A 72,089-nucleotide genomic window follows, 5' to 3' on the forward strand; every position below is an offset into this window, starting at 1 on the left:
CTATCCTGGATTCTGTCGGAGGAAAGGTCAGCAACGTTTATCTAACATGAATTGAGGCTGCATTGTTGTCTGACCTCTTATTTCAGCTACTGCAACTGATTGCATATGCACAGACCCACAAACGATTCACATCTCTGAACACACATAGGCTGTTTTACACTGTACGTGGTTGTTTTCAATGGGAGAGAGGTGGAAGGTGGCACAAAAAGCTGCACTCTAGAGGCACATCTTGCCAAGTTTATGTCACTGTGTCATGCATGACAAAAGGTAGGCCTATATATGAGGCGATTTGAGCTTCAATTACATAAGTCTATTAGGGTACAAAAATATGTATGCTGTGTATATTGTCAGGAGAAAATAATAAAATAAGTTGAAGAAATAATAAGAAGGTAACTGTGACACTACCAGTATTTTCACACATGCACTATTGGGTCTTCTGGGACCCCAAATATAAATTAACAATGGACTTTATCTTCCAAATAGCAGTGTGGCAGTCCCGTGTGTGTCGTACAATAAGATGGCATCTCTCTGCTAGAACCATAACAACTACCTTCACTCCACTGAATAGTTCTCTCTCGCCTCAAGACTGTCTGCTTGTTTCTCCCAATCAGGGAAGATGCCAGTATTCAAGAATGCTGAAATATCCACAGGTTCCAGATGTCATTTTCTCATCACAACCCATGTTCAAGCTTACAACAGGAAAACCAAACAGGTCCTTGTTCAGTGTAAAGCATGATGGTAGACAGTCTGACAGACCGTGTAAACCATCACACCTCCAATTTCTCAGTTCTCCACCTGATTAATAGCAAAAAGACATATGTGCCAACAATGATATAGCACATGCAAAAACAACTACAGATGTATTGTCATCTTTTAGGGTGAAACCCAGAACCCAGCATCCCCCAGACTGACAGACTTACCGCCCACCCCCACCTGGCTGAAGGTAACAACCGAGACAAGGTCCAGTAAACATGGGCCCTGAATAGGGACAAAGAGAGCACACCTCATGCCCCCATTAAAGATTACATAGTGTTTATTTTGATATGCATTATTTATCAAGAACGCATTGAGCTCATCATGCCATTGTTTTGTAATGTTATTGTTTAGCTTGCAACCTCTGACTGTCTAAATCAGTTTGTATTGTGCCGTCTTGCAATATGTCTTCTTTACTTAGAGCTCTCTCCCCTCCTTCTCATCCTCCCTCTCGCTCTATTTTTTATTTTTGTCTATTTCTTCCCATTTTCTTCCTGTTCTCAGCAGGGGTGTGACAGATGTTTGCAAGCTCCACAAAGGTTGTGAGTTGCTTTGCTTTGTCTCATATGTATATTAAACTGAAATCCTGCAGATAGCATCTTACTTTTAAAGAACATTAATTGACTGTGGCTTTCTGATGTTCAGGTTTGTCCAAATGAGATATGGCAGAACCTTTTTCAAGATATCTAAGATTGAATCAGTTTTCGAGGGCTTTTAGGTGTTTACATAAATTGGATATTCCGTTCGTGCTTTGGTGAAGCCTCTGTGGTTCGTTTTTAAGAAGGATTTGTTGATCTAAGATATACTTCTCAGCAGTTGCACTACGTAGTGCATATGACTCACTGTTGGAGAAAGAATTCATTGGATTCATTAAAGCTGAAAACAAGATTTCATGCATGATAATCCAAGACTTTACATGAACACTCTTCAACACATTCATGTACCTATAATCGCTATCTTTGCAGGCTGTGATTTGGGTGTATACAACAGAAACAAGGTTTAATACCTACTGATTTGCCTGATGGTGTGAGGCAGCTGTCACTATCATACATGAGCGAGTGGGGTGAACATTTGATTTTTGGAACGTTATTATTCTAGCTAGCCACATGTGGAATGAGATAGCAGGATGTTGTCAGGTCATTATAGTCAGACGTTTGATTACGGACATCAAGTGTGAATCATATTGTAGCTTATTCTTGCCAATCCAGCTGTGAAAAGACCGGCTTAGATCAGCATGAATTTCAATAATGGTTTGAGCTAGATTGTGCTGGTCAAGCGGGTGGACCTGCATAACCAGGCTGTTTTACAGCATACATGGCTGCCAAAGCTTGTCAACCTGCAGTGTTTCTCTTGGGATGCTGTGGTGCTGTAATGAAGCTCTGCTGGAACACCAGCCTCCAATTTCTTTCAACTAAGTCTTCATTCAAATAATAGATTTAAGAAATTTACAGCAGCAAATTTACCTGCAATACCACTTACATATAACAACAAAATATGCAGTTCATAATAGTAGAAGTAATAATCAAAAACTTTTATAAAAATACATATAAAAGGCTTCTTAAGTTGTTCTTACCGTGCTAGAAAACATGGTACATTTTACAGGTATGTTACACTTGTAGTAAGGTCTATGACCTTTGATCGGAATAAGAGGTTTAGATACTGTTGAGTAAAACATCCATCAGTTGATCCCAATAAAAGCATGTGTTTTGAACGGCACTTTTAAGTGGTTTCGGTTGGAACAACAAAACACCATGATTGTTCTTTTAAAGCTCCCCGCGAAGGTATCATTTAAGCAATTTGGAAAGCACTGATAGCTAATAGTTCTCCTGGTTAAAGCAATAGAAGGAAATTACCACTAAAGGACTCTGCAGATTGCGTATTAGTTTGCATTGCAATCAAAGAAGCAGTGAAGATGATTCAACAGAGTCTCAAGTGCTTTATTGTGCTGGTTGAGTCAGTCTAACCATAATTATCAGATTCACCTAGGAAATGGAGTTTAAGTACACCACAAATATGTATGAAAGGTTATTTCCAATGGGTTAAAAGATTTTTAACCACTAAGAAAAAAACAAACACATTATTGATATATACATATATATAAAAACTGTAGCCTTACTGTATCTCTTTTTACAAATTGGACCAAGATAGCAACTAATGACAAGCATGAATATTGGAAGAAGCACACCTCCCTATTCAATAATTCAAAGTCTCACTCTGTCCATCTGCCTCTGAAAATTAGTTTAAGTATAAATCAAGTTTTTTTTAATTAATTCTCCCACATGGCACCAAATGTGTTGTGCCAGTGAACACTAATGGCTACTCAAAGGTCAGCTGCAGAAGTCACATCCCAAACTAAAGACTTCTAAACTCACTGTCACTTTGGTAAATTCACAAGGCAGAAGTCATCTTTACTCTCAGAGAACATGAATTCAGGGTCACCTATTAGAAAACAGATTCCTTCAAGAAATACATTTTTGCCTGTGCATAGCAAAGTGAAGAGCAAACAGGGTGAACAAAGAAACGTAAGGCTGCTAGAAATATTTTCTTTCTCTCTATCTCCCTCTCAAGTTGCTCTGCTCAAGTATTCATTGTGGTCCATCTGGGCGACATCCCACAAGCTCCCTCTTTAAACAGCCCGTGGCAGCCTGTATGAAGGTGGGCCTCAGTAAGTGAAAAAGAGAGGTTTGGAAAAAAAATGCAGGAATGAAAAATAAAACAAGAAAATTCCAGTCCCTCTGGTACGAAGCAGCTAAGGGATCAGCCTTCAATCAAGGCTGACGGAGAAAGGAGACCAGAGGCCATTTTTTGAATAGATGTTAATGGATGTTGCTCAAATCATTGCCAATATATGTGTCATGGTTCGCGAGTGATGAGACACGGAGAGAGGACCCAGGTGCAGACAGCGGGTAAGGGGTTAACATATATTTAATAAATAATAAAACAAAGACCCACGTGGGGGTAACATAACAAAACATGGATACATAACATGACTAACTACGCTTAAACAAGACTGAAATAAACTTTAAACATTAACTAGACTAGACTAGACTAGACTAGACTAGACTAGACTAGACTAGACTAGACTAGACTAGACTAGACTAGACTAGACTAGACTAGACTAGACTAGACTGACAAGAACTCACCACACAACCACAATGAACCTACAGAAGACACAAGGACATTAAATAAGGGACCAAATCAAGAGGGGAACAGGTGAAGGCCATTAATCAATAACGAGGGTAACGAGAGGATGGGAACAAAGACGAGACCAGAGAGAGTGTATGTTAGACCATAATAATGGCTTCTCTCCACATTAAACATGAGGTTCTGTCATGATCCTGCCACTAAACCAAGAGAAACATGACATGATGCGGCAGAATCAAGACAATATGATTGACTAAACTGTCTGACAATATCAAAGTTACCTTTGCTTTCTTTCCATGGAATCTCAATAGTATCTAAGATAATATGAATTTCCACTACATGTCTGTTAAACACCAACTTGTCTACTGTTGAATTTGTTTATAACTTGTATTTAAGTCATGTATATAAAATATTTAATTATTTCCTTCTATGCATTATTCCTGTGTAAAATTGTCTATTGTGATTTCAAATGTATGCTGTAGAGCTGCCAAATGTTTTTTCATTGTTTCTTCTAAACAATGATAATAAATGCATTTAATATTTTTTACAATTTAGATTTTTTTGCATGTGCCCCAGTTCAGAGTATGGCAGTCATGATTTAGCTCATAAAATAAAATTGAGAACCTAAATATATATACAATAGACCCTGACATGCATTCACATTATCGCTCAAAAGTAAAGGGTTATTAATAATCTATTAATATTTTTCCACATTTTAGAATTATTGTAATCTCAAAACAATTAACAATTAACTATGGAATGATGTAACTTTGGAAATTATGTTGGGACTAAAGTACCACCGAGCGCAGTCATTGCTGAACTGTTTGAGCCTTTTCAAGCGGCAGCCAGTGGTCCCCTTGAAACTATTTCAGAGGCTCCTGGGGCACATGGCATTCTAGCCAGGGCTGGTCCCCCTCGGGTTGATGCACATAAGACCGCTCCAATACTGGCTACAGAGTCGGGTTCCCTGGAGAGCGTGGCACACCGACAGCAGGCGTGTTTCCATCACCTGAAACAGACAGCCGATGCGCAGACAACTCCCCCCTGGCTGATTCCCCTGACCAAGGACCTTCTTTCGCAGGGGAAGGGCACGTTGTGGCATCCGAGACCAGACCTCCGGAACCTTCATTTCTGGCTCCTGGACAGGACGAGGAGATCTTGAGTGGTCTACCCCCTGCGGTGGTTGAGACCATCACTCAGGCTAGGGCCCCTGCCACTAGGCGGCTGTAAGCCTTTAAGTGGTGCCACTTCTCGTCCTGGTCCTCTTCTCGAGGAGAAGACCCACAGAGCTGCTCGATCAGGAGCGTGTTGTTCTTCATGCAAGAGAGACTCGAGAGCAATCTCTCCCCTTCCACACTAAAAGTTAATGTAGCCGCCATTGCCGCTCATCACGAACCAGTCTGTGGTAAGTCTCTGGGACAACTCGACCTGATCATTAGGTTCCTAAGGGGCTCGAGAAGGCTGAATCCGCCTCGTCCATGCTCCGTACCCTCTTGGTACCTCGATGTGGTCCTGGCGGGCCTTCAGACGCCCCTGAGAGAGGGGTGTCTCCAAACAGAGATAGGCACACTGGATCGTGGACGCCGTCGCTACAGCGTACCGGTCCCAAGATTGCCCGTGCCCGCTGGCAGTGAGGGCACACTCCACCCGGGGTGTGGACTTTGTGGGCACTGGCTCAGGGTGCCTCTCTGACACACATATGCAGAGAGGTGTGAGCTGGGCTACTCCCAATACCTTCCCAAGGTTCCACAGATTCCGTGTGGAAACGGTGTCAGCCCAAGTCTTGCATGGTACCAACATGTGACGCCGGTGGCACGTACGCCTGCAAAGCACCTTCCCCCTCCTTAGGTGGGTCAGTGAGCTATTCAGCCTCTCTTCCCTCACTGGCTGAAGAATAGGCATTCCATCTTTCACTTAGCACTTCTTGGTGGCGGGCTGGTTGGAGAAGCCCTGCCCCCTTAGGCCGAGTGGTACCTGAGCATCTAGCTCTAACCGGACCTAGTGCTCCACACATAGTAACCCCCCCACAGGTCGGATCCGTCTGATGTATCCCATGTTAGTAGCCCATGACCTCTCCTAGTTGGGCCTCCACCTCTTGTGGCACCTCAAAGTATTTAAGCATATTTCTCCCATGAGTTCTCCCCTGCTGGCGAGACAATGTTGGTGTCTCCACTAAAGAAGTGGTCTCCGTAGCATGTTTCCTCTGTGAGAAATAACACTTCCCAGTGGCCCCTATGGTGCTGGGCGGCTTCTCACCGTTAGACAAACTAGGCCTCCACCTGTGAGGGCCGGTGGCAGGGGCCCCCCACCTTTTTCAAGCTCTGGGACCCCTACCTCTCCACTGGAAGGTTACAATTTTGCACAAGCGCTTACATCTGAAACGCCCGGGCCAGTCTACACTAGAGATTGTGACGCGGCACAGCGCTGTGACGTTTTCATAGGAATCCCAGCCTGTCGACACTGGCCTTTTCAAGTCAGACAGAGATGATAGGTTCTCAAGTCAAACCCCATTCTGTCGACACAACGTCTCGTGCCCTCCATCAGGCAACAGAGTTTACAGACATAACCGAGATGTTATACCTACCTGTGGATGTTACCTGTGATTACCTACCCATTAGTAAAATATTGAAGGAGTACACTTCAACGTCGGGCTCTTATTAGCCATTTTCTTTGTATTTAAGTCAGTCATGCATTTCAAAAATAGTTACTATAAAACTAAAAGTTCAGATCTCTTTTCGCAATTTAATTATTTTTTTACATGACTGCACTCTTGATGGTTATGTACGCATGTTGAGCATTCCTGACCAGTTTAAAATACATTACAATAAGTAATGTCTTGCAAACTATGTCTGCCCACACATCCCTACAGAATTCTGCTATGTAAACACTATGAGAGTGAAGCTATTAACTTTCTGGCTGCCAGCAGTAAGCTACACTGTTGAACTTCACTAATGTAACATATGACAGTGATTTTTAAAGGTTTTTGCTTCATCTCAAAGGACTGTTATTTGAAGTGCCAGGAAGTGTTATGGGATTACCATCCAAAGGGGAACACTACGTACCATTACTCTTTAATTATGATATCAGAGGCTAACCGGGAAATGTGACTTCAGTACATATGGAGAATGAGGTATTTTCGTAGCCTTACTATTTTGGTTTGGCTATTTTAGTACTGACTCAAGGTTTCTCCAGGATCAGTGCAAATAAACAAGAGGTAGAAATTCAGCCAAAAGGGAAAAATCCAAAAGCAATGACATGTCTTCCAGACAGCAGAACCGTTGATTTTCCAAGATTTACACCCCCTTAAAACATGAGCAGAAAAGTGCTGTGGATACACATAAACAGGGCATGCTAGCTCGAAAAGTTAGTCTGTAATTGGAGAGGAGGTTGTGGTCAAAATAATAAGAAACACAAGACACAATAACACAGCCAAAATAATTCCACCCTTTCCCTTCTAATGTTATTACTCATTACTCTGTTTTGTCCTACAACCCTGCTGCTTTACACCTGTTGAACCCATGTGACGAGAGACCTGCACCAGTATTTTGATGTCTTCTTTTAACCTAACTGAGATTTCAACTGCAAGAATACAAATACAGAAGACAACGTCATAAAAACTACAGGATTTTATATGTCTGTTAGAAAGAAACAATTAAGGATCTTAATGTGACACGTCTTTAAAAATCAGCCTAAATTCTCAATCTAGTGATTTCAACCATTAATTTCATTAGGAATATCAATCTTTCACCTGTCCTTACTAAGTCAATATTACACATGTCTAGGTTATATTTTCCCCGGGTGTTCTTTTCAATATATGTTGATTTTATGTATAAAACCCTTCTGCTGTCCATGGGTTCACGTCCATGGGAGTCGCCACGTCACCATCATCGCTGGGAACGGCTTGGCAGTTGCCGCTGAACATGAAGCAGACAATCTTGAGGCTGCCTCCAGAAGGAACACAGCCATTCGTGACCGCAACATCTTGATAGACATGTGTGCAGTGCGGGCATGCCATATCGATGAACGCTACTACAGCATGCTGACGGTCCATGCATTTGATGCAGGTATCGTGCCCGTCAGGTTCGAGGATGAGGCAGCCGCATTAAAGATGACAGCGGCGAGACATTGGCACATCTACACGAAGCCAGAGCTTTCCCCATCCAATCTTTTTTCCTTTTCATGGCGTCATCTCAAGAAATATCTGCATACACACTACAAAGCCAACTCAAAATGATGTAGTATACATGCGGAATCAGTATGTGGCGCTGTAATTCTGCCACTTTAAAACGTGAAGAAGACTTAGAGCATGCGCATTTCAGTCTCACAAAACGCCGGATCCGTGTGGACGAAATGCAGATACGATACAAAATCTTTATGTATACTGTTTAATACATGTGGATCAGCTCTTAAAAAAAACTAGTATTTCAGGAATTAATCAATATGTACCAATACATTTATTAATATAAAATTATTTGCGCATGGCCATCGTGTCTGAAGGTCATTTAACATGCATTTTCAGAAGGGCAGTGTAAACGACACATTTTTTCTAAAACAGAATAAACAAGGATCGTTTTGGTTTAAAAACACAGATTTTGGTTTAAAAACACAGATTTACATTAGCCTAGAACAGGCTTAAAACCTGCTGCTGTGACTCCTGTCACTAAAAGAAAAGAGGAATTCAATATGTTTTGTAGCATTAATTATTCTGTATTTTATTTTTAATTTAGCATTAAAGACTGTAAAGTGTTTGAGAACTTCATGAAATGTCTGTATATTTCCTACCTTTTAGACATGATAGCTCTCAATGAAACTGTTGAATGGCTATAATTAATGTTGAAATAAATAAAATAAATAACAGACATCAGTTGCATTAATACCAGAATGTTGTTTCTACATTAATTTTGAGATTAAATGTGAAATTTGTAGAATTGACAAAAGAAGATATCTTCAAGAATGGAGGACAGCAAACTGTTGTGGGGCACTTGTGACTACAATTATAATTTATCCTAGTATGGTAGAAAATGGGGTCCACGAACAGTTTGGTCCAAATATCTTTCTCTGTGTTAAATCAAACAAAGACATTTTGACAACTGAGTAATGTTGTGTAATTCAGAGAGTGAGTAATTCATGACAGAATGAAAATGTTTGGGTGAACTATCCATTTAAAACACAACTATAGGTTGTAGTAAGCATCTATGACAAACAACGTATGGGAGTTTCTAAGAGTATGTTTACATGACAAGGATGGTGTTTTATAAAATCTTCAATTACAAACAACAACGTTGTCAAAACTCTCTGAGTTTACATTTATCCGAAAAAACTGTATTGCATTTTTTTTATTACCATTTGTTGGAGTGTATGTGTGTTTAAATTTTGGTGTATGTAAATGATATATGTGTCTGCTGGTCGTATCGGTGCACTAAATCTACTTTGTGCTAGGGAAACTGACAAAGAACAAGGAAGAACATAAGGTTATAAACAGTGTAGTACTGTCCGCTACACCAATGGCACACCTAAATACTATCAGGGCAGAATTTAGGAAAAAGAACACAACTAGAACATGCAATATGAACTTTAGAAAAAGAAATCAAGATATGAAGACTCAAACAGCTTACACAAATGAACCTTCACCCTGTCCTTTACACGGAGAATAAAAAGCATTGCACCCTGCTGCCCAACTGAAATTTACACAGTTACCTAATATTTAAAATAGCATCCTTTTGATGTGCAGCAAGCATTGATCTGCATAACCGTATGTTGATGTACATGAAACAAATGTCACAGGACATCTGACCCCCAGCAGTGCTGTTCTTAAACATGTACAAGTGAAATGTATTTTTAAGGGGAAGGAGGTGAAAAAGAGATAAGGAGAGAGAGAGCTCACCTCCCTTTTGGGTAGCCTCTGTGTCGTATTAAGAAGCCAACATTGCTGTAAGTAAGCCTAAGGGGCACAGGAAAACAGAGGCCACAGGTGAAGCCTAATACATAACTCGGCAATGGTGATAATCTGCAAATGAATGAGCTGATTATTTTTATGGTTTGAGGAAATAAAGACTTAAGATTTCACACCAGGTTGTCGAATCAAACATTCTGCATTACGAAAGAAAATTCTCTAATATCCTGTTAAAACAACAACTCATTAAGCTCAATGTGCTCATTAGGCGGTTGACATACAAACATACGACTGTTTTGTGCTTATGACATCCCAGGACATTTGAAATGTTATATTAGAATCATGTCACAGATAAGTATATTAAATCAATCTCTTCATGTGGGATTATTTTATGCAACACTTCCACTGCTTTAATCCTCTGAATTCAATGTAATGTCAGGCCCATCCAATATTGTTGTTAATTTAATGCTGATTCATTAAAAAAACGGAAACTGATTCCAGACTCAAGACACAAAGTTAGTGAAACCAAACAGGAGTGTTTATTGTTAAACAGGCAGATGAATGGAATGTGTAGGTGTAGATAAATAAGATATACCAATGAAAAATCGTACAGAGTCTTCAATAACCAGGGAATAGAACACATGGTGTTAAGATAGCAATAGGGGGACTGGAGATTACTTGGGGATCGAATAAGGAGATCGGGGAATGGAGACTTGGAGATCGCAGGTAAATAGCCCAGCTCAATATTCCCATCGAATTAGCACGGCAAAATATTCCTGTCGAATTACAGTTTACAGTAATTATTCTCTCTGTTGTTGCAGCAGTGCTAGTTTAATATGCCAGATGAGAACTGGCTCTCCAGGCTGAGTCTGGCCTCTCCCATGGTTTTATATCTTCACTCTTGCATATATTGTACATATACATTTATGGAGTTTTGGTTCCTTGCCGCCATTACCACTGGTTTACTCCCTGGGAGATTTTGTTTAATCCATAAAAGACTTGCGTTTAACAACATACATGTGCGTTAACACCTTAACTTTAACAAATAATTTCTTTCTGCACATTTTGGTACTATTGGAAATTGTTATGGTATATTTTAATTTTAGGTTCCCAGTCCTGATTATAATATTTAAAATAATAATATACGTGAATTGCATATTCTCTGACAATACAACATAGCATTTCTATCAGTTAAATTTAATTAGTGTACATTGCATAGAGAAAAACAGACGGGATCATGACAATATTCCAGTTGCTGTTTAAAACCGCAGAGCATTTGTTAAGTGGTTTATTAACTGATGCCATGGTTTTTCACCACTTTAGCGGGATTGCTCACCTAAAGGTAAAATGAAGAGTTGATTTGCAAAAACTTAAAAGAAAGATCAAAACTATTTTTTTATCTTATTATGTTTTTATTGTGTTTTATTGTGTTATAAAAATATTGTGAGCGTCTCCAAACGTTTCTCTAATTGGATTCAAAGTCTTCTGAACTTGGTGCTTTATGTAAGAAATAGGGAACCTTAAAGGCGTTATTCAGTCTTGAAATGGCACATTCATGAGCCTTATGAGAGAAGCATTATCCAGTTTTTTGTAGAAAGATTTTTTTAAGATGTTAAAGATTTTCAATAAAAAAATGTATCCAAGCTCAAATTATCACTGGATACCTGGATCCCATCATCTTGTCCATTTTCTTATAGAAAAAGGTGAGCCAGACAATTCTTGCAAAAATGATCCTTTAAGCCGGCAGGAACCTCACAATGGGTTGGAACCTTCGTGGATTTTTGTAAAGATAACCTTGAAACTGTCAAAAGCCCTTAGTCCACTCCTTAAGCAAACGTTCCTACAATTTTATACATGTTGAATCAATACAAAGCTACACCAATGGGATGATGAAGCCAAGCTAAATACTTCACATTAAGGGATGAGAGATTAGCAAGCATACCTGGCTCAGCTGAGAACAATCACAAGTGGCTCGAGCTAGAGGGGATTCTCGCTTTCACGGTTTACAGGCAGCATACTAATGTTGAGGTAAAACAGGTGCTGAGAAACACACATGCCACACATCTTGCTGACCCATGATCAGTTTTTGCCTTTATATAATGATGGGATTTATGTGCATGATGTAAAGCAAGGGTATAGGAAAATGCAGACAAAATAACAAAACTGTAAGTACTGATAATACAATAATCTAAAACCCCTACCTCGAATCACATTCTTTTTAAATGGCTATTGACACAGTCCTACACACACTCTTCTGTCCACAATTACCAAGCCAATTTATCAATACAAATATCCATATTTAAATAAACCGATCAATAATATTTATGGCAGTATAGTCAGAGAACTATGTGAAGGTAGCTCAGTCCATACAAATAACAATCCACAGTATTGACGTTAGCGTACAAAAATTGGACACACAGTTGATATAAGCAATGATGGAGACAATCAAAACCTTTAAATGTTTCCATCCTCTTAAAATCATATTCTTACTTAAGGTCAAACTGTAATTATCTAATGAAGAAATTCAGAAAACTTGTGTCCTAGTATTTATAGCTGTAAGCATTTGTCTTTTGTTTTATGCCCCCTCGTGGGAAGTCTTTGTTTTTATTGTCATTTATATTAAAGTCTTGTTAACCCCTTCACCGCTGCCTGCAATTGGGTTTTTCAACCCTCGACCCTGACACCCCCAAAACTGGAAAGGGGTCAGTACAAGAAAGGGATTCAACACCCCTCATCCAGTTTTTCAAACGTAGCTTCTCCTCTTCGGTAAATTAATCCTGAAATATTTGTAAGATTTTTCCAAAAGTTAAAACCAAGTTTCTTGATAACATCATCCACATTGTTCAAGTCTGGGCCTGTCAACAAGGCCAGATCTCTCACTGTGACCACATGAGCTCTAATGAAACTACAATTTCTTAAGCCATCGTTGATTTTTAACACACTTTCAATATCTCCATAAAGAACTTGAATCGTTTTAAAAAAATTGGGGAGAAATTAAAAGCCTCCATTGTTTTCCATAAATAACTGTGTTCCGTCCGATTAAAAACCTTCAGACTCCTGTTCCAAGGAAATTAAACCACACTTTAAACCAAACATGTTTGCAGTACTAATTACATCTCTTATAAAAATTATGTTATCAAAAATCGATCTGCCTGGAATGCAATAAGACTGGTCGTTATGTATCGCAGAACTTTAGAAGGGGCCTTATAGTCAGCAGAGAGTAAAACAACTAGTCTCCAGTTGCGTTGATCCCTTAAGGTTCTCCCTGGATCACCACCTTGCTGTGGTATAGAACCTTGTGTGTTCCAATGAGCCTGAGAGCAATGCCGTCTGGAGCTTCAGCTCCTGGTAGGGTCAAGGGGGAGGTTCCAGACAAAGCGCGATCCAAAGACCTCCATGGCGGATGCGGCAGAGGATGACAATGGACAATGTCACAACGACACTGAAGTAGGATGAAGGCTGCAACAGAGGGTGGTCTCCAGTAGTTTGTGTTTTCATGCCATTGGAATTAGGCCCCCCTCTGCCAAGTACCATGTGGTGGCTGCAGGCGCATCAGTCTCCTCACGTTAAAAGATGCCAAGTGCAGGCGTCCTCACAAATGGCCCATCCACCTTACATCACAGATTAAAAATCCTGTGGCGACGGGGGCAGGGCAGTGTAGTCTGGGAGTTCCCAGCCACAACCTGGCACACAGGCAGTGGGTGTTAGAAGGTTGCTAAGCTCTTGGACTGAAGCAGAAAGAGATTTTCGGCAACCGCACCCATGACTGAGCAGCCCTATTTAGGATGCACTCTGCTCACCCCAGCATGAGAGGGGGTTAGAAAAACTCCTGTCTGGACTACCGCATCCAGAGGGATCACCACTACGCGGTCAGAAAAAATGCAAACGGTTATATATTGGAGCCTGGAATGTGCGGACCCTCGTGGACAAAAAAGCCAGTGATTGCCCCGAAAGGCGAACTGCCATCATCTCAAGGGAGCTAAAGAGATTCCAGATTGACATCGCAGCGCTCTCTGAAACACGACTGGCTGATGATGGGAAGCTGAAGGAGGAAAAAAGTTGATACACTTTCTTCTGGAAATGAAAGCCTGCAAATGAGCCATGTAGTCATGGTGTCAGTTTTGCTATTAAGAACAGCCTCATCAACCACCTCTATGAACTCCCTGTGGTCATCAATGAATCCCTGATGACCATACACCTGATGCTTGTAAGCTGTCAAATTGCCACTGTCATTAGTGCTTATGCCCCAACACTTGATGAGCAGGACGAAGTCAAGGAGACCTTCGATGCTGACCTTGACAAAACTCTTTCCAAAGTCCCCAAGGAGGACAATAAAATCCTATTTGGGGATTCCAATGCCAGAGAGGGAAAAAACACAATTTATGGAGAGGTACGCTAGGGAAAGAAGGGGTTGGAAACACAAACTCCAATGGCACATTACTGCTGACAAAGTGCTCAGAACACAACCTAGTCATCACCAACATACTCTTTAGAACACATCCACGCTCTAAACCCTGGCACCTTTTCGACTACGCCATCGTCCGCACCAAAGACCGCCATGATGTATACCAGAGCAATGACCAGTGCGGACGACTGCTGGACTGACCACCGCTTCATTCGCTCCATCATGTTTCTTCACCTGATGTGGAAAAGAAATATGCAGAAATTAAAGAGCTGGCCAAAACATAACATTGTGCGTCTGGATGAGCCCACCTACCAACAATAGCTCCAGTCGGCCCTTAGTGAAGACCTGCCAAAGCAGTATCCTACTGATGCTGAAAAACACTGGGGCAGGCTCTTTTCTTCAATCATAAACTGCAGCAAAAGCATCTTTGCTCAGCTTGCTGACTCTGGAGACACCAGAGGATTCTTTGAGGCCACAAGAGCGGTATATGGCCCAAGCTACCGTTGCCTAACCCCACTTGTCTCTAAAGATGGCCTCACGCTGCTGAAAGATAAGAAAGCAATAGCAAACAGGTGGAAAGAGCATTATGAGGATCTCCTGAACAGAGACACCCCTCTTGAGATGGAGGCCCTCGAAAAACACCCTCAACAGCCTATTAATGAGAGCATGAAGGAACCACCCAGCCTGGAAGAGCTGCAGGATGCTAATTGGAAGATGAAGAACAACAAGGCTGTTGGTCTGGACAGCATTCCAGCCTGAAGTCCTAAAGGAAGGCGGCCCTGATCTCCTTAAACACATCTATACCCTACTTTACAAAATATGGGAACAAGAGAAAATCCCTGCACAACTTAAGGATGCCCTGATTGTGTCCATCTTTAAGAAAGGAGACAAGGCAGACTGCAGGAACTACCGTGGCATTTCTCTTCTGTCCCCACAGGGAAAGCCCTGGCTCGGGTTTTGGCCAACATACTTTTTTTTGGCCAACAGATTGACCCATCTATCTAATCCATCCTTCCAGAGTCTCAGAGTGTTTTCGCCCAAACAGAGGCACCACAGATATGATATTCATTGCTCACCAATTTCAAGAAAAATGCCGGGAACAAAATCTACCATTAAACATGGCCTTCATAGACCTCAACAAAGCCTTTGATTTAGTGAACCAAAGATTGGCAAAGATTGCCTAACCTCCATCTCACAGTTAAACATCTGCCCCAGGGAGTTAAGTATATGTGCAGAACAGACGGGTGGCTCTCCAACATTAATCGATTCAGGGCAAAAGGTTGAACCACTACCATATCCATCATGGAGCTGCAGAATGTGGATGACAACGCCCTTGTAGCCCACTCAGAAGAGGACCTAAAGGGCATTCTGGTTGCCTTCACAAAAGCATACAAATAGCTGGGTCTAGCCATCAACATAAAAAATAGACACAAATCCTCTATCAGTCAACACCAAACAGAACTCCTGTCCTGCCCCCAAACATCTCAATTGACAACCTCGATTTGGAAAATGTAGATCACTTCCAATATCTGGGCAGCCTCTATCATCAAAAGCCAACATTGACGATGAAATAGACCACCTCCTCAGCTCTGCCAGTGGGGCTTTTTCAAGGCTCAGGAAAAGGGTTTTTGAGAACCGTGACCTTCTGGCAAAGACCAAAATCCTGGTCTACAAAGCCTTAATGCTACCCCCTCTACTGTATGGATCAGAGGCCTGGACCACATACAGTAGGCACTTAAAGGTGCAAGAGGCATATCACCAGAGATGCCCCTGGAAAATCCTCAGGATCAGTTGAGAGGATAGGCGCACCAACACCAGCTTCCTGAAGGAGGCTGGAATCCCCATTATCACTGCTACCATCGCTCAACACCAGCTCAGATGGACCGGTCATGTTGTCCGTATGCCTGACTTTCGCTATGCCTTTCAAAAACAAGTCCTCTACTCCCAGCTTGCTGAAGGAAAACGAGCCCCAGGAGGCCAAAAGAAGAGGTTTGAGAACAACAATAAAACAAACATCAAAAGGTTCCACATAGACCTTTAGACTTGGGAGGATATGACAAATAATAGGGCGAAATGGTGAAACCTTGTCCCAGCCCAAACCCACCACCACTTTCACCTGCCCACACTGCACAATAATAACAATAATGCTTACCTGAGGACCGACAAGGACCAAGAAGGAGGACAGTCATACTCGAGTGAACGCCAATGATGATATCCCTTAAATCTCCTATTTTTGTAAGTAATGTCAGAACTACCCTTCTGCAGCTCAACGGGAGATGCCGTCCAGCAAGACTCTCATTAAGAACTGCTAGCAAGTCTGGCCCTAAATTTATCCACATTAAAAAAAATGGAATTGGAATTTCATCAATGCCTGGAGCTTTACCATTTGCCAAGCTCATCACAGCTGAGTACAATTCAGGCAATGTCAACGGTTGCTCTCTTAAGAATTTCCTTGGGTTCCTTCAAGTCCCTCCCATGAACATCCCAAAGGGAATGAATTTGCTTTGGCCATTCTTAAGTTCAATTGAAAAAAAGAAATTAGTCGGTGCATCTATTTCATTAATACTTTGAAAGCATGAGCTCACTAATGCCCCTTGTCCTTGGATTCCAAGCAGATCTAAAAATATTTTTTCTCTTTAATATTTTGAGAAAGGTTTTGATCATGAGATACTCCATAGAATCAGTCATAGCAAAAACAACATTATCAAATCCATCAATTGTGTGTTCAAAAAACACATTTAATTAATCAACTCCTTGTTTTTGCACCATGAACACTTGTCATAATGACATAATGTGCCTCAAACGCAGAGATTTACATCCCACCGGTATTTTCTTGATGGCTGAAACGAGTTGACCATAACATGAGCACAAATGCTTCAACTGTTCATCTTTGACAATTGGGGGAACATACGGCAATGTAATTCTTCTTGATGGGTTCATAAGAGGATAAACCGGAGTGTGTATGCTCTTAATAAAGAGCCCCCATTCAACAACCCTATTAACCTTCTCTATAGAATCCAAGAACAAAACTACAGCGCTATTCATCGTTGATGCTGATATAATTTCGTCATATCAAACTATCTCCAACCGGCAACCTGCAATCTTCAACTGAGCCCTCTACACCGACCGGCACTTTAATCCTGTGCTGCTGGGTGAGCTGCTCAAACCTTTCAGCCATGGCGACCGGCTACACCAAGAACAAAGCCTAGTTCTCTTTACTGCAAACAGCCCCTCTCACAACCACGCTCCACTCGCTCCACCTCACTCATGCGCAAAGAGAGAGAAGAAAACAGGACTATTTAACAACTGGAAATTTTCAATAAAGAGACTTTCATTACACCGTGAAAGATATATGGTTATTCAATATACTATAAAGTTCTTTATTAAAAAAGATCCAGCAATAACTGAAGCTGCCATCATAAAACTACAAGCGAATCTCCATTAGCCTCAAATAGCGGTGCTTTAATGAATCACTGTTAATGGTGATATCCATCAACTATTTCACACCAAACAAGAGCTCAAAGGATTTCATGCAACCTTGTAATGGATATTTTGTTTGTCCTAGAATCCATTAGCAGTCACACGTCAGAACAAGTCCAGAATGGCCATCGACCATCAATTTGCCTCTCTAAGTCTGTTAAAAAACAGAAGGATAAAAAATGCTGGAGTTTAAGGGCACAATGTGACACAGATTTTAGATTCGCTGTTGAAGTGAAAAACTAATGAGAGGGTTATTTATTTCCCTCTGGCAGGACAATAAGTCAAAACAAACCATCAGACATCCCTGCAGATTGAATTTTTTTTACTTTGTGCATAAAGGCAACAGTTTAAAGAAACAGCGTTACATCTTAAAAGGAGCAGTATTTAAGAAACTGTGTTAAAACTTGTTTATTATTGTTCTGTATTTTAAAGTCTTAAAGCTGCACAAGGTATTTAAAGCTATTATTTTAAATGACTGGAACTTATAAAAAGTAAAAATTCCTCAAATTCCTTAAATTATTTAGGTAAAATATATATTGTTGTGACACCTGTAATTTTTACAATGTAAAAACTGGGGCGACACAGTAGCTCTGTGGATAGCACTGTTGCCTCGCAGCAAAAAGGTCACCGGCTCGAGCCCTGGCTGGTATGGGAAGCCTTTCTGTTTGGAGTTTGCATGTTCTCCCTGCGTCAGTGTGGCTTTGCTTTGGTTTCCTTCCAAAAACATGCAGGTAAGGTTGATTGAGGATTCCTAATTCTCCCCCTGACTTGTGTATGGATCGACTGGTTCTCACAATGAATATAATTGTTGGACTGAAGGAAACAGAGTAATGCCATCAATATAAAAATTTAAAGTAATACATAATTGTTATGTCATATTATAGCAACAGTAAAGAAAATTCTGTCTTCATTTACTCAACCTCAAGTTGTTCCAAATCTGTGAAAGTGATAAACTTGTGAAAATGTGAGCAAAGTGACACTTGAACAATTCCTAGTACAATACTAGATGTTCTGTTTTCCTTTCCAACTTTATTCTCAATTAATTTCACATTCAGTGTTGAAATGAGTCATAGCACTGATCTGTAACAGTTGTGTCACAGTAAATGAGTGATGTGTGGACTAGTTTTCCATGTGACTGCTTGCATGCTCATGTCTGCCAAAACACAAAACAAATATTTGATATTACTTTGTATGTCACCAAGCCTTCCAACCCAGAACTGAAAAATAGGAGACAGCAATCTGTCTGTTCCAAACCTGTATTTGTCAAAACCATTTAAAATTCATTCAGACAAGTGACTAAGCGGCTGATCCCCAATCAGCTTCCCCACAAAACTCTTCATGCCAACAGTTACGAAAGAGGCATTAACAGACTCACATCAGTGCACGTAGATGACTTTCTTTCCATCTTCTGCCAGTAAAGGCCTTTTTCACGAAGATCGTGTATGGAACTTAAAGGATGCTTTGAGAATCCAGGAAATGTTATTTCAGCCTGAGCCATTAAAGGTTTGTTTAAGGGGCATAATCTACTTTTCATAATCTACTATCTGATTTTATAGAAAGTGCCAAGTCTTATCTTCTCTTGCAATACCTCAGCATAAGTATTGCACTATAAGGTGATTACATGTCTGATTTTCCATACCTCTGCAATACAGGAAAACAATATAAAGTCCTTTTTCTTTTGCCTAGCCCTACTGTATTAGAGACTGATTCATCATAATAAATCAAAACCTTTCAGTACACACTAAACGCAATGTCTTCTGCTCCTTTTGTAGTTTCTTTGCATTTGGATCAACATTAGAGATTTTACTGCACAAAGGGCAACATCTGTTAAAAGGACAGATTAGAGACACTTGGTTATTTCGTCTGTCAATATCTTTGAACGTTTCTTGACATCACCCACCCTCCACACCTGGAAGTTTAACAAATCACCCTTTGTGTTTAAAAAACCCTCCACATGGTCCGCAGCTTGTTTAAGCAATACAATAATTTAGCTTGAGATTGTAAAATAGCTTTGTCATGCTGCCAAGGTTATTGGACCCATCAGATCAAACAGTTGCCCATGCTATTTAATGCTCCGCAGTAAATAGTGAGGAAGAGAATGTTGGGTTTGTGGTTAACGGCTCTTGTTGGAGCCTTGAATAATAGACTGATTTTGGATAGGTTTCAAAGCACTTGTTAGGCCAGTACTCATAGTTGGTGGTTTCCATATGTTGTCATGTCATAAACAACCAGATCCAGATATTTGATTGAGGATGGCTTTGTCATTTAAAATTAGTTTCACATTCCAGTCGAGTATTTAAAAATATGTACCATTTTAAAAATAAGCATAGGTAAAGATCTTCTGATGGCAATTATATGGATTCATGATAGAGATTTTTGCATAATCAATATCAGGAAACTAAAGACCCTATTAATCTCACGGCCACAAAGGGCAAAGCCTCTGAAAAATGTAAGGACTGCGCTTTACTAATGAACCGTGAAGACATAATTGGCAGATGTTATGTAAGACACTGCACATCACGATTCTGAGTTTCAGCATAATGAGTAATGTTTTAGTCGATGCTTCTTTGCACAGAACAGATAATATAATGCAGACACAGCTGATGGTCATACTGATTAAAGCACAGATAATTATGCAGCTGCTTTTCTGTGAACACGAATAAAACAGCTGTGATACAATATACCGATCAATTAACATTTGTGATAATTGTGAGACACGTGTTCAAAGTACAGAAAAATAAAAGTTTTGATGAAATAATTTTTATCAAAACTTAGACACTGACAAAGACTTAAAAAATGATGTATCAGAGATATACCAGTGGTAAAGCTGGTTAATCTCTGCTATGCATTTCAAGATTGTGTCACCCTGGCAGTTACCACTTTCTGCCTCTTTGAAAGACTTCAATTAAGATGTCTGTGATAACGTCCTAGTTCCATTCCTCTTGACTTACTGTGTGGAGTTTTTCCCCAGTGATACTGGATGTGAGATATTTGATTGTAGCATTGACAGCAGGTCAAGGGATTTAAACTCAAGTTCACTTTGGGGCCTCAGAGACCTTGAACAAAACAAATTAATTTAAAGAAATATTGACATTTTTTAAACACACATTTTATATCCAGGTGGGAACCTAAACCTGAATGCACACCAACTCATGGGGACTCGTGTCACCGTAGGAACCAAAATTTAGGTCCCCATGTGCAAAAAGCTTATAAATTGGTAACAAGTTCAATAAAAGGAAGGAAGGAGGCGGGAACCCCCTCACGGGCGACGGCCGGCAACACACACAAACCATAACTAAAAGCCAGGCCTGGTCCTCTCTCACTGACGGTCCGGTCGCTCGTCCTCTTATGCTCCCAATCTCCTTCTCTCGTTATCACTCATGCACCGGCCTCGAATCCCAGCTCTTGTCCCACCTAACTCACTACAATTGTATAGAACTAAATTGTTTTTAGATAAAAAAATGCTAAATGCTTTCTATGATCTTTAGGCTTAGGGGATAAAAAATACTTTATTTTACTGTGTGTGCATGTGCGTGTGAGTGCATGCGTGTTTGTGTGTGCGTGAGTGAGTTTGTGTGTGCGCGTTTAACAAGCAGGTTCCTTGAAATGATGATGAAGAATAAGCATTACACTTTTGCAAACAGATTTTATTCAAATTCAGCATGACGACTTTGTGCCTTGCTCTCAACTGCTCCAAAATGGGTAAACAAATAATTTTTTGTGTCTGTATTATATTTATGTCATTTGCTTGGAGGGGGTGAGGTGATACATGTTAGCTGCAATGGTTGTGACAGTGTAACAGAGGTGGGTGTCTGCAGGAGGCATCAGATGTCTAATTAAAGAAGAAAATGGTTGTCATGTGCACAGTTGTGCCCACTGGCGAAGAGAGGGTGAAACAGAACGAGACACTGGGTTTGTTATGGAAGGGCGTGTTGGTCATAAATAACAAGGCGGAAAATAGAAGCTAAATGAATAATGTGGATGGGACATAAGCAAGGTAAACAAGGACTTGTGTGTAAGAGATATTAATGGCAAAGAAAAAAAAGAGCAAAATTAACAAGATATAAATAATGACAATTTAGATACATTGACTATTAATATACGTCGCAATTGAAAAGTGACTCTTGAGTGAGTCCATTGCTTAGAATCTGTCATCTCTCCACCCCAAAAGCAAATTAAACACCAGAAATAAGACAAGGAAGGAAGTATGAATGCACTCTAAGAGACTGAGAGAGAGCTGTGTTTCACACCTTGACATTTATTGGAGACCTTCATCTGGAATCTGCTCCAATGCCAAAAGATAAAGCTGGTTAAACCGAGAAGTTAAGCCAGTAAATAAAGCTGGGCAAAGAAAAGTGCCAAAATCATCTCAATTCATCTGTTCTAGTGAGTCATACAAAGCTTCAGGCAGAACGGATCTGTTCATGTTGAACCCATCTTCAAATTTTTGGAAACAAAGGAGTAAAGCAGGCAGATCATTATCAAAACACAAGCAAATACTGTCACGTCACATTGGTGTAAAATTCCCATGGTGAGTTGCGATCACTGTCCTTTGGGTAACAAGACTAAGAAGCATGAGGAGAACAGAAGCTAATGGTCACAGCCCATTGAGTGTGCATTTCTGCTTTTATTAAACCAGCTTGTTCTGTAGAAAATCATGTAGGAAGAACAGTGCCATTGTTCATTTGCCTGTTAACTGTTTGTTTGTATTTTTGTGCGTCCCACACAATATGGGAGAACCAGTTGTTTGTCCCATTCATCTAAATAGTAATAAAAACCTGTGAGTTGACTATGAGAATAGAATTTAAAAATAGCTGGAAGGATAGAAAAGTTGTGGGTGTAAATAAGTAAGGAAAGGTAGGCAGGGATAGAATATTGCGTTTAAAATATGCTGTTTGTCTTTAAAAAAAATTATCAGCCATTTATCGCTGCAGTAATAGGTAACTCTGATTGGATTATATGACCCTAACTCCTTAACATTGGTGAGCATCTGAAGCAATGTATGCCTTTTTTAAGTGTATTGTCTGAACATAAATCCTTTGGATTTTGTCTTATCATCTCTATCCTGAATATAATTTCACCCTGAACATATTGTTGTGCGTCAGGCCACCTCTCATGGAAATCTGAGGGTGAAATCTTATTCACGCTAAGTCATATTAAATCACATCCCCCCTGATGAAGATTATGACTGTGGTATCCTGTTGAATTAAAGAAGTGCTTTTTGATATAACTGTTTTTCCTGCTTAAATTTGTTCATTGTTGAGTTTGAATTGGGTATGATTATGTTGTGTTATAGTTAGTACGATAGTACGACCTGCACATCCAATCTTAAAAGATATAAATCTGGCACATAAACATGGCAAATCAATTTGGCATAAACAGATAAATTATGTTAATCTCCCTTTAATTTCCCTCTATCTGTATTATCAGTTGTGATTTACTGTGGAAATTCAATTCAATTCAAACAATTACTATAACTCCTGTTATAGTGGCATGTGGTTGATTTCTCAAATGTATTTGGGTGTTTATTGATTTTAGGATATATTGATTCCTCTCACATTAGTTTACCTGCACATCCAATCTTAAAAGATATAAATCTGGCACATAAATATTGCAAATCAATTTGGCATAAACAGAATATAAGAATTCAGAAGTTAGCACATTTCTGGGAGATACGCAAGCCACTTATATACCTGTATGCATATGACAGGACAGAATGATCAGGATTTTTCAGATTCCAGATAAAGTGCATCTGTACCCAAAACTGAAGTAAACTGTAAACAGGCTTAATGCCCTGGCTATCTTTTCAACACTCTACACTCTGAAAATGATGTATTGTTTAAACACATTGTTGGGTAAAATATTTACATATTTTAGGTTAATTTAAACCAGCGGTTGGATATTTTCATAATTTGCCCAAACAGCGATTAAAACAATAGAGCATTTTTTGTATGCAATGATGCAATTTATAAAAAAAAAATCCTCTAAAGCGGAAACAATATGGATTTTTTGTGTTTTGTGGCATTTTTATGAAATATAGAAATGTATGATACGATTTGTGTTATCAAATGTAAGAAACCACAACCAAAAAAATGTTTGTTCCAGCATTGTACAATTAAATATAATTTTTTATTAAAACAAAAACATATGTTTCAGATTATTCATATTTATTTGAGGGTCCACAAAGCGATACACCCAACACAAAGGAGTTTTACAATGAAAAAGTTTGAAAACCACTGCCTTATACAGCACAAGTTTTTATGACTTACTTACTTCCTTTTGCAGTGTTGTATTCTGATGACATTGACAATTATTTATTTGGCAAACGCTTAGCGACTTACATTGCATTATACTATACATTTGTTTCTAAGTATATGCAATCCCCCAGATGGAACCCACAACCTTGGCGTTGCTAGTGCCATGCTCTAACCACTGAGCTACAGGAAAGCTGATGATGTCATCCAGCCTGGCATTATTACATCACTGTAAGACGTCACAATGACATGTGTGTGTTTGTAGTAAAACAGTCAAAAGATATAAAAAACAAAGTAATGTAAATAGATCTATTACTGTGGCAAACAAGAACAAAGACAAGAAAAAGGACAGAAGCATAAGAAAAGGGATACTGTGGTATAAACACACACACACACACTCTTATTTCTAAACTCAAAGACTAATCAAACATTGTAAAAATAGAGCACTGGCAAACTCATGCAGTGCAGCTTGTTCTGCACATGACAGTTCTGCAATAAGCATTTGACAAAAAAAGAGAAAATATTAGCGAGCATCTTGTTGAGGCATGTGGCATTAATATTCATGTGCTGAGTACTTCAGTCCGCCCTGCTGTCAAAACTTGGAAAGTAAGAGAGAGAGAGTGAGAGAGCGAGCGAGCGAGATTAAGAACACAATTGGTCCTTTCCTCTTCTCCACCTGGGTCCTGTGAACAATTAAGCAGCAGAGGGCCGCTGATAGCAGCACCACAAGCATGGTAGAAAACACTCAACACTGGAAAAAAACTGCTTTCAAGCCATCATTATAAAAGGAGGATTTATGTGCCAGAATCCTTTCCAGTTTTCCGACAAACAAATAAAAAGACTACAATTGAAAACTTTCATGCCACCTTGAGACTAGTAAAGAAAGGGATGACATTATTGCTTTTTTGTTTAGGATTGTAACGTCAAAATAAAACATACCCCACAAACACCAACATTGTTTTCGAAGACCAATGCGCTAGTCTTTGTGCGGTGTAAGTGTTGTGCGGGCTAACCAAGTAACAGACTAAAGGAGTAATCCAATTAGGTCTCTGAAGGGTTAAATATTAACCCAGGTTCTCTTTGCCATAGAAGATGGTGGTAAATATTTTTTGGGGATACTAAGGCCAGTTGCACAGTGACATATAAAAAGGACATATTCAATTATGTGTAAAGGTCAAAAACCATCACCCACAGCGTTTCCACATACTAAATGGTTATAAATGGCCTTTAAAGATCTTTTCACTGTAGTGGATATCATGCATCAGAAGGTTAAGAATATTGACTTGCCATCATTGCTTTCCATCAATCAAACATTATTTGTTTGAAATCATTAAAAATTAAACATGCGATGTAATAATGTAGCATACTATACCACAGTAAGAAACGTTTGTTGTTGAGAAAAACATGCTATTTAGGCAACATATAAAGCATAAACAGCACAGTAATGGTTCTGCCTGTTTTCTGTTCTGTTCTGTTTTGATTCAGTTTCTGTTCTTTCGCCTTGTTTGTTTCCTTGACTGTTAATTGACCCACACCTGTTTCTGTTTCTGTTTCCTTTGATTATGTCCCTTTTGTATTTAAACCCCATGTTCGCCTCAATTCATTGTCTGCTATTGTTTTGTGTTTGGATTATTCCTTGTTTGTTTATTAAAATACTTTTGGATTCTTCTCTTTCGTCTTAAACTTGAATTGCACAGCAATTCCGTGACAGAATAGCAGACTGATAAAGTCTTCCCTTTTTTTGTTTGTTTTTTCCCTGCACTCCCCGATGGTTTCCCCAGCCATCGAGCTCCTCTGTCTGGAGTAGGGTGACCCTTCTCTGGAGGACTACACCAGAGACTGGTCCCAGCTCTTCACCAGCCAACAGCCCTTCTCCAGCATCCAAGAAGGACCCGCAACACCTCCCTCTCCCGCCTCCTCTATCGATGCAAGCCAGTTTTTCAGCTTTGGGTTCACTGGCATCTGGAGACTCCTCAGCTCACCCTCTTGGCCAGCGTCATTGGGTCAGATGAGCACTGTGGCCCGTCATCCCACCAGCTCCACCAGTCATCCCACCAGCTCCACCAGGCTCCCTTGTCCCTCCAACTCGACCGCCTCGGGACTCCAGTTCATTGACTGCTATTGTTTTGTTGGGTTGGGTTCGGATTTCTCCCTGTTTATTTAAAGACTTCTATATTCTACTCTTTTGTTGTGCGCTTAAATAACACAGCAATTTTGTGACACACAACAGCATTCCATCTCATTCCAAACTTAGCCTTAGGGCATTAGTTTTTCCTCACAATCTCATTATCACTTTAAGGTTATAATCTGTTGGTAATGAACATAATTAAAGCAGCTGTAGCAGAGTCTTCAACCCCATGATAATAAAGACATTTTAAATTGTGTTGTTGTATCCAACACAGTCTCAGGGGAATTTGTGACATTCATGGTCAGTCAGCACAACCTTTTTGTGTCACCCAGCACGACTTTTAATCTAACGTATTTTAATAAACTGTATCTTTCACATGTATAAATATATATCAACACAATCAGATGGGAATTCATCCTTTTTTGAGAGGCTCATTTTTTTAAATTCCTATTTCCTACAATCTCATATTTTTTGTTATAATTAGACTTATTGTAATAATAATAATAATAATTAGAATACAAGATAATTAGACCCCTGTGACATTAGATTAAGTGGTGGGTTAGGGGACCCATTTTTTGTTGCTTTGCTAAAATTGGCCTTTGCGACTGTGGGTTTAGGCTTTGGGGTGAGGTAAGGTGTTGGTAGCCACCTCATAAAATGTGTATGACTTTTAATATTAGGTTATAAATAAATACATTTACATACACACATGATCTGTGTATTAAATGCTGGCTGAGTGACGTGAAAAAAGGTTGTGCTGACTGAAATGAAAAAACTGGGCTGCAGTTTTGGTTTGAACATACAAAAAAATACTACGAATACATTAAAACATATTTAAAGAGATATTTCAGAGGTAAAACAAAATTCCCCCATGTTCTACTCACCCTCAAGGTATTGTGGCGAGCGGGCCAATGAGCAATCAGCGTCGCCAAGGAAATGGCGCAATCAAGCCGCCGCACCTGTCAATCGTTGGCACCTGAGTCTCATCAAGCTCACCCTTTCCTCTTCCTCCGCCGCTTATAAGGGGTTGTTCTCCTAGCCTAACTATATTCTGTTCATTAGTTTGCAGAGACCGGAGAACCGAGACCCGCGGTCAACAATGACAGACACCACAGGACACCAACACACACCCCGGGATTTCACACCACTGGAAACACGCCGGACGCTGAGCTAATTCCCTCACAATGCTCACCTCACCGTGCACGGCTTGTTTTCTGTAATAAATCACCCTCCGGGGACCAAACCACAACCAACTGTGTCTGTTTTGTTCTATGCCCGCCACAGTTGGTGGAGAATGCGGGCACAGTTCAGACACGGTTGTTAATACCTGTTATGTCATCTCGTTCGCAGGAACCCACTCACTCTTGTGTCCTCTGATGGTCAGCGGAGTTGGAAGAAGTCCTCCGCCGCCTCACGGACATCCTCGAACATCAGCAGCAGGTTATGGAGAAGCTCACCCGCCAGCAGGAGAGGTTCAAAACGCTACAGACGGTCACAGCTCGAGTGCCACACCCGGACGCATCTGACTAAGCCGACCGAGTGTGATGACGTCGAAGCCTACTTGCATACATTTGAAGTAATTGCGACACGGGAAGCTTGGAAGAAGAGTGAGTGTGCGTGGCTCCTGGCTCCCTTCCTGACCGGCGAGCACATCGTGCCTACTTCTCTCTGCAACCCCGCACACCGAGGACTACGAGAGGCTGAAGGCGGACATCCTCGCACGGGTGGGGTTATCGCCGGTGACCGCGTCACAGCAGTTCAGTCAGTGGGAGTACGATGAGCGCCTCCCCGTACGAGCCAAAGCAGCTCAGCTAACGCGGTCCGCCCATCTCTATGGCACCGCCTCCCAGCCCCCTGAAGGGTTCCCACCCACGGCGCTGCCTGACGCAGGAACCCCAGCCAGTCCTGATGGCCACCGAAAGTGAACCAGGAGGGGAGTCGAGTGGACGTCCCCCTAATCCTCTGGGGAATCTCTTCCAGCGGATCACAGAAGGGTGGTCCTTCGGTCGAGAGCAGCGGGAAGATGACCGACTGTGGAACTGCTGGAGCCAGGTGCGGGTTATCGACGGCAAACGCTCAAAAGCCTCACCCCCTCCCCTACTTTGTAGTCAAGAAGGGTCTGTTGTACTACGTCGCCCAGCGGCGGGTAGAGCAGAAAGATCTGCTAGTGGTGCCATAACTGAAGACGGGGACAATGCATCCAATGGCTGGACACCTTGGAGCTCTTCAGGCAGTTCCTTTGACCTCATGATTCTCATTTGCTCTGACATGCCCTGTGAGCTGTAAGGTCTTATATAGACAGGTGTGTGACTTTCCTAATCAAGTCCAATCAGTATAATCAAACACAGCTGGACTCAAATGAAGGTGTAGAACCATCTAAAGGATGATCAGAAGAAATGGACAGCACCTGATTTACATATGAGTGTCACAGCAAAGGGTCTGAATACTTAGGACCATGTGATATTTCAGTTTTTTTAATAAATCTGCAAAAATGTCAACAATTCTGTGTTTTTCTGTCAATATTGGGTGCTGTGTGTACATGAATACACACTAAGTGTGAATGAATTGAATCCATTTTGGAATAAGGCTGTAACATGACAAAATCGGGTCATAATTATATTATATTCCATCACATTTCTTATTCATATATTGCATATGAAATTTGCCAGAAGCAGTTTTTGTTGTCAAACGTAACTTAAAATGGATGTGTAGAAAAAAAACTCATTCAATGTGGTCTTCTCCGGCTGAGAATCTCCTCACAGGCACACGAGATGAAATAGATGCTGGGGGCTTGGGCACGACTGATGTCCAGTCAGTTCAAAGAATCAAAAGAGAGAGATGTTAGGCTGTTGAGCAAATTCAACATTCAAAGAGACTGAGTGTGAGAGACAGGTGACTCAGCACCATCACCAAAGTCTGTCAGTGTATATCATTTTCATGTACACACTCCCACATTTGTAAATTACTTGGGGGAAACCGTAGCATCTGCATCTATAGAGCAATTCTGTGTAAAACTGCAACAGCCTGCACCAAATCTGCACCAAAAAATAAGATCATGGCCTAATGTGTAGTCAACAGCTTAATATATTACACATTGTTATATGTAAAACAAATGTAAGTACACAAACACTTAATAAGCAAAACAACAGTATGTGCTGCCCAGCCAGCAGACAGTATTTTTTATAACTATCACAACAGCAGGAGAAGGAGAGAAACTCCATAGCTGATACACTGGATATGTCAAGCTGTGAAAATTTCAATGAGCTCTTTAAAGTCATTGGCACAGCTGGTGTTAAACTTTCCACCCTCTAAACTATTCACCAGCGGCTAGCATGGCTGGGAAACAGGGCTGAGAATGTTGGGGGAGATTTGCATAACATTTTCAGCCTTTGGTTGGATGTATACGTGGCATGCACAAATTATGAAGCAAACCAAGAATGAAATTTTAACTTTTTAAAATTTCTTCAAACAGTGGTGGCGGCAACAATAGAAATACAAAGAAAGAAAGAGAGAGAGAGAGAGAGAGAGAGACTGGTGACAACTGAAAAGGTAAGGATGCTTACTTGTTATTATAGAGGCATAGTAAAGGTTATCACATTTTTGCAAACAAATACTACTCATCTCCCACTGGCACTATAAATATTGAGCCCTCTCTCTGTCTGTCTCTCCTGACTATTAATGAAAAGTGCTTCTTCTAGTAAGCTCTGATGGAGTGATTTTAATTCAGGAAAATTGCATTTAAAATGTACCGGGGAGAAATGTCACAACAGCTATTTCCCAACATGAATGGGATGACGAGAAGTCTCTGAGCGGCAGAGAGGTGTCGCGTTACCTTCTTATGCTGACTGGAGTTTCCAAAGGAAGAAAAAAATACAGGAATAATGCCATCGCAGCAGCTGGGACTACAGTTCAACAGTCCTGACGCTGAATAAATCATCGCACCAAAGAATAGCTGCAACCCAAAAACTGCATGACACGTCACCTCATGAATACATTTCAACTTGACATACCACCAACATCGGATGCTTCTGTACACGTGGGATGCCAGGTTGATTGCATCAATGCACAGCTGCGGAAAAATGAAATGCAAAATACAATGGAGATAATAGAATAGGTGCAAATTTTTTGAAGAAGAATCTCTTATTATTGCTTGGCTAGTTGTTCATGTTGGCTATTCTGTATCCGTATCTTTGTTCCCCATTGGTGGAATGACCTGCCTGGAATGACCTGCCTAATTCCACACTTCTATAATGAGAGATTTCTATGCAGATCCCCGTATACGGGCAGCAACCTGATTATGCATTATGTAGATATTATATAGATTAGTTTTTTCTGTTATTGTTTTATTTAGATTTTTTAAAAGTTTTATTTCAGGGCTTAACTTGTGAACCTTGTAACCTCTGAAATAATTTGGCAGATCCCGCTCCTCATCAAGCGCTAATGGAAAACGTTTTTGCTGACTTGTTGCTTGCATATATAACAAAATGAACCCTCCCAAACTGAACAAAACTCAGCAGCATATTGTCACAGTTTTTTCCCTTTCGTTTTGTTTATCTGTTAATTGTCAAATATTCCGTGTGTACACTTCAGAGAGAAATATTTCTGTTGTTGGACAAATGCTGCAAAGAGACACAGAAGAACTGAGGAAATACGGTTAACGGTTGATCAAATGCTTAAAGACAGGGTGTCTGATTCCCGAATAACGCTTTTCTAGACAAAGTCGGGCCGAGTACCAAAACAAACTTGTAGCCAATCAGCAGTAAGGAGCACAGTGCACAGGACGGACATTAGTCGAGCCGAGTACTGGCGAATGCGAAAGATGGGGGTAGGGGTGTGTTTGTTTTGGTGATTTGAACATCAACAACGGCTAAGAGAAATCGGACACCCCACCTAAAATATGCGTTATACACGGCAGCTCCACCGCGCATGTAAAAAACTTACAATGCTGTTTTTTTCATGAAATACTTGAGCATTTATTGTAAATAGTTTCTCAATGTGGGAAATTATCTTTTTTTAAATCGAGGATCCAGCTTTATCCCCTCTGAGAGCAAGCAGAATGCGCATTCTGAATGATTTGGATGACTGGCACTCGCAAGAGATGCTTGATGCCCATGCATGCAGACTTCTATCACACATGGAAGCTTTGGGACTGTGTGTGAACAGACAGAAGAGAATGTTGCTCCCCAGCCGGTCAATCGTGTGTTTGGGAGTACGCTTGGACTCAATCACGATGCACGCTCACCTGTGCCTAGAATGTGTAAGAAATATTCTGTCGGCCCTGAGCCTTTTCAGTCTGGGGCTCTCTATCAGGCTAAAAGACAACATCCTAGCCCTGTGTAGCCACCGTAGTGCTTCAAAAGGGAGGAGCAAGCAGTGGAGTGAGCCGTTAGATGCAAATTGCAACCTTGCTGCTAGATACTGCTACATTTCATACACTGGGCCTTTAAAAAGAATAAAACTTCCTACATGAACTGTGCTAGACTAACTTGGACCAGCCACAGCACATACACACGGTTGCCTTCTGTTGTTCTCCTCCCTTGTAAGTCCCTATAAATAAAAGCCTCTGCTAAATGATTACATGCAAATGTAAACATGACACAGCAAATACACACTTTATTTGGTAACATATCTTGATTGCTGGTTTGCTCTGTAAAGAGTGAGCCATGACCATCATTACTTTGTCTTTGAGCAAGGCACTTAAACCCAAATTGCAGCAGGAGAATTGTAGTATGAGGATGAAGGCCTCTAATCAATGACTGCTTACATACATCTGATGTCTCAGCAGTATGCCGATTCCATTCTATCACAAGTGTTCTAGTGATCATTTAAGTGAAACTAGTACAGTATAAGCTGACCTTATATTGTTAGAAAGAAACCAGCTGGCAGTTACATAAAAAAGTTTTCCTGGTTATGTATAAAGTAAATTTCCTTTTATTGTGGTCAAAACTGTTTTTTTAGCAAAGCTTTGTATTTAAAAATCTGTCGGTTCTGTAATCATATCTAATCATTATTTCAGTTATTTAAAGAGAAGTGAGCAAACATGTGGGACAGAACTTACAACTTAAATAAATACATCTGCAAAGGACATCAGTTTATTACCAGTACTAAGGTGACAATTTGGCTCATGATTACATGGTGAAATGCCTGGCAATGCCAATGTGAGCTAATGAACATTTATAAGCTTATCCTGTCTAGTATATGGTGACATTACGACCTGTCCATTGTTGTCTTGCCTCTAAAAATCACGTGGTGCCCAGGCTATATTGTGTGTGTTTTATGCCCTAAATACAACCTGGAGGGGCTTGTATTTTCCAAGTGCCATTATGGCTTATTTTACCATATTATCTCCCATGAGGTGGTCTTCTCTTTGGGTGATCATTTCTTGAACAGCCTGTTGTCGCATCTTTTCCCTTAGGGTTTAGCATAGTCCCTGTGGCAAAATTTCAACTGAAGAATTCTCAAGAATGCTGATATACTTCCCAAAGATGTTAAAATTAAATCCCTCTCCAGGCTTTAAATGAAAACACTCAACCACTCCCTTAAGAGTTTGTATACATATTTTAAACTCTTAACAATTGCAAAGTGTCTAATGTTCTACTCCAGTGACAGTGCTGTTTTACACATTTCAAATAGATAAATCAACAAGCTTTGAGTGGTCTTCAGGGGCAAACAGAAATTGCCTATAAATCAACAAAGCCATGATTCAAATGGCCAAACATAACCCAAGGAAATGGCAGAGCCAACCTAGTTAAAGTGATAGTTCATCCAAAAATGGCAATTCTGTCATAATTTAATCACCATCTTGTCCTTTCAAACCTGTATGGTTTTCTTTCATCTGGAGAACACAAAATAAATATTATGAAGAATGTTGTTAACCGAACAGAGACGGCAGCCATTCGCTTGCATTGGTTTTGTGCAAAAGGAACGCAGGACCCAGTGGTTATGCAGGGCCTGAGCACTGCCACAGACCTCGCTCTCCGGGCGACCGAGGTGACGGTGCGCAGACTGGGTCCGACAATGATTCCGCTTTCTTGATGCACCCTTTGCACAGCGTGGGCTGCTTGATGACACCACCGAAGACTTGAAAGTTTTTCGAGGAAATCAGCCTCTCCGCCGCAAACCGGCCCCCACAAGGGCATCGAGGTCCCGGTTGGAATCCCATCAGCACCGCCCCTCCGTGCCCCCAGCTCCGGTGCCCCATCCTCAGGTGGCCTCCACGAACAGAGGTTTCAATGGAGGACATCAACTCCCTGCCAGGAAGCAGCTAGCAGGAGCCACCCTGGGAGGACCAGGACATCGGGTGCAGCTTCAGCCACACGGTCACTGTCGAGCTGATGAGATGATCCTTACCACGTCCCACATCAAGCCGGTCCCTTCTCAGGACCTGATGCCCACTTGGTCTCCAGGAGAGCTTCCTTCTCCCTGTTTGCCCACAGCATGCAACAGCCTCAATTCGACATTGCTACATGCCACTACCACAGCCCTCCACACTCTCCTCACGACAGTGGGTTCGGCAGCGAAGACTTAAGGCAGGTAAGTAGGCAGATGCGCTCGCCCCCCCAGGACCCTGACCCTGGCGGGACAGCTGTGCTGCCACCACAGAAACCCCCTCCCCCCACGGGGGCAATGAAGCAGACCTCAGCCACGCGATCCGGTTGCCAGGCACTAGCCCAAGTCTCGGGACATTCCCTAACCTCAGCAGAGGCCTAACCTTAACCATTCTGGAGAAGGGGGCAATCGAGCCCGTCCCACTGGCCGAGATGTCTTAGGGGGTGACAACCCCTACTTCATCGCCCCAGAGTAAGGTGGGGGGCTGCGCCCCATCCTGCAAGGTTGACGCGGAGGTACATCCTGGAGTCCGTCTGACATCATGAGTGGTTTGTGGTTATTGACCCGAAGGATGCATACTTCATGCCTCGATTCTCCGGCAGACCGTTTCTTCATTTTTGCCCTCAAAGGTCAAGCATACAAGTACAGCCTCCTCCCCCTCGGTCTGGCCCAGACAGCATGGCTGCCCTGAAGGCCAAACGGATGGACCCGGTATTGCCAATGTCCCGAGGGGTTACTAAACGCCGTCTTCTCTCTGGCTTTTGGAGACAACAGGACCTGCCAGTATCCCTTAGTGATGTCTAGAGTGGAGATGAACCGGGCCTTTCTGAGGTGGTCTAGGAGTTCGTCCACACTAGGCAATCGGGTATCCATCGAATGTTGACACTTCGTTCAGCCTCCGGAAGTCGTTACAGAAGTGGAGAGTGCCGTCGGGTTTTGGGACCACGACGATGGGGTCGAACCAGGGGCTGCGGGATGGTTTGATGACTCGGAGCTCCTACAACAGGCTGATCTCTCCAGCCGACAAGCTTCCAGGACCCGGTAGGGTCGCTGCCGAACCACAACTCCGGGAGCCGTGCGGATCTCATGTTGGATGACCCTCGTGTGTCCTGGTTTCTCACAGAACACATCCTCGAACTGACGGACTAGGGAGTCGAGATCAGTTTTCTGAAGGGGGGACAGCTGTACCACAGGGAAGTCCTTTTCGGCAAAGGCGGCCATCTGTGCCATGGGGGCCACCCACTTCTTTAGTAGGTTGACGAGGTACATCTGTTCTTCCTTCCTTTGTCCCGGCTGACAGATACGATATTTTACCGACTCGACTCTTTCGACCACCGTATAGGGTCCCTTCCAGACTGCCAGGAACTTGGAGGCTGCCGACAGTATGAGCACCAATGCTCGGTCCCTTGGTGCGAAGTTCCGTGGTTGAGCAGGCCGGTCATATAGGCGTCTTTGGGTGCGCTGCACCTCCGCCAGGTGCTCCCTTACCAGGGGCATTACCCGGTCGATAAGGCTCCTCATTTGCTGACGCAGTAGAGCAGACCATTCCGTAGGGGGTAGGGTGCGGCGTGTGGCGGACCTCATCATCTACCACTTGGACTTAGAACCAGCAGTTTCTCAGCCTGTCGTTTTCCCTTTGTTCTCGTCCGAACGATCCCCCGGTAGTGACCTGTTGATAGAGGGACTTCACTGTCCGATACCGACAGCGGTGGCCCTCCTCCCTTGCCGGCTGCATCGCCTGTACTAACAACTATACTAACGAAGCCCAGCCAGTCCCTTCCGAGTAGAACCGGAATGGGTAGGTCAGTCACTATCCCGACCTCAAGGGTCCACGATCTGGGTTTAGCGGTGATGGTCAATCTCCAAGCTGAAACGCTGCGGGTGTCTCCATCCACACAGGTAATTGGGATGGTCACTCTGCTGGTCGCGAGGTACCCTCTGTGTGGGTTCAGGGGATCTCCCTGAATCAGCCAAAGGTGGGCGAGGCGTGTGAGGTGAGCCGCCTGGGTGCGGATGAGGACTGTTTCTTGGAATTTCCATTCCCAGAACTGTTGAGCTGCCGTGGTCGGAAATATGCCTACGCGGGCCAAGATCTCCCTTTTTAAGGCCCCATAATCTTCATTCGACCGTGCCAGCATTGGACACATATGCCCGCTGGTCTTCCCCAGTCAGGAATGGCGTCAGGATTTGTACCCACTCAGACTTATCCCAGGCTTCCCGGACGGATGTCACCTCAAACGTATGGAGGAACGCCTCAATGTCATCCAGGTCTCCGAGTTTGGTCAGGTGGCAGTGGGCGGTGGAGCTGTGGTCCGGGAGAGATACCCTGGCCGCGGTCGCGGTTTCCTCCATGTGACTGAAGGCTTGCTCGAGTCTCTCTTGACGGACCGCAAGTTGTTCGTTGAAGGACTGCTGGCGTGTGTTCAGATCTGTCAAGCGATGGCATGCCGTCCCATTCGCCAAGTTCATTGGCCTTTTCAAAGTAGAATCGGAGAACATAGGTTCTCAAGTCAAACCCCATTCTGTCAGTCTCGACACAACTTCTCGTTCCTCCATCAGGAAACCCGAGGTTACATACGTAACTTTACCTCTTTAAGTTTTTTTAAGAAAACAAGAGTTATTGCCAGATTTATTAAACAGGGCAAAATAGCGCAGATGGGAGTGGAAATTTCTGTGGGTGACTCACCAACAAGCCGCAAATTAAAAAGCACAGGTGCTATATCTCATTCCCAAAATGACCAACGCAATCTATGAGCAGAGCAAATTAGTGCAGGGTTTAAAACATGCTTTCATTGAGTGTTATATAAAGCCGCAAACACCAGTACAATGAGATCTGCAAATCTCATCAAATTAAATTGCGTGGAACTTCAACAAATACATATGCAATGTGGTCAGATGAAAATGATCTACCAGTTGAGCTTGGAGAATTTGAATAGAATCAACTCATCTTAGCTGGGAAACAATTATGGACAGTAAAAGAGTCAAACAACCTTGGAAACCAGTTTTACTAAATTTGTAACTGATTTTTGTCCTAACATAAGCTGTCAAGGGATTTCAGTGTGATGGTTGAGAAAGCATATTGTGTTGGTCATAGACACATGAGTCAGAGCAGCAGAGGTGCATATGCCATCAACAGAACACTGTTTATTGGCAGAGGGAATGTGGGTGGCTCAAGGGCAGAGCTGATTAAAAGAAAGATAAAATCATACCAAAGAAATATATAACAGAGAGGTGTAGTGTGTGTGTGTCTGGGTGTATCTTGAAACCTAACTCTAAAAGTGTCAATAAGGAGAATAAAGTAGTTATTCGATCCATCGCTGGTTTACATGTTTCTCGTTAGACTCTCCAATTCTCTTTTCCTATCTCCTCCATTCAGACAAAACTACCACCAGTGTATGAGTGGTAGGCTGTGAGTCATACAGATCAAATACATTTATGTTTGGATGGTGTTTGAACCTTTCTGTCCATTAATAGACTGTACCATCTGGCCTATCTGGGCAAAAGGCAAGACAAGTGACACTTACGTAATTTTTATTTTTGGTTCCAAACTTCTCTAAGCTTGCATTAGTCTTAATAATAAATCAGCCTAAGAAAGAGAAAGAACAGTGTTTTTGTAAGTGTCTGTACTTGTGGAATCTATGAAAATACCTGTTCATGACGCATGCCAAAAACGTGGCTTGAATGTAATTGACGCGAACGTGGTGGAAGAACCCAAGTGCAGGCAGCGAGGATGAATGAACAAGACTTTTAATAACAGACACGAAACAAAAGACCCACTATGGGGTGACGGTAAATAAACACTAACAAGCAAACAAAACACTTCCCACGTGGGGGATCAAAAGAACTAGACTTCTACAAAACCAACTGGAACAAAACGAATCAAATCCATGGGAACACACTAGACAGGGTAATCCAAAGACAGCGCACAACTAGGACGACACGCAAGGGTACACGGCATAACATACAAGGTAATACATTTTACAACATTATAACTGCACTGCGGTCAAGGAACCAATAACAGGGATCTTGATACAACGAACGAGCACAGGACAATAGACACAAGGATTTTTTAAAGGGGAACAAACACAGGATAATTAACAAGGGACAGGTGTAGGTAATGAAACACTAATGGGAAGAATAACGAGACAAAAGGGCGGGAAACAACGACGAGACACGAGAAAGCACATGGCAAGTCAAAATCAAAACAACGCCATGTCTTTCTCACACAAAACCTGAGGCTATGCCATGACTCCGCTGCAAGACCAAGAATAAACATGACATGATTGCGGAATCATGACAGTTATTGTAAAAGCTGATTAATTTGCCATAGCACCTGTACTGCTTTCAGACAAATAAAGTCAACAGTGGGGAGATTATGTTTAGCCCCCAAGAACAAAGTGTCGTAATAAACATATAGTACCTTGATGAAAATGTCTGTGTTAAGAGTTAGTTTTAATGGATAAAAAAACTATTTTCTCAGAATGAAAACAATAGAAGCAATGGAAGGTCAATTAGGAGACCATTTCAAATTAATTTTCAGTTTTTCTGCATTTAGTATTTATAGATATGTGTTTAGGTAAAATTATAATTTTTGTTTCATTCTGTGACCTACTAACAATAGTTCTCCCAAATTTCAAACAAATTATTTTTTATATTTGCCTTTATTTTTAAACAAAAAGCTCTGTAAATACTATTTTTAAAGAAGATTTTAAGCACTTTTAAGCAATACAACAGTAATATACATGTACTTAGGAAAAGTTCAAAAGTAATTCTACAGCCTCGATTATTATCAGTTTCCATGTGTCATGTGCTGTCAGTCTTTCACATTGCTGTTGGATGGTTTCCTCAATGCGGGTGATTTGAGGTTTTATTATCCATGTTGGAACATTTAGTTCCCAGAATATAAACAATATAACACACACAAATATATGTTCATGTTATAAATGGACTTTGTGTTATTGTTGTGGTGGTGGACATCTGTGTGGAGGAACATAACTGCAGATCAGGGCCAGTATTTATCCAGCTTCTGAGAATAACTCACAAGAACACTGCTAAGAATTGCCTTAAAAGTAAAACAATTCTTGGCTCAAAGCTGCACTTACAAGTTAGTTATAAAGCAGCTCAGTCGTCATTTGAGTGAAGTGTAGGACTAAATCTTAAGTGTTTGGCTTAGAGATGATTTACGACACTCTGCTGTGCTGCAAACAGGATTTCTGATGGCGACATTGGCATGGACCAATCACTGAATAGATTTGCTTATTTAAGAATATTCTCTGACACATTCACGTTGAATGGTGAAATTCCTAAAAGGAGTTTATATTCAACACACGTATGACAATAAAGACTTTTCAAGATAATACATGATATAGACATTGGAAAGGAAAGATAAACACGTTTACACCATTTCATAATTCCCCAACAGGGGCTGAATTATTTTTAATTTGCTGTAGTCGAGTAGTTTTGCTTTAAAAACAATAATATTTTGGGTATAAATCTTTCCTTGCATGTGAAATCACACATACCAGAACAATACAGCATAAAGAGAACGTGCAACAGTGTCATACATAGAGCACTCGATGCACGCAGCATTAACGAAATGTACAGACTGGGTGCCTTTTAAGTTGCGCACAAAGTTTGTTAAATGTTTAAATTCAATTATGTGTAGATGTTGTTTCATTAATAAATGCCTTTCACAAATTCATACTTTAAAAAAGTGCTACCTGCAATTACGTCTATGCAGGGGAGTACCGAATTTATGTGTGTATAATGTGGAATGATACGGTTTCATTGGCCAACCCCTCTGGCCACCACATGTCTCTGTCTCCTCAGTGCCATCACAAGCCCTGAGTGGCAACTCCTAAGTACTTCAGATACCACCCGAGCTGTCTTAAATAATGAGGAGAGTAAGAGTGATTCTTAGCTTTAAGAAATTTGATAACTTGCTCTTATACTTAAGTTTGGAAGTAGGAGTTAATGTCATGAATTCCCAGCACTTAAGACGAAAATGGCACTTTGAGAAGCTTGATAAATACGGGCTCAGAGCAGATTTATATCTTCCAAACACATCACAAACATTTTCTCCTTTTAAGTAGATGGAGCACATAGAAAGTACCTAAAGCACAAAAGAAGCCTGCTGTTTTTAGCTTTTATAATATTTTAAAACCACTTTGTGTTATTGTCTTAAAGGGCCACTATCCTCGAAAATGCACTTTTAAATGTTTGTCTACCAGAAATGTAGTCCCCAGCATGTGTGTAAAACACCCTTTAATTATACAAATCCATCTATTCTTCTTTTTGGAATTTCCTTTAAACCACAACAGTGAAACAAAACAGGCTGTTGGCGATCCCCGAACAATATGATGTCACATTGATTACGCCCGTCCATGACCGCTCACAGACTCCGCCTTATGAGCGCGTAGTTCCACCTTCAGCCTGAGACACGCTTGTCAGCCATTTTCAGGTAAGAGCAGATGTAGCCAGCTACCAATCACTCATTTTTTTAATAATGTGTTTAGCATGTTAGCGGCTATTGTTTACAATGGTTCAGAAGACTTGACCTACATAATTTCTGTAAAGCTTATTCATTACAACGAAAAAAGTTATAAAGTTATAGCAGTGTCTTTCTTGGTGAGATCAGTCTTTTCTCATATGTCCTAAGTGCGACAATACTTAGAGCGGATAGAAACAGAGTGCGCATTTGTAAGACAATGAGGTTACACAGAAATTGCTACTCACAACGTAATAACAACTGGTTGCTGATGTTTACATACCTGTCTGTCATTTACAAGTACTCTGAATGCATGTTTATGCCTATCCGTGTTAGTATGTCTTTTAGTAATATGCATGCGCATGATTAATCGCCAACATTTCATACAGCAAATGGTCAGCATATGTTTTTCTACCCCCTATTTAAAAAAAAAGCTGTACCCCCATTTAAAAAGACACACACACAAAAATGGCGCGTTTTTCCATTGCAGCCACAAATGGCAATGTTCAACATATTGTAATAAGGTGTATTTTGAGCTGAAACTTTACAGACACATTCTGGGGATACCACTGACTATTTTACATTGCAGAAAACACCTGGATTAGTAACCCTTTAAGACAGCTGGTCATTGGAAAAAGAGAGCGAGAGAGAGTGTGTGTGAAGCTCTAGGTGTTTATACAAGCGTGTATGTGTTTGTTAGTTGTGAGTGTCTCCGGGTACCTGTGGTGGCCCATACAAGTTTGTGCCTGTCTTCGAGTTCCCGATCGTCTTGTCGTCTCTTTGTATGGATTTACGTCACCTCACTGGATCGATACCGAGCATTTCACGACCATCGAAGTCCCTGTGTTGCCCGTGTCGTGTCATCATCATCATCATCATCATCTACCTGCTTTGTGACTGTGATTGGTTAATCTGACCTTTTATATTAAATCCAAGTTTTCACTTGCATCTCTGCTTCCTCATAATTATTATCATGACACACACATAGCGCTTAGCTACGCTCTCAGCCAAATAAACGCGTGTCAGATTACATAAATCACCCAAAATCCTGTTTTCCCACCAAAGCCAGTGTTTACAACACTTCTCATCACAGGACAAGGGATGTAAGGACACAGTTCTGCCCCTGATCCAGCTGGATGCTGAGAGAAGTTTTGCACTCATGCTGATGTGAGATTACTTCTGTGGTTTTGCCTTTAAATGGTCAAAAAAAGATTATTTTTCACCAGTGTTCAGCAATTTTGGCATCAGAAAGAGCCAGCTGAAGGAATCCAGGCATTCTGCATGCGAAAATGTTTGACCCTGACAAGAATAAGTGAACACAGTTTGCTATCTCCAAAAAATAATCAAAAGGCCTTATGGGTAGAGGACAAGAACAATGTCCAAAGAGCCCATATAGTATAGAGTGAGAGCTAAATGAAAAATTGATAGACACACTCCATTAGCTGCTACTACTGCAGTTGCGGCTCGGTCTGATGACCCATGGGATGAGGGGTCCGATATATCACAGATGCCGTGGCAGGGAGACAGGACAGTAATGGATATTTTGACAATGGGCACGTGGCTTCTCACACTCCATTTTCAAGATCTGCCTCAAAGCTGAAAACTGCCATACTGTCACATGCCCTGTTAACCCCTTCAGTTACTGCCACAGTAATACATATTGGCTAAACGATCTTAACCAAATGTCAACATAAAAATACATTGTACAAGGATGAATTCCAGAAAGCAATGTAGAAGTTTAATTACCAGGGCCCATATTATTCAAGAGCCATTTTAGTCTTAAGTGGTGAGAATTCATTAAATGTACTCCTACTTCCAAACTTAAGTATACAAGCAAGTTATCAAATTTCTTAAAGCTAAGAATCACTCTTACTCTCTCAATTATTCAAAATAGCTCTAGAGGTCTCTCAAGTGCTTAGGAGTTGCCACTAGGGCCTTATAATGGGGCTGAGGAGACAGAGGCATGTAGCGGACAGAGGGATTGGCCAATGGAACCAGAGATTCCATGTTATACACACATAAATTCAGTACTACCTTGCATATTATTGCGGGTGGGACAGGAATTGATTGTGTCCCCATTACTTTCGAGAAGCCATTTTAGTCTTAAGTGGTGAGAATTCATTAAATGTACTCCTACTTCCAAACTTAAGTATACAAGCAAGTTATCAAATTTCTTAAAGCTAAGAATCACTCTTACTCTCTCAATTATTCAAAATAGCTCGAGAGGTCTCTCAAGTGCTTAGGAGTTGCCACTAGGGCCTTATAATGGGGCTGAGGAGACAGAGGCATGTAGCGGACAGAGGGATTGGCCAATGGAACCAGAGATTCCATGTTATACACACATAAATTCAGTACTACCTTGCATATTATTGCGGGTGGGACAGGAATTGATTGTGTCCCCATTACTTTCGAGAAGGGTATTTATCAATAGAACAACATTTATCATTTTTATAATCTAGTTTATACATTTAACAAACTTTTCTGTAAGGAAGATAAAAGCAGTCCGTACATGTCATTGATGCTGCGCGCATTTGAGTTATGCTCTATGGTTCATAAGTACTGTTGCGTGTTCTAGTAATTATATGGATTTGCATTCTTTTTTGCACATTCTCCCTGTGCTTTATTGTTCTCAATGGTACGTGTTTTTTAATATGCAATAAAAGATTCATGCCAAAATATAATTGTGTTTAAGGCAAAACTACTAGACTTAAGCAAATTAATGAAAGCACCGGTTTAAAATTGTTGGAACATGTTTATCTTTCATTTCCATTGTCTATATCATAAAATATTATGTTGAAAAGTCTTTGTTGTCATATGTGTGTTGAATAAAAACTCCTTTTAGGAATTTCACCATTCAACATGAATGTATCGAAAAAGATTCTTAAATAAGGAAAAACTATTCAGTGATTGGTCCATGGCAGTGTCCCGTTTGTGGCACAGAAAAGTGTTGTAAATCACCTCTAAGCCCGGAAATGTAATATTTGGTCCTACACTTCACTTAAATAACGACTGACCTGCTTTATAACTAACTTTTAAGTGGAGCTTTGAGCCGAGAATATTTTTACTCTTAAGTCAATTCTTAGCAGTATTCTTCTTGTGAATAATTCTCAGAAGCTTGATAATTACGAGCCCTGATGTTTTTATACCCTTGTGATGCATTTAACATGATTAGATGTGTCGGGAAGCAGTTAACAACGCACAGTCCCTTTAAGGGAGCGGTGGAAGTAAATGGTCCGGGGTTTTTTAGTCTTGCGGTAATAGACAGGCTATCGTTTGTTCTCATCTCTGTGAGCTAACATGGCACTTGTTCTCCCCTAAATTGGCGACTAGAAGAGCTGTAGGTGACTTCTGTTTGAGAACTTAAATGTTGGATTTACAATGGGGCACAAAAGTATTTAGTCAGCCACCAATAATGCAAGTTCTCCCACTTAAAAAGATGAGAGAGGCCTGTAATTTTCATCATAGGTACACTTCAACTATGAGAGACAGAAAAAAATCCAGAAAATCACATTGTCTTTTTGGATTTCACTGTATATACTTTTTAAGTGGTTTACAAAAATGCAGTGAAGGCGTACATAAGTTTAAGGGGGCATTGTAATGTGTTGTGATAGGACTGTTCCTGCGTTGAGGATATTCGGGGTCTCTAGGAGACGCCATGAGTGATTGTCGTCTCCTTTATGAAACCGGTGTCTTCAAGGTATGGTTTGTATATATATATATATATATATATATATATATATATATATATATATATATATATGATATTTTGGGAATTATATAACTGGGAGATAGGAAGTTATGTTGTAGTGACCGTAATTGTGTTGAGCATAAAAGGATTGGGCAACATTTTAGGTGATTATTTTGGTTTTATATTTATCATGCCTGTTAATACTTTTCCTCTTTGGTATGGTGGTTGGCTTTGATAGCCTAGAAACACAAGATCTCTCCCCTCCACGAGGCGGCTCGTCTTGTGGTTGTCTACAGCGTTTCTCCTCTCTATCTTAAAATTGTTTGGAAATTACACACTATAATTGCTTCGATTAGCTACATATTTGGAAAATGTAATCCCTTTGCTAAGTATCCATGTTTACAAAAATGAAAATGTCCATAAGACTTAAACAAGGATTTGTATATAATATGGTCAGCTACCACATCTGGCCAGTGTCCTCCAGCCATGCAATCTCAGAAAGATGTTTCCTTAGACGATCTGAGCCAAACTGAGACATTAATGTTGACATGTGGAATTCTGCAAGACCATACTTTCCATAGCCAGACCCTAAAACCCCACAGCATAAGAAGGCTTTTAAAAGGTCAGAAACATCAACAGACACTAAGATGTCGATTTTTGAAGAGATATTGGAGATGAATACGCACAGATTTGTCACAGATCCCTGTAAACACGAAATTGTTTTCTAAGGAGCATCTTGATCATACACTTTCAGGTCCAAGAGCAGGTCAGCAAATGACTGACAAATGACTCGTTAGGTTGAAAGTGTGGGAGGTTTGAGGAGAGAACAATATGCTATCATCTATGGCTAATGTCAGCCATAAGATATTTTTGTATTCCATGTATTCTGCAGGATGTAAATAAGTAGGCGTAGTAAACTCTGCACTCAGCAACTGGGCGTTATGATGAAAAAAATGTTGAATTAATCCATTCATAACAAATTAACTTCTTTCATTCTGTGGTGTCGTGATCCGCTCCAGTCCAGCGCTTTCTCTCCCAACCGCAATGCTCGTGCGGGGGTGCAGGGATCTGTGAGTAACTGGGTGAAAGTCAGAATTCCCTGGGCATGTGAAGGTAATATGTGTTTCCCGGGGTCAGCTGTGGCCTAATGGTTAGAGTGTTGGCCTTGTGATCAGAAGGTTGTCGGTTCTAATCCCAGTGCCAGCAGGTCATGACTGAAGGGCCCTTGAGCAAGACGCCTCACCCCTGATTGCTCTGCAGTAATGTGCCACTGTATAAAACTACTTGTAAGTCGCTTTGGATAAAAGCATCTGCCAAATGAATAAATGTAAATGTAAATGTGTGCAAGAGAGAGAGAGTCGACTGTGAGAAGCTGGGAAGCGCACAGGCCTTGATTTGGTGGGAAAATACGTTGATAAAGTTCACAAGACATTAAAATAGCGATACATATCAATTTATAAGTGTATATTGATTGCAGCCTTAAGGGTCTGGTCACTGCATTATTGCATATTTTGTGCGTCCATTCAGCTTTCTCATTAGTTCGTGTGAGATGTCTTCACATTAAGTGTGCTCTTCAGAGGCGTCTGAAGTTATGAGACTAAGAAAAATTTGAATTTCACATTACCGGGAAATAAAATTACTCATTCCGTGAAATATATTTTTGGTCATTCCGCCCACCCCTACTAGCATCCATCAATTATATTAATGTAAGAAGAAAAAAGTTGAAACAAAACTATAACAAACGCTGTTTGATGCCAGGGTGCTCTAAGCACTAAGGGCATGCCCCATCAAGGGAAAATGGGACACAGCATTGTGTGTCCATTTTTCTTCAATGTCCTCAGCGGATTGTTTGGGAACCTTGCCACCTACAGTGTTCAGCATCCAGTGGGTTTTCTGACCCGCAGGAGCTTGGCATCCATGAAAGGATGCTAAGAAGTCACCTTCACTGCATTCCCTTTTCAAATGCCCAATTTAATACATTTAGCTGTTTCCTGGCAGCAAGCTGTTTCAGGTCCCCAAACAAGCACCCTTAAATGTTGCCAATTTTAAGAGGATAATACCTTTTTCAGAACCTTTGTCAAATGTGTCTCCTCAGGTCCTCCCTAACATGAGGTGTAGAACATTCTTATTTGTTTTTTCTCATTCACATCTAACAGACAAACAAAATATTTTCTTTGATTGTAATTTTCTTTCAAAGAATATGCTCTCACTCCCTGCAAGCATTAGTACTTTTAAATCGCTGCTTCTTATCCCTGTGTGTTAGTAAATAGTTAAATAGTTATTTCATTTCTACTGCTTATTTTTAAATGGAATCGGGATCAAAACATTAGTTTGCTCCTGAAGTTTGCAATAATTGAGCGTAAAAGCACCAATGACACTTAATGTCAAAATGTATGCCTATGTGGCATTGCTGTAAATTACAGTTTTGTTTCCAGTAGGAAAACATTTAACTAAGGTACACAATATGTCATTATTATGTACCCAAGAAGGTGCAACAAAATTTTATGTTATGTTTTGTGAGTGTAGAGGTATATCGGAGCACCTGTACCTGCACCTGTAAACGTAAGTTTTGTACATTTTCTGAGAATGTATCCATAAAACTGTTTCAGAAAAGTTTAGGTATTAATTAAAACATTGTGCACTTTAGAAATGGTGGGTCAAAATGGGCAGCCACAAGGGTTATTCCCTTGGCCAATGCAGAAGCGGTGAGGTGTGGTGTCTTTTGCCTGTCAAATTATTCAAAATTTTTGAACATCAATCAGAAGTTCAGTTTTTATTCAAACTATTATGGAAAAGTAATCAGTCATTAAAATTCTTTCTCTGCCTTTGCAGTTTATGTTACCTCCATCTACCTGTATCTGTTCTTGTTAAATTCTTGCCCTTTTCTTTCACTGAACCCTTTTTTGAATGTCATAAAAAATGTCATATTGTCATAAAAGGTATCAACGGTGTTGTTTGTTAGCTGCATTTGGGTGATGAAAGTTTTATAAACGGTGGGTATAACGCTGGATTTGGAGATCGTTTGAAAGTGATAGATGGAGTGGCGGTCCCAGAGCTAAAAAACTCTGGACATAAACTGCACGTGGTAAGTGAATCTGTTTTTATGGATATGTGTGTGCACATGATTCAGTTCCGCCCCCCACACGCGTGGCATGTTTTCAGAAATAATCGGACAGCTGTATCTGTCTTTTATAAATGTGATCAAACTAAAGACTCTGCGGATATTTGAAGGGTGCGATACTATTCTGTAAGTACTCAGGATTAACATGAGATATACAGAAACTGTAAGGGCTGCTTTGAGACAAAGGCTCAAACACACAAACAATGCCAATAATCATTGCAACGAACTTTACATTACATACAAAATAACCAATTCCAGTTGGATTAAAAAGATCTTTTTATACTTGGCCCTTTTACTAAGGGTACTTTATATCATCTGCCAGAGGGAAGTAACTGGAATGAAACAAACAGGGAATAAGAAGAATCTCCCACAATAACAGAAGCTTTCCATTTTAATGTCTGTATCTGTGTATGGCCATTACAGATTGGTCCGTGTTAATGAAGCTGAGGAAATTGAGGGAAAAGAGGAGATTTTTAATACTTATACACAGACAGCTCTGCAAGATATGCATACCACTGCAAAGGAAAGCAATAACATCTGACAAACCATGGATGGCTGAGCAAATCAAATGTGCTATAAAAAGTCTACAGAAACTTAACCAAAAACACAAGACAGCTAAAAACATTGTCCAATGGATGATCAAACAAGCAAAAGATGAATATTGTGTTAATCAAATCCCAAATCTGAAGAGTAAAAAGCAGAGACAGTGGTGGGATTACATTAACAATGAGCTTGGGCGATCTAAATTAAATAGAACTGAGCTAAAACTAAATAAGGTTTTGAATAGTTGCGGAGGTCTTAACAAGTGATAATATATGTGATTTTTCCTTTGACCAAACCAACAAGAACACATGAACTGTGTAGTATAGGACAAATAAAACAAGCCCTTGTAAGATATGACACGGAAAGCAAGTGGCCCTCAGATGGACCTCATTGGCTTCTCAGGAACCACGCAGAAGATTTGGCACCAGTTACAGCACATCTGATCAATATCTCAAATCAAGTGGGAATTTTACCAATTGAATGGAAAGAAGCTAATATACAGTATGTCCAGTCCCAAAGGTTGCCTGACAAAATGAAAAATCTGACTGTAGAACAATCTCCTTAACTTCCTGCATTGGTAAAATAAAATAGGGGTTTGTGTCGAAGAAACTTATCCCAATAGTTCTGAATGAATGCAACAAACAGTTTGCTTATTTTTCTAAACACAGCTCGACAAATGCTTTGGTTAAGAACATACTTACATGGCTAATGGAGACAGATTCTCAACAACCAACTATGTTCCGTGTTTCATTGGCAGATATGTCATGTAGTGCCTGAGACAGGTCAGACATGCATTAACTTGTTAGATTTCTTAAATATAACAACTTCACCCCTCACCCAGCCAGCAAGCTAGTGACCAGGGGATCTACCCTCAATCTGCAACTAACAACAATGAGCAGGACCAGATCTCTGGTGACCATAGCAAAACAAACCATCAAGATAAGACTATTTTACGACCCAATGGAATGTAGGGAGATGCACTCACTTTATTCACTTTGGGGACAGACATACAGTCCTATATACATTTATATAAAAATGAACATATATCCTTTTATACCCTAACCATGTATTGATGTTCTTGTTAATAGTTCTGTTTTAAGCATTTATCCAAAGTAGTTTGAATTAATGTGTTACTACTATAATTATTAGATTATTAGATCAGTCTAGTCTTAGTTTAAATATTCCCTGTGATTCTTCTAGTCTAGTCCTTGCAGTCCTTGTTCTCTTAGTTCTCTTTGCTTTCATAGTCCGGTGTTTAGCAGGTCGCGAGCCACCTCTCTCACCCGGCATCGCCCCAAGACTGTGCCATTGACCTCCTCCTAGGCACTTTTCCGCCTAAGGGGCGTCTCTTCTCATTGTCTGGTCCGGAGAGAGAGGCCATGGACAAGTATATTCACGAAAGTTTACAGACTGGACTCATTCGCCACTTGCTGGTTTCTTGTTTGGGTTTCGCCAATTTTTACAGGCGATTTATCCGGGGTTTCAGCCAGATTGCTATTCCGCTTACAGCATTTACTTCCACCAAGGTTCCGTTCAGATGGAATGCCCATTTGTCGAGGTCGATGCTTCCGATGTTGGGATAGGCGTGGTTCTATCTCAGTGTTCAGGATGGGATTGGCAGATGCAGAGCGAAACTATGACATAGGTAACAGAGAGCTGCTGGTGGTCCGGCTTGCTTTGGGAGAGTGGCGTCACTGGCTGGAAGGAGCAGCGCAGCCATTCTTGGTCTGGACGGATCACAAGAACCTGGAGTATATCCGTTCAGCCGAGAGACTTAACTCACGCCAAGCCCGCTGGGCCCTTTTCTTTGGTAGGTTTTGCTTTACCATTTCGTACCGGCTGGTTCTAAGAACTTCACGCCTGACGCACTCTCTCGTCTCTTCGAGGTCCCGGGTGGTGAACCTCTTCGTTCTCCCTAGGGGCCTGGTGGTCGGAGCGATCACCTAGGATCTCGGACAAGTGGAGCAGGCCGGTCGAGAGGTGCATGTACCTGAAGAGTTCCCGGTGGGAAGGTTGTTTGTTCCAGTCACGTTGCGTCCAGAGGTCCTGCGGTTTTCCATTTCCAGAGGTCCATTTCTCCAAAGCAGCCCATTTCATTCCCTTGCCCAAGCTCCCCTCTGCCCGGGAGACCTGTCATGGTGGACCACGCCTCAGCGAGTCTGTCTTCCAGTTTTCATCCCCAGACCAATGGGCAGTGCTAGCGAGCCAGCCAGGATCTTGAACGTAGACTCCGCTGTCTAACATCCCAGACTCCCGGTTCCTGGAGCCAACAGCTCTCCTGGATTGAATACACCGACAATTCCCTAACGGTATCCTCCTCAGGTATGTCCCCCTTTGAATGTTCTGTTTGTTACCAACCTACTTTGCGCCCTTCTCGGGAGCTCAACACTGCAGTTCCCTCTGCTCTGGCCTTCGTTCGTCGCTGTTGTAGCACTTGGACGAGGGCCAGAGGGGTTCTTGTCTGAAATTCCCAGAGAACAAAGACAGCGGCCTGATCCTGATCTCCCGAAGTGGTGTTTCTGCTCTCCTATAAGTCCAAGTGGGTCGAGTCCTCTCTCCGCTGGGCTAACATGGTTGTATCTCAAGGCTGGTGCTGACAAGTGGATTATTTGGTCCTATATAAATAAAGATGACTCGTTTTCCCTGCATCTGAGTCTCCGAACTTTCTTGTGTGTCCCAGTGTCATGACATCCATGTAAAGTGCAGGGGCTGTGCATATATATATATATATATATACAGTATATCTCTGTATAATACAATGTATGCATATGTGTGTGTAAAAACAGTCCTGTTTTTGTGTGAGTGTGTGTTACGTGGTAGAGTTTTGGTTGACGGCCAAGGTAGCATTAGGGAAGAAGCTCCTCCTTGTTCTCTCTGTATTTGCCTTCAAGGAGCGGAAAATATTTCCTGAGCGCAACAGAGTTAGGATGTTTTGTTAGGATGGTTGAGGTCTTGCACTATCCTCCTGGCCTTGGTCAAGCACCGTCTAGTGTAGATGGTGTGCAGGTCAGGAAGCTCAGTTCGGATGGAATGCTCAGCTGATCGCACCACCCTCTGGAGAGCTTGTCTGGCCTGCTGGGTGCTGTTCCCAAACCAGGCTGTAATGTTCCCTGTCAGGATGCTCTGAACGGTGCAGGTGTAAAATGTCCTGAGCACCTGGGAGGTGGAAAAGACGCTGCCAGGCCTTTTCTTTCAGAACATCCAATCAGCTTCCACATGCAAACAAATCCTGGATGACAAAGACAATTAACTTTCCCTTCAAAGGTGCCATCTCCTGATTGGGTCAGTCACATCTGTAGGATATCCTTACAGCTTAAAAGAGACCACAGTCTCTTCCATCCCTGCTGTTGCTTTCTTCTCTTTTCTCTTCACCCGGATCCCTAAGTTTGTGCCATCGCATCCAGCCAATATCAACTGGAGCCTCAACAAACTGCATCAGTACACTTTCTTTCTTTCGATGGCCAATACATGCAAGTATCATACTTAGTCTCATTAATGGATGCATAGAGAATAAGTAATCCTTTTAACAAAGGTGCTATACCAATATGAAACTGATGTTTTGTTCAGGCTATTGATCTTGAATATCAAATACTGCCATAAAACCATGTGTGTGTATGTTGGATTTGTATGTGTCTGGTCTAGGTAATAAAGTCCTGTTTTATGGCACCGGACAAAGTAAAACTCTTCCAAAGTGTCAGTTTATCTCAAAGAAACGTCGCAGAACGAATTACGGATATGTCACAAGACATTGAGACAACACTGAAGGACACCGCCAAAAGACTTGAGTTTTTCTCTCTGGCCTGGGACGAATCAAAAGACATAAGGAATTCTGCCCAATTAGCCATTTTTATGCGTGGGATTACTGCAGAGTTTTAAACGACCAAGGAATTGCTGTCTTTGCAAGCCAGGGATGGCACTACAAAATGTGAGGATTTGTTTGAGCAAGTTGTTTTGGCAATGAACAAATTTGAACTATCATTTGAAAAGTTAAGTGGCCTTGTCACAGATAGAGCTCCTGCCATGCTTGGCCCGCAAAAGGGATTACCTGCATTGATCAAAAAAGAAATTAGTCGTCTCTGTCTCGATCCAAGTGATTTAGTTGTGTGTCATTGTATCATACATCAAGAGAGTCTGCGTGCACATTCCCTGAAGCTCCAAGGTGTAATGACATCTGTCGTTTCCACCATGAATTTAATCAAAAGCAGAGGGCTAAACAACCGCCAGTTTAAAGAGTTACTGAGTGATCTTGAGTCTAAGTACATAAATCTGGTTTACCATTGTGAGGCGGATGAGTGAGTCGCGCAGATATGCTTGCACGGTTTTACAATCGGACATCAGATGCCTCACCAAAGAGAAGCAGTTCCAACCGTCACAATAGAGTGATTAGTGATATATGTGTTCAGTATTTTAGTATGTAGTAATTTAGTATGGCCCTAAGAGATGTTGTAAAAATGTAAATGGCCCTTGTTATGATAAAGATTCCCCACCCCTGATCTAGACAATCAATTAAACAGAAATTCTCATTGTATAAATGAGTGTCTGTGTGTATAATTCTCATTGTATAATTGAGTGTGTTTTTTAAACACTCATTGAGTGTATAAAAAAGGCATCTCAATGTCTTCACTTTCTGACAGCCTTTGAAAAACATGAAACTTCTGCTGATGATCTTTTCAGTATGTACTGTTCCTTAAACAGACCCTGTCTGGAGTATGCAAATGTCCTGTGAGTAACAAGATTTGGGTGCCATAACTCTGCCCAATTACATGAGACAACCTCCCATCTGTTGTCCAAGAAACTTCTGCCACACTGGACTGGATTGTCCACACACACTGGAAAGGACCAATCATCAGACGTGTCCATCGCCACCAGCTTAAAGACACTTGATCTGTGGGCAAGAACAAACTGATGTCAACCAAGCAGAAGTGAACTTTCTCATCACATCCAAAACTGTGAAGAGTGGGGAGGGTTCTAGTCAACGGCAGTCCCTGTGACACAGCACTACAGGCATTTGCTTGGAGGCCAATCATGCCATCCCACCTGCTGTTTCATCCAGAACCGCCACTCGGAGACGGGAAACACCCTAACCAATAGGTTGCAAGAACCAGCAGACAGGTGCAGAGCTGCTCTCCCTTGGGGTTCAAGCAGGATGGAAAAGATGAACGGTACCCAAGTCGAGCCATTATGTTGAGATGCTGGGGACAAATAACAACCACCTGTCAGCCCACCATCATGATCCAACTTACCATCGTCAGTTGAAGTTTACACTTGAACTTCATCTTCCAAAAGGGGGAATATGTAAAGATTTGGATAATGGAAAAACAGCCATAACCCCCCCCTGGCATTGTGGCAGAGGCCGAAGAGCTCTCACAGGAGGAGGCCGAGGTCGAGCTGGTCTGCAGGCTTTGGTGGTTGTGGGTCTTGTCGTTTTTTGGTTGATATCTGGGGGCTTCCAGCAAACACTAGTTGTTCCATTTTCTCAGAGAAGCACAGAATGCTGGAGAGAGAGATAACGTGTCTGATGAGAGGGGCTGTATCTCTGGTGTTATCGGAGGCTGTAATTCGCTGTCCTGGTTTCTCTGGCTGTTTTCCAGGAAATCGTGCTTGGGTGCTGAATCTTGGAGCAGTTCTAATATGTCACAGTCTGTCTGTGTTGAGCTCGGTGGGCAGGGCTCAGCTGAGGTTGTGTCCATGTCAAGGGTTGTAACTGAGTGGTGTTATCATTGTGTGACGTGTCAACCACATGTCCAACCAGGTGTTGAGGTGAAGACCTGTGGTCATTCATACTGTGTTCAGGTGTGTGTGTGCCATTCTGGTTGAGTGGATTGGTAGAAGAATGACGGAGGGAGATGTAGATATTGTCCATAAGCACTCTTGAACCCAGTTTGTTTGGCTGGTAACCATTCTGTTGAAACAGTTGCCTCTGACTCCAGAAAAGATTGAAGTTGTCAACGAAGTTCACTCCTTTTATATTGCAGGTTTTTTGCAGCCATGTATTAAGCCCAAGCAAACGTGAAAACCTGTTTGTTCCTCTTGCTGGGAGTGGTCCACTGATGAATGTTTGAACTTTCCTTTCTTTTTAGTGTTTCAAAAAGTTAATTGAAATCCTTCTTAAGAAGTTCTGACTGCTCTTTATGAATATCATATTTCCCCACATGAATGATGAGTCGAATTGCAGTCTTATGTTTCATCAGAAAGTTCTGAAGTTCCCTGTTTACATCAGAAGTTGTTACTTGTGGAAGGCAGCACGTAGTTGTATCCTTGCTACTAATGTTATAGTCACCCACTATCAGAGTCCTGGGCTTGGCTGCGCTCTGAGCTGAATGCCGCTGAGTGCCTGTTAGCATCAGAGTTAGCTACTGGCTGATTTAGTCTGTGTTCGAAAACATTCATCAACTTTGGGGATTCCTCATTCGATAGTACTTCAAATCTTTTCTCAAGATGTATAGGTTCGGAGACCAGTGTTTGCAAGGATTGAGAGCCGTTTTCTCTCACCCCTTATTTTACTCGCCACATTTGTAATCCTTGAAAGTTTGTTTTTGCTATTAACAGAAAGAAAGTTAAACCAAGATACAATATTAAAATTAAGAACCGTTTTCATAAGTGATTTATACAAGACGATCAAAATGTCCCTTTCAATGTTAAAACTCCTCAGCTTTCTCAATAAACCTAAACGTTGATAAGCATGCTTTAAAACATTATCTGAATGCTTATCAAATTTGTTGAGTTGTGATCTGATTGTGAAGATAAATGGTGAAACTATATCAAATTTAATGTTTGAATTATTTTTGTTTACCCTCGAAAACAAAGCAGCGAAGTGATTAAACCGAAATTTCACTGTCGTCTCCTGTGAGGCCTGTTTACACACTCACACAAACACGCACATACACAGAGTCTATCTTTCCTGTCATGTCCACTAAATAAAAAAATAAAAGAACTGATGCTTTGAAACTGCCAGGCGATTGAACAATTATGCCACCCTTGTCAACAAATGTGCAAATATCCAATAAGAAAACAAGAGAGCAAGAGAGACGATAGACCATGGGCGAGGCTAGCCCCTTTTTAGGGGTGCTCCCCTAAAACTTGGAATAAGTTTTTCAGTGTTAAAAATGTCCAAAACAAACTACGTAGTTTGTGGTTTAAAATGTACGCGTTAAGGATGAAAATGAAAACATCCCCGCTTTGCAAATGGTGTCATCCTCTTCTCTTCTTCTACTTCTCTTCTGTACCTGCATCGCTCAGCGTGTACGTCATCCAGCGCGAAACACACGCGGAGTGAGAACCCGTTATGTATTGTTGTGAATCAACTAAGTTGCTCCAAAGCTGTCTCACAATTCTTTCCTTTTACCTAGAGTTGTTCCGATTCCAAAACCATATCGGTGAGTACTGGAGTCAGTATCCTGAATCACCACGGTACACCATAGTCCATAGTCATAAACGGTTACAATGTTCTTCCGCAAAACGCATGCAGTTCTGTTTATTGACCGCTAGAGCTTGAAACAAAAACAGCAGCGCGACAAATAAATTGCGAACCTGTGTAGTGCATACGTGTGTCTCTGTTGTTGAAGTTTATTGTTAATTTGATACTCATTTTAACAACAATGTAAATGTGGCAAGGAGACGGATCTCGAGGGCCGGTTAAGGCCGGAACGAGAGTCTTATGAGTAAAATTATTCGACTACGCCACCCGACACATGCCGGGAAAATAACAATAAGCACACAGGTTCGTGATTGTAGTGGAGTGAGCAAGTAACGAAATAGAAAAGAGAATTTAAATAGAAAAATATAATAATTTATTACAATAAACATCAACAAATTACTCCAGGTCTCAAAATAAAACCATCTATGAAACAAGCATTATTACACAAGATCGGCCTGGAGAGAGAATGCCAGCCGGGGCCGCTAGTTCGTCACACCCCACTCAGTACACACCTCTCGTAAACCACGGCAATATTTCACACAACGTGATTAGGGAACATTCACCACCGGCCAGCGTCTTCTCCACACCAATACAAATTAACTCAATTATAATAAACAAAATACCATTCAACTAACAGAAAGAAATCAAAGAAATACAAAGACACAAACAAATAACTACAAAATATTCCTGCAAGCAAGGTCTTCTTAACAAAAGTGCATTTGTAACAAGATTTCCGCACTCTTTATAAATTACCAAACGTCAGGCAATTCGCGCTTTCGTTGGCGAATCCACGGGAGGAGTCGAACTAGGACATGCAGACATAAACAAAGAGTACAGATGTATACAACCAGGAAATAATACACATCAATAATCAAACAAAAAGAAAATGACAACATGCAATATGCTACTCTGCTAAAACCAGCACACTAGCTCTCGGTGGCAGAATTCCCAGATCAAGGGAACGAGACAGGCATGGAATGCGTAGCAAGCGTCATGGGCAAAGCAGCATGGGCAAAGCAGCAGTACAATCAGATCAACGGGATTCACTTCTCCCGCAACAGAACTCCAAGTGCTGAAACCAGGACCGTGAACCAGTCACAGAGTCATCCTAAAAATGTCACTCATCCTGGGAGGTCCTAATTACATACGAGTACAACTGTTTAGAAGCCCAGCAACGCACAGAAGCCTGAACATCAATCAGCTAAACCTATCCACTCATTCACAACCATGTTCTCCTGTAAAAGGGGCTGTCCCAGTAAATAACACATCCCCGATACCACAAAACCAGTCTTTTAAACACGGTGACCAGTGCTCTGATTGGCTCACCGATCCACATGACCCCGGCCAATGAGCCACCAGGGCCCTACGTCACCCTGCTACATAAACATGACATCACATGCGTCTTTTCTTGTGAGTCGTCATGGAAACATGAAGCCCTGGCTTTTGGACCAGAGTGTCAGAAGAAGTGATAGTTGCAAAAAACTTTCTGAATTCTGCAAGAGTGAGGCTAGTACAGTTCAGGACATGATAGCAGTGTACAAACTCCTAGATTCATAAATGTTCCCTTCACTGAAAGCTGTTATACGGGATTTTTGTGCCTTGGGTCGGCTCCATACTCAGGAGGACCACAGGCCAAAGCAGACTCCAGCACCTAGCTGTGATGTCTATTGAGAAGGAGTTGCTTGAAATAATTGAACCCTCAAAGTACGGCGACATACATTAACTCTCCCAAAGTAGAGCAAAAATGGGGATTTAGGGTAAGTAGTTCAAAGATTTATCTCTATTTCTTTTTTATATCTTTACTTTCTAAGTATTTTCAAGACCTATGTAAACTATTTGGATATTTTGGACTTTTTGGTTTTCCCTTCATTTTTGTTTGCTCTTGATGTGAAGCTTGTTTTATTATTATTTACTGATGACTTATATTGGTTTATTAAAGTTCAGACAGGCGTGCGACCAGATATATATGGCCATTTGTTAATAAACTACAGAAGATGAATTACATTTTGTTTTTCAAGTACCTGTTACTTTGTTCAATGACAATAAAGTTGAATCTAATCTAACCAATCTGATGACTGTTGATACAAAATGAGGCACATGGAGTTAAGGGTAAGGAAAACAAGCTGAGTGAAGAAGGTTTTGTGTTTGTTACAGGGAGCTATCTGTGTGAACTCTCACAATTAAGCTGGTGTTCTGAAAAGGTCTCAAAAAAAGAAAAAAAATCTGAATTTTGGAGTTAGTTGAATCAATTTTGTACTGATAAAGTTATTTTTTAATAGACATATTTTTAGTTTTTGTGTGTAAAGAGGGTGGGTGGTGGCAGTGGGGCTCATTGGGTGCTCAACACCCCTGAAGCTCTGACCCTAGAATCGCCCCTGCTATAGACTAAAGAGAGTATTTGTGCCTAATCATCCAATTATTCAAGAAGCGTTTTAGAATAGATTCTCCCTTCTAACCCACTAAACTCACTATTTGTGTTTTGCGTAATGATCAATTGTCTAAATCATAATTGTATGTTTTCAAAATCATTCCCACAGTTACATGTATAATAACTGTAATCTTTCTAAATCATGCAGCCTGTCATAGTTTTATTAGGCCCTGTACATACACTGTACAGACAATTACAAAACAATTATAGATTAATTACGTCAAATGTCAAACGACAAAGACAAAAACAAAGTTAAGGGAGTCAAGCTGAGAATAACTAAAAGAAACAACTAGATGACATCATAAAGGCAAAACAATGAGGGGTTTGTGGATGAGGAAAAAGAGAACATTTTACCTCATTTTTCTATGGCTATAATGTAAAGTTCTTTTACCACTGAGGATGTAAAGATGCCTCACAGAAATACAAATCCACCAAATACCAGCAGGGGAAATTAGGAAATCTTATTAGAGCAGAGATAATCATGATGCCTGGGATGTGTGAATTACCATAATGTGAATAAAATCCTTTCTGATCCAATGATCTTTATGGAAATTTTAACAAGTTCCAAAAATATTTTGAAATGTCTGTTTCAATCTCCCATGCAGCACTTTGTCACTTTTGGTTTTGAATAATGCACTGTTATAAAATGTTATTTAAAATAAAAGTCTCTACCTTTTGTTTGTATCCAGTTATATCATACACCCCTTCTCTTGCCAAAAAGTAGATTGATGGAAGTTGTGTCACTCGGTAGGGATCTACTTTGGTGGGAAAAACATGTAAGATATATTATCGCTGGCAAATTGAAGAAACCAACACATAATTCGGAACTGTTAGAAAACTATAGGCCAGTATCTCTCCTTCCCTTCATTGCCAAAATGAATTTTGGCCGAAATTGAGCGTGTTGTTTTTGACCAGCTCTCCAGCTCCTGAACAGCAACCAGTCTGCATGATTTTAAGAAAGGTCATTCCACAGAGACTGCACTGCTCTCAGTCATAGAAGCCCTGAGATTGACAAAGGCAGCCTGTAAATCATCTGTATTTATCATACTGGATCTATCTTCAACTTTTGACACTGTTGATCACCACATCCTCCTGTTCGTGGCATGACAAGGTTGTGACTTTTGGAAACATGGCTTTCCCTATCATTGCTATGCGTATGACACAAAGTTCCACTTTTCATTTCAACATACGATGTATGTAGAGAGAAATAGCTCATTCTAAAAAAAGGAAAACTTCATTGTGTGAGGTCTTTATACACCTCTGAAGACAAATTGATGTATATTAAATTGCATTTCTGTCAATAGAGACAACAAAACACTACACATTGGTCCTTTAAGCACAGTTTCTGTCGTCAGAGCAGCCATATTGAGGATACTACATATTTATAGTAATAGCAGTGGCGCATGTTGTTAGTATATCTATTGCTCCCTGAACTCTTTGTCATGTTTTCTGCTTTGGATAAAAGCGTCTGCTAAATAACTAAATGTAAATTACAAATGTAAATGCTACACTATAGTAAAAAATTACAAAGTCTCCATATTCTGACACAGAGGCAGACAGCGAGAGACTGCCAATCACTGTGTTAACAAAAATCCCATCTGTGCAGAACATGCAATAGCTGGCAAACCACCTTCATCTAACTTAAAGGAACACATATAAACACATCCGAAACCTCTTTACGGTCTGAAATCAACCGCTTTCTCTAAAGAGAAAAGCATGATCATAAGTATATCAGACTGCTGAAGAGATCTTTAGCACTCTCACTCATCACTGTCTTTTGTTTCTCTCTTTCTCACTCTTCCGTTTTCTATGTGTGTGCTCTGCACTTAAATGCATGTGACAGGCATGAAAGATACACAAAAATCCACTTTGATAAAAATTGACTGTATACTGTGAATGTATGTAGTACATCAAGTATCAAGTTTGTGACAGCCAGCATGTTTTATTACAGCATACTGCCAAAGAGCATGGACTTCTCCAGCTGAGGCTCCTTCAAAGGAATATTCTGGCCTCTCTGAACCAGTTCTTTTTCTTGTTCATCCTTACCATGGACATCAATTTCTGTAAAACAAAATACAATATATTTCTGTCTTAAAACAATTTGTATTGAGAAAGGTGCTATACTCCATTATAAGAGACGCAGAGATGTAGTTTCCGCCGCTCCTCAGAAGTAAGCCAAAAATAATTACACACGCTACTTTGATGCTTTCTAGCTCACCTCATGCAAACTCCACCTTCGGCATCACAACAAACACACCTCTATCTGGACAGTAATTACACGGTGTGCATCCATTTGTGTGTGACCTCCTATGATGGAGCTGTTGGTTAATTTAATACAAAAGCTCTGTTGGGCTCTTGTTCCATTTGTTTCTCTCATCATCACAGACTCACACAAGTGTTAGTAATGGAGGATTATTTGTATGAAAGACGACCACAACGGATGTCGATTAGCATTCCGTTTACTGTCGGCCTTTCAGCGACATTTCACATGATGTTTTTCCTTTGGTGTTTAACTATGATTTTCTCTTTTGGGCTTTACTTTGAGGACATGATTTGAATATAATCAATGTCATTTTGCTTGAATTGGACGGTTATGATGTTACTCTATTCCACAGATTTCATGAGGCCACATTTTATTCATGTGAAGGTTATTAGCATTATGAAAGAAAGTATAAAAGAATTTACCAATATTGGAGATTTGTAACTTTACGATGTCTGTTAGGTAATCTAAATACTTGAAAACCAAGTAATCTTCTAATGGAACCTTCAAAACATCTTCTTCTACTCCAGGAAAATGGATGATTGCATCTCGCGTTTTTGTCCAATCAAATATGAATGAAAGCAATGAAACGTGGTTTGTGTCAGTGACAACAACAAATTTCACATTTTCACATGAAACATGGTTTGTGTCAGTGACAACAACAAGTTTCAACTGAAAAATTTAGAGAGTTTGAGTATATCCATATTGACAAAGCTATTAATAATAATGTCTAACTTGCCTTGTCCCTTGTCTGCGCATAACTCAGAGGCTTGTGTCACAGGCGAATGTTCGAATGAGGCATTTTTTTATTTGTTCCAATAGGATACTGGAGTGAGGTAGGCCGGATGAGAGCCGGGATTCGAGGCCGGTATGCGCACCGGTCTCGTATCACAGAGGAGATCGGGAGCAGAAGAGGACGAGCGACCGGACCGTCCGTGAGAGAGGACCAGGCCTGGCTTTTAGTTATGGTTTGTGTGTGTAAATAGACTGTCTATTTACATTTATATTCATCAATTAAATGTTGTTTTATGATTGCCGGTTCCCGTCTCATTCCTTCCTTTTATGGAACTTTGTTACAGATACGTCTCCTCTGTGCAGGATTTTTCGTCTCAGTAATTTGCTTTAAAAACAAGACTTTGACTTATCGTCAAAGCTAGACATTATCGTTAATAACATTGTCGATATTGATATTAATCTTAAACAAATGCATCGATTCACTTCAGAAGACTTTTGTTAAGACCACAGAGCGGTGTCGAGCCGCTCATTGATCGATGGATGCACTTTTTGGAGCTTCAAAAATGTCCCCCCATTCTGCCGCTTGGAAGAAAAAAGATACGTGGTAATATAACTCCGACTGCATTATTCTTTAAGAAGAAAGTCATATTCAGTTAGGATGTCTTGAGGGTGAGTAAAACATGGGGAAATTTTGTTTCTTGGCTGAAGTATCCCTTTAACAGCATGATAGACAGAGTGTTGCAAAAGTCTATTGAAAAGAATAGGAAAATCAGTCATACCAGTGATGTGTAATTTAAAGCTTGTTATTTACGTTGGTGAGAGACACTGACGTTTGTCTTCTCCTTAACTCATCAAGACTGCAATCTCCGATCTCTTCCATAGAGACTTGACATTCAAAAGACTTGAAACAGGTCATATGCGTTTAGTTTTTTCATCTAGTGCATAATGCGTCATTCACCATATAGGACATAATAAAAGTGGCTGATAAAAGTCGCCGCTTCCGCAGCTATCATAGTGAAGGGGGCGGGACTCTTCGGATTCTAAAGCGGAATTAATTGGACAAGAACTTTGACAATAGGTGTAGCGTGATATCATGGAATTTCTAGATTTCTTTTAAATCTCAGCCAGACTCTCATTTTTGAAGCATATCAGTTGATGTTTTGATAAAAGGAAGAATCTTTCATTTTGATTTCACTGGGGCTTTAAGCTCTGCATTCTCTTGTGCCCCCTCTCGTTTAAAAATAGCGTTTTTCAAATTTTGGGGAGTTTGGATCAGGGTTCATATTTTAACAATACATTTATTACATTTTTTCTATTTAAATCAAAATTTTATTCCTCAGAAAATATTACTGTCAAAGGCCATAACATCTACACAACCCCATACATGCAAATAGAGAAATGAAGAATGACAGAGATGGAGAGAGGGAACGAAGAATGGAATATATAGGAAAACACATTGAAAGTCCCCAGAGGTACAGCTTTTGCTCTGACCATCTGCCGAGGTCACACACAGCATCCCCTATGGTTGGATCCGAGCTATCAAGTCACACTGGCCAATAACCTGTGGGCATCTGGGTGGAATGTGCTGGCTGAGCGCCCAGCATGGTTAACATCAATTTCAGATCCTCTTCACGCAGCGGCTCAACTGAGTGATCACTTAAAAACAGCGATCAGCGCAGATTTTGACATGATGAGTGTGTGCTTGTGTGCTCAGGATGAAAAAAAACGTATCACAATGCACTAGTAACTATAATAGTACATCACGTCTTCAAGTTCTGTATGACAGAATTAGCTGCCGCTCAGTGATTCACATAGAACGAATTCACACGAATTATCCACCTGTAGTTGCGAATTTCCGTGAGATCAGGTTGGAATAACAATGCTGCACATATGACGAATTACATCTACACTGCACACAAAACTAATTTTACAAAATGTTACTGTTATTTACTGTTATTTTTTCACGTTTAATGTCCAAATAATTAAATTTTTGAATTTACTTTATTCAGGTATTTTGAAAAATTTGTAAAAAAACGTCAAATTACAGAAAAATACTGCAAGTTTACAAAGAAAAACATGTCATTTTACAAAAAAACGACTCTAATTAATTTCCTTTTTATGGATTTTTTACAGTTTATAGAATGCTGGAAATTCTGGAAAGGGAGGAAAATACTATAGAAGCAAACTTACAATTATTAATATGCTTCACACCAGACTCAGTGAGAGGAAGATGATGAAACAAGAATCAGGAAATCTTCTTTGTGCCTCATTGTACAATATCACAGCATGCAAATCCATAAAAAGAGTGTATTAATGTGTCCGTTATTAGTTTGAATCAATGCTATTTCAGATGGAGGTGCTCAATGATCAGCCAGAAAATGAAGGTTAACTATGTCTTTCTTTTTCTCAGACAATAGTCTATTGATTGTAAAGTTATATACTTGGGGTTATATTAGGTCATTAGCATTGATGGGACACATCTGATTTATCATTTTCTCATTGGCATTTTAGCAGCTCTCTCCTCTTCCGTTCTATTAGTCATTGGTTTCTGTTGTATACAAATATTTGTCTTTATATCTGTTATTATCTTTTGCCACCTCGTCCAACTTGGTTCTCATCATGCCCTGTGATATGGCGGTGGTGTCACTGTGAATTGAAGCCACATCCTGAGATGGCCACTGGGGTTATTGGACAAGGCTGATGTACTGTAGCCGATACCAAGTAGCTCTGCCTACCCTTAATGACTGCTGTCTCTTGGTTGATGTGCTTTCTTTATATTATTTTGTCTCAAAATATGAAACCCCCCCAGACTTGTTATAAGACTGTAAATCCTTTAGAAGGATTTGAATTGATAGGAATCAATAAAGCAACAATCAAAGTCAAAAACTGTAAACATTTAATTTCCTCAGTGTTTGGATTCTGAAATGCTGACAACAACTGTGAGACAATAAATAATATACTGTAGGACTATGTTATATTTATTGGCCTTGAGGTGAGTGTTGTCTGTCTACAAACACCAAATGTGTTCTGACACTAGTCAAGTCCACAGAATATCTGGCAGTATGGATACATTTATTGGTTACATCACAAACAAATTTAAATTATGCAAATCAATGTTGAACACACCCCTAATAACAGAAAGCAATCTATGTGTGGGTACACTTCAAATCTGAAAATTCCTCAACAAAAGGTTTCGGAAAAAGAAAAAGCGGTTTTCCATGCCATCAGCCAGCAAATCAAATTTACATTTCCATTAAGGCATCCGTCAGATGCTTTTCTCCAAAGCAACATGATCCGTGAATAAACAGTTCATACTGAATGTATGTATACCACTGTATGCATGAACATTCTTTGTGTCTGTATCTGTGTCAGATTAATTAATCTGAGATCAATAGATAAATTATTTAATTAATAACATTTATAGATTAATAGAATAACACTGTTCCGATGCTGTTGTATTGTATAGTGCAAATATTTGGAGCGGATTCGAATATTAACACACAAGATTTTAAAGAGGGTGGTGCGAGCACAGAAATAGAAACCAATCATTCAGAGTCAAGATCGCCTTCATTAAAGAAATGGCTTTTGACAAATGTGGTATTATTACACATAGCTAGAAACAAATATATAGTATCAGGCAATGAAAGTCGCTTTGGATAAAAGCGTATGCCAAATGCATTAATGTAAATGGACATTGTGCCAAGTAAGGACACAGAGTGATTTGGTGTCAGCTGTCTTTCTATACGCCTTCCGGCAAGTTGTGAAACACTTTTAATTAAGGTCTGGTCTGTAGCTACCAAAACCTCTGGGAAAGACAAACTGTCAGCTCCCGGGAAGCGATAGAATTAAAGCGAAAGATAGACACTGATCAGCGTGCTACTTTATAAATGCATCTAATTGACTGTGCCAGAGAAAGACACACAGGGTGTGTGTTTGGTATCAGCCAGAGGGGTGACCATTTGTCCTTTCTATCATTGAAGCCTCAGCTGTATATTGGAGCTGCATATCAACAACACACTCACGCATAAAGTACTCAGAAGTGTTGATCAGTCCATACACGATGATCAAAGAGAGATAGACTCACAGCGAGTCTGTTTAGCACAGGGATTTAAGGTGAGGGAATTTAGTAGGAATTAACTGCACCTGCTTGAAGTTTATTTGTACGCACTGTGTCGATTTACCACCAAAGTCTAAACAAAATAATAAAGCAAATTATTGATGCAAGAATGGGCAATACAATAATCTGTAATGCATTAAATGGAATAATGCAAAATATTACAACATTCTTACAGTAGTTTCTGGGGCATATTTGATTTTAAAAGCCGTCAACCAACAAATATAATTTACATTTAAAAAATGTTACATTTGGATGTACATTTGTGCATTTCAAAGACACTTTTATCAAAAGCAACTTTCAGTGCATTCAGACTCCACATATTTTAAAAGTATGCGAAATCCTTGGGAACCATGACTTTGTTAGCACTTGCACTACCAGTTGAGCTCCTGGAAAGCTTTTATCCAAAGCAACTTACTGTGCATTCAGTGAATACATATTGTATATGTAGGTCTGTTGCTTAGAATTTAAACCAACAATGTTTGTGGAATTTGACACAGGGAGCAACCAGGTTCACCATGAGCACATTTCAGCTCAGTCTGAAAAATACTGCGGATTGAATCACTTCACAACATATAGAATATGCACATTGTTTCTTATTTCTGTTATTTCTAATGTCCCTATTTAACATTTATGATGTTATGATGTCAATGTTGTTACATTTACATGATGTTCATTCTTTTCTTTTTTTAGTTAAATCAACCTGCAACTTAGATATTATCACTGTGCTTCCACAACCTCATATGTCCAAATTAGCTGTTTTCCAAGTAAATGGAAACAAACGAATGACTAAATCAGTGGTTCTCCATGGGGGGCCGTGGCCAACAAGGGGGCCCCAGCTGATTTATTTGGGGGGGGGGCTAGGTGACTAATAATTTAAAATGGGGAAAAAATAACTAAATATTTCTTATTATTTGGCCATTTGTATAATTAATCATCGTTTTTACAGTTAATGACAAGCACTAAAATATTTTATTGGGTAAAAATTATGAATAATGCTCAATACAACGGGATGGGGGGGGGGAGTAAGGCATTGGGGCTTGGAGTCAAAAGGGAACCCCTATATTAAATACTGTGTTGTTAATTTACTTTTTAATGGTTTTGCAAAAACCAAGTGACAAACAAAGGGTGACTGATAAAAATAATTTATGACAAAAAATGTACATCACAAAATGTTAGCACGGAAAACACTTTTAAGATTTGTCGTGCAGAACAGAACCAGCACACATTGTGTCTGGTTAAGTTGGACTGTGGGATATGAGAAAATGATACATGAGTTTTACTATATGATAAATGATAAATGAGTTTTACTAGTGTCACAACTGTTTATTAAATTGGCCCTTCAGAGTGAATCTGGCACTGGCTTGACATTGACAGCTGAACATGTAGCGTTGGCCACATTTCTCCCAAAGCCATCATGCCCATCTCTCCGGCCCAGTGTCAGGACTCATCTGAGTGGTGTCGGGCCCCCTTTAAATGAATGATGTCAATTAGTCCGTCTTTAGCAGAGCTGCGACATAGGACAGGATTGAGAAATCAATTAGTGCGGATGAGAATAATAAACAAACATTCAAGTTGTCAGGTTGAAGGTCTGCAGAGAGTTTTAAATGCACACTCTCGCACAGCACTACAGACAGAGAATGCTAATATTACATCAGGGACCAACATTTTGCAAATGAATAAGACACCTATGCCGAGCAAAATAGACCTTTATGGAAATCGAGCGTAAAACTTTCCCTAAATGAATAAATTGCAACTCTTGCCATTTTCTGGCAGGACCTATGCCTGTCTGTGTCATTGCGAAATGAGACCTTCTGCAGAATGGGGTATGAATACGGAATGCGAGTAACCGCAAGCTCCCATTTAAAACGTTTAATTTGGCCAAAACAACGTACTGTGCATGAGCACAAGGCCGAAAATGTGCCGTTGAAAATCCTTGCACGTTGGCTAAACTCTTTTAATCCTTTGGGGAATAAATAAGTGGGTTAGGTGTTCTAACCGAGACCTCGTTTAAATCCATATCCGCCACTTAATGGTACGTCTTATTACCAGCCTTTGTTGAAGTGCACGCATCTCGTCATCTACTCACAGCTGTTATTCAAATTAACTCTCATTACGATTTATGGATCCCTGTACTGGCGCTATACGTGCCTTGTTTTTAATATCCCACCCAAAAGCACGAACAAAAAGATGTTCATTTCACAACAGAGGCGATTCCTCAAATCGATCGGTATATGTATCACGCATCTTAACTGGAGGGCTGACGGCAGGGACTTAAACAAATTGCCAAACAAATCACTATAAGACATGCTCTCACTGTCACACTGAGAAAATAAAGTCTAGTAATAGTGTGTGAGTCTTGAGACTCACTGCCATGATGTTTCCGTCACTGGTAAAGACAACCCATAAATTTGATAATTGATTAAAGCTGAAGCTTGTTTGATGGAATAGTTGTCACACGAGTCTCAATTTGTTTTAAACCAAGAATAAATCATCTTGAAATATTAACATATTAGTCATCAGAATGTCCAAATTTGTCACTGCCTTGGTATGCACATGCTGAGAAGTGTAAAAGGGAAAACGATAACACTTCACGACAGTGGTAGTTTTCACCTCAATCAGAGTGGCAGGAGAAGCCCTTGGAGACCATCAAAGGCAATCAAATCAGTAAGGCACTGAGCAACCAGTGGGAATCTATGACGCAAACTTCTCTTCGCCCCAACATCGGTTACTCCTATGATTCATATTTCTCAAAAATGAATCCATTCATGGATTTTTGCCCCATTCTATCAGCAATGATGCATCAGGTAGACGGGGCGAGTGTGTCCAACCCGCAGGACAGATAGTGAGGGACATCAAAACAGGAACAGCCTTGGCTGACAAGCAGATGACGAGAGTGGAATCACATTTTCCATTTTAGGAATATCAAATTCGGCATGCAGCACGCAGTGACGGATGCTCGATAGAACATTACCAACAATAAAAACAAGATCTGAGTTTTGGATTGCCGCTAAATTGAGTTGAGGCGAGCGAATCCATCATGGTGTACGCCGGACACTCCGCTTAGAAATGCCATTAGAGGGGCTTAACTCACTCTGCCAGTCATCTGATATCAAACATGGAGAATGATAGGAGGCATTTGATGTGAAATGCATAGTCGCGACAAATCCTCTAAGGTCTCCTGAGAAAACAAACCATGGAACTAATGCCCATGTTTACACCTATACTTGCACAATCAGGTACGTTTATTGAACAGAAATGCAGACAAACATACTGTCCAGCAGGTGAGTGGTCACTTAGGGGCGGAGGTGGAATTTGATTTGTGGTTTGCTATAATGCCAAAACATGTTAATGTGGGAAGCTCAGTCCTGCAACTGGCAATATGAAGACTTGCACGATTCAACAACAGGTCTAATGAAACATATCGCTGCGGCCCTTCTGCAACCTCGTATCTCCATATTCCCGATTTTTGGCCATTAAATAATATGTTTAGTCACCCTTTATGTTTGTCACTGAGTTTTGCAAATATCTCACCAATGAAAGACAACTTTGACATACAAGGTTTCAGAAGGACAGCGACGATATATGAAGCAGCTAATCAGGAACTTGTAAATCTAACATCTACAGACATGAGTGTTTGAGCATATATGGAATAAATTGATGAACGGTCCACTTTCAGGAATCTCAGACTCATATATGAAAAATAGCTAAAAGACTTTCAAATGTTTTTGGTATCTCCTTAGCTTCTTGCTTTTAATTACACTGGAATCTGATTGTTAGTGTCTGGCATGAAAACAAGCAAAATATTTCTTTGTATCATTGTGAGTCAGACTACCCAAAATTCCTCATCCGGAAACTGCAGCTTAATTTCAAAGCTTCATACCAGATGTCTACCTCGTGAATTTTAACACAATGTTTTCTGAGTGGTTTTGAGGACACGTTCTCCCATGTTTCCCTGCCCTGAGTTCTATGCCGTCAACACATCACTCTGATTAATGATGCACACAAGTGGGCGGAGCAATACGCCCACCAATTCACCTCAGCCATCATAACCCACTCAAGGTGATCTCTGACCAAGGAGGTCTATAACTCTGTTTAAAGGGACACACAGTACTCCACATGTTGTCTCCCTTATCTCCCATCTAATAACCTGGTTATATAAATGAGGTGGTAAATAAGCTAGATATGCAATGCAAGGGGTCCTCGGGATTGGAGTTAGAAGCAATTTATCCATTTGCGTTCCGCAAGCTTTAATGGCAGAAGCAAAATTGGTCACTGGCAAATATGTATAATGCAATGAAATATTTGCATGTAATATAATCTGTATGTTGCTTTTAACAGCTGAATGGCCATCAATGCAGAAATAGATTGGAAAAGTGTAAGAACAGCAGGGCGTAACAGCTCTTTAAAGTTGTTCCTGGAATTGACGTTTTCAGTAAAGAGATTAGTCACTTAAAACAGGGGTTGGCACCATTATCATGTGAGAGAATGTTGTTATTACTTAAATATTATAATATGTATGTATTTAACTTTTTTATGTCAGACGTGAAAAAAGTCATTCATGTCTTTATTCCAAACAAGCTTCTGTGGTAATCCTGGAGAAGCCAAACAAGCTTAGTGAAAGCACCAGATTAAAAGTCAAAGTTGCAGTTTGGGCTGATTTTCTTTACCTTCTTTCTTTTCAGAATAAAGCCTTTCATAGAATAGGAATGAGGAAACAGACGAAAGTATCCAGGCATTATTAAAATGCGAAAACATAATGCTGTTGATTTTTTTACACTTCAAGCAAATGTCTGGGCTGTTAATGAATTAAAGCAGACTGCTGTGAATACAAACCATTCAGCGAACAGATGATAAGAGGCATCTGTGGAATCTGTGCAGCAGACTTTAATTAAATGTCAGTAAATAAAAATGAGATAAAGTCAGAAAACGATTTGAAATAACAAATACGAACGAAACATTCCAAACATTTCATGGTTTTGTCAGGCTTTCCTACAAACATTCGAAATATATAAAATTAGGTTTGAATCCATAGATATAATGTAATGCTCAGGCATAGTAAAGAGTGAAATATCTTTATATGTAAATGAACACTTTTGTGTATGTGAATCACAGATGATTTCCTCTAGTTGAATCTCTTTAGTTTTTCTCTTTAAACATCTGGCCGGCTGTGGAGAACATCTGCACTCTCTTCTGATGAAATTATCCCTGATGAAAAGGCAACACATAAAAGTGCTTAAACATTTTGTAGTTACGTACGGACCGATTGACCATCTAATGGCGTAAGCCTCAAAAGCCCTGCTAAAAAAACTGATTACAAGTCTTGTCTTATTGATTTCATTAAGACATCATCACATTTTGCTTTCGTATAACAGCTTCTGTATCGCAGTATTGTGTTTAGCATTTGTCTTTGAAGTATTGAACTTCAGATCATCCTCATGGGGCTCCTTTTAACCAGCGATTATTGTGTATAGCTTCAAACTGATTTTCTTCAAAAAAAGGTTTCTCTTTATTTCGCTTTGTTATTTATGGCTGTGCCAATGTAGACTTTGTCTCCGTTTATTTGTCTTTTTTTAAAAACTATTCTGTTCTTTAAATGTTTAGTCTGACAGTCAATTATTTCTTTCAGTATGAGCAGCCCAACGAACATAATGTCTTACCTTTTTTGGCAAATTACATAATATATAAAGATTAAGATGCATTAGTCAAACCTGTTTAATTTATCTTCATCCAAAAACTGTTCCTAAAATGAGCTGCGTGGGAGGGTTTGCACTTCAGCGAAGCAACTGCCATTGCTTATCACCATCTACTTTGCTCCCATATTCATTTAAAATACTACTGCTGCAGCGTTGAAATGCTTTTTTCCGTCCAAAACATTCTTACATTTCCAACAAAATAAGTGAAAAGCAAAAGCAAGAAAATAAATAGCCTCACCAAAACATATTTCAAACTGTGAGAGACCACAAAAAATTCTAGATTTATTCGTCTTGCTCCTATAATGTGTGACGAAGAAAGCACACCACACACAAACAGATTTTACACGCAAATTCTCTCGAGATTTCAGAAAACGTTTTTTATTATTTCACTGTAGGCTTTGTTTAGGTGTTCAATTTAAACAAATGTGTACGTACAACCTTTTATGTAATTTAAAAATAATATTTATTGTTGAGAAATTGCTCAAGCAGCATTGTCTAAAGCATTTAAGGTGCCTCAGCACTAGATATAATTTTATTGCAACTCAAATATTATTGAATTTATGTCTTCACAGTCATTAAAAAGAATATTAATACCGGTTTGTAATAAATAGCTGCCTGACAATATCGCTTAAAAGTGTCTACTGGCTTCACAGGACCAAACCATCAGCAAACTTGGACTCCAACCACTACCATCACTTGCACACAGCATGTTTATTGAAATTATTCGTAATTGCGATGATAGTGACAGAATATTTACAGAATAAAGAAAAAGGTTTGTTGAAGTGATAACTATGGTTGTTATACTTCTGTCAGCTAACTTTCTAATTGGGCATTGTTTTGTTCCACGTGACAATCAACAGTGTTCTTGTGCTTTTGTCCTCGGGGTTTCCCCCAGACATCAGGAATTCCTATCGTAAATATTAAACATGTTGCGATTCGCGATCGGAGTGGCTTAGATGTTCTTCCGATCAGGTTAATTCACTCTTAACACATATCACTTCACAGGAAAATCTGATAAGATAATCTTTAGAACTGTTTTAGATCATCCGGACTTTACCTAGTATTGTCGGAAGGGGAGAAATCGGCCCGATTATCTTGTGGTGAGGCCTTGGCCTTAGGAACAAGTAGGATCTCAGAAGTACTGATTCAGGATTCCATATCAGTTTGTATTCTGTTTTGCTTAATTTATTTAGAATTGCATCCGTTTTTCGTGCTCTTTATGTGAGCTCAATTTATAAGGGCCTTCAGTGAAATCAAGGTCAAACTATTTTGACCTCTCTGTAATGAGCTTGCAGTGCAGCCTTGGTCTACACATGCAAAGACACACAGACACGCACTGAATTATACATGGAGAGAGATGAAGGCAGGCTAACGCATACTGACACCCCCACTCAGATGCAACAATCTTCCATACTTAACAAAAGTACCCATCACACTCAAGTAATATGGACCTGGAAAATTCCTAGTTTTTAAACCTTAGGAAAAAATGTTCAATGCATATATATTTTCCACAGCTGATTTTATCTGACCACTGGTCAGTGGTGACCCGAGGATAAATTTTCCTGTGCAATGATTTCAGCCAGGCGGATGTTTACTGTGGTTTTCATCAGTATGGTGATGTGAGATGTGGATTGAGTGAACAGATGGAGGGAAAGTAAATGTAGGATGCCGGACAGCCTGAAGTGTAGGAGGTTACCGGAAAAAGGAAGGGAGGGAAAAGTGGGTAAGTGCATGGGAGAAATACCAACTCACAAACTGACATCTCAGCCCCGAGACCTGCCAGAACGAACAAGTCAGAGCCTATAGTCACTCAAGAGAAAAAGAAAATTTTAATTTCAAGCCTAGGTTTGCCTCAAAATCCTGAGCTGAAAAGTGAAGATGAAAACAGTGAACGGTAGAAACTTTATGGTGGACAAAACTGGGTTCAGGTTCTGTTTTACTTTGACTTTAAAAATATTTTGGACAGCTGGCAAGGTTTCTTCGAACATTTCTGAATGATATTACCTCAGGTAACCAAAAGTAAACAAACAGTAAAGATTTTTTCTCCTCCGTTTGTGATCCGTTTGACCGCCTGTTTGGTCCATTTTAGCAAGACCTAAGGCTCTTATATACATATTACATACACCAGTAGGCCAGAAATTATTTATTCAACACTCTCTCTAAAAAATAATGGTGAATAAAAAGTTATGTGCAGCAATGTTATAGAAAAATAAC

The sequence above is a fragment of the Barbatula barbatula genome (assembly GCF_947034865.1).
Source record: "Barbatula barbatula genome assembly, chromosome: 1".
Taxonomy (NCBI): Eukaryota; Metazoa; Chordata; class Actinopteri; order Cypriniformes; family Nemacheilidae; genus Barbatula; species Barbatula barbatula.